General features: G+C 45.6%; 2 protein-coding genes across 3 annotated transcripts; one reads left to right on the top strand and one right to left on the bottom strand.

Moving 5' to 3' along the window:
* Positions 1 to 1,656: 1,656 nt before the first annotated feature.
* On the bottom strand, positions 1,657 to 14,606 carry WNT5B (Wnt family member 5B; the record flags this gene model as incomplete). The annotated part of the gene is made up of 4 exons (XM_081059585.1): positions 14,517 to 14,606; positions 13,092 to 13,339; positions 7,555 to 7,847; positions 1,657 to 2,115 (listed from the first exon to the last, which is right to left on the bottom strand). The coding sequence occupies exons 1-4, from the start codon at positions 14,591 to 14,593 to the stop codon at positions 1,657 to 1,659; spliced, it is 1,077 nt and encodes a 358-aa protein (XP_080915711.1). The 5' UTR covers positions 14,594 to 14,606.
* A 37,489-nt stretch (positions 14,607 to 52,095) lies between these two features.
* Positions 52,096 to 56,617, top strand: FBXL14 (F-box and leucine rich repeat protein 14). 2 transcript variants are annotated; one of them, XM_081061557.1, is made up of 2 exons: positions 52,096 to 53,400; positions 54,783 to 56,408. In XM_081061557.1, exons 1-2 carry the CDS (start codon positions 52,249 to 52,251, stop codon positions 54,816 to 54,818), a joined length of 1,188 nt encoding a protein of 395 aa, XP_080917683.1. In that variant the 5' UTR covers positions 52,096 to 52,248; the 3' UTR covers positions 54,819 to 56,408. The 2 variants fall into 2 exon arrangements, with proteins under 2 accessions (XP_080917683.1, XP_080917682.1); XM_081061556.1 differs by having other exon boundaries at positions 52,096 to 56,617.
* The last annotated feature ends 4,331 nt before the right edge of the window (positions 56,618 to 60,948 follow it).

Below are 60,948 nucleotides of genomic sequence, written 5' to 3'. Positions count from 1 at the left end.
TTTGTAGTATCATTTGCTCATTATAACCTAAAGTTAATTGCATAATTCTGTTATTTCCCCAGAAGTAAACTTTTCTAGAATAAAACTGGTGTCTTTATGGGTTACTAGCTCATCTGCAAGCTGGTCACTCCAGTGCCCCGTGAATCACTGTCTCCCAGGAAGTCCTTCCTCCTTTTCTGGGCTATAGCATCTCCCTTCCCAGATCCCTGAGCGCTGCCTTATTCCCTCTTCTGGCCCCAGCTACCGCAGCCAAAGCTGGAACTGGCAATGCAGGGGAGCGGCAGAGAGCATTCCACAGCCTGTGCTTTGCCAAAGATCCGGTACATAACTCACGGTAACTTGGCAGGCTGTCCACGGAGGAAGAAGAGAAAGGGGAAGGTAAATGCGATGTTTCAACTTAAATCTCTGATTTTTTTAATTCAGAATAGTAATAGTAATAGCTACCATTTATTGAGCATTTGTGTGAGCCCTTGGGGACAGCATTTCAATGCATTACCTATTTCATTCTCCTAACATTCTCCCGTCCCTGTCTCTAATCACCAAACTAGAACTCTGAAAAGTCTCAGTTTTCCCTAACCTCTTCCATATGAGTATGTACCATATAGCAGGGTTCTAAGGATTGGGGCAAAAATAAGAGGAGACTCAGGAAAGATAATCATGTGTCCAAATAAGGAAAGGGAGAGAAACTTCAGTGAAGGGTATTTAATGTCAGAGAGAAACTGTACATCTGGGGCAGAGATGAAGAGACCACGCCAGGCCAGGCGAGCCTGACCTAGCTCCGCTTCCTGTCGTTCGTGAGGCCTCCCTGGATGGAGGAGGTGACAGCAGCAGCATCACGAGCTTCCTCTCCCATGTGGGAGCACAGTGCAATGTTCTCTCAGTCTGGTTATGCACCCAGCTTTCTGCAGCTCAGGCACAAATAGTCAGTTTGTATCTTTCCTGACGTGGCAGGCCAAATGACCCCCTTTCCTCCTGGTGTGGGAACTTGTGGCAGGAGCTAGTGAACTCTGGAGGAAGAGTAATTGTCACTGGCAAGACAGGCCCGGGAGTCTGGGGTGGGGCGGGTCCCATTGTAGTCACCGGGCAGAGATGACATCGGACCTCTCCTCATTCCTGTCACGTGGATTCTGCAAGTATGCACACCAATGAAAAGGCAGGAAAGCACTGGCCCTGGCACAGAACCGATCAATATTCCGGGCAAGACCCTGAAGATGCAGAGGTTTAAGCTGAGTTCCAGCCCCCTTCCACAGGGCCTTTTCCCCCAAAGGCTGGGGTTACGGGGCAGTCACCTACCCAGCAAAGACTCCAGCCTTCCAGACAAAGTCATTTTCTCCATCTAACCACCACCTCTCTCAAGGTCATGGTGGATAGACAGCGAATATTCCCAAGTCCCTACATCCTGAGAGTCCCCGCCAAATGGAGGGAAAGAAAGACCTTTGCTCCGTCCACTGGAAGTTGAGAACCAGCAAAGTCCATCCTCAAAGATCTCCGGCATCTCTTAAATAAGCTTTTCCTTTCCGTTTTCTTCTCTTAATTATTTATCATCCATCCATTCATTTATACAAATATAAAATATATTTATATAGATTTATATAATATAAACTTCTGTGAGGCAGAGTGGAGGAGAGTGCCGGGGGGTGGGGTGGGGTGCCCCAGCTATTTACAGACGTACTGGTCGACGACCTCCGTGCACTTCTTGCACTTGACGAAGCAGCACCAGTGGAACTTGCAGTGGCAGCGTTCCACCTGGACGCTCTTGAACTGGTCGTAGCCACGGCCGCAGCACATGAGCTCGCAGCCGTCCATGCCCTCCGAGGTCTTGTTGCAGAGGCGGCCCTGGGTGCCCAGGGAGCCCGTGGTCTCGTTGCGCAGGCAGTAGTCAGGGCTGGGGTCCACGTACACCAGGTCCTCGGGGGTGGGCGGGTTGAAGCGGCTGTTGACCAGCTCCAGCTTGCCTCTGCGGCTGATGCGCACGGCGGCCGCACTGTCATACTTCTCCTTCAGCTGGTCCCCCACCTTGCGGAACTCGGCCAGCTGGAGCCAGCAGGTCTTGAGGCTGCAGGACCCAGAGACGCCATGGCACTTGCAGGCTACATCTGCCGTCTTATACACAGCCTGGGAGGGTGGGGAGAAAGCAGGGAATGAGAAGGTGCATCCCAGATGAAAGGTGTCCCGAGGGTGGCCAGAGCAGCCAGAGGCCAAGTACAGAGAGAGGCTCATGGGGGAGGGGTGGGCTGTTTTTCAAATGTAGGCAAAGATCTTTCCAGGGTCCAAAGTTGCTCAGACTGAAAACAGATAAAAGGAGGGGCCGGCCCGGTGGGGCAGGCGGTTAGAGCTCCGTGCTCCTAACTCCGAAGGCTGCGGGTTCAATTCCCACATGGGCCAGTGGGCTCTCAACAAAAAAATAAATTAAAAAAAAACGTATAAAAAAAAAATAAAAGATAAAATATCTTTAAAAAAAAAAAAAAGAAAACAGACAAAAGGAGCACTTACAAAGAAAAATGCTGGGGCGGCTGGCTAGCTCCATGTCTGGTCAACTACAGGAGGGCAGGCATGTGGGGTGCGCCCTTTCTACTGTATCCACTTCTTATCACTCGAAATTTGTTACAGTAAATGTGTCATCTTTACCATCAGGAAAAAATGATATTTCTATCCTGATCAAAGTCTCAAGCAAACAAATAAAAACCAGCACAATGTGTCCAGCTTTCACAAGATGTGGAGCAGAAGTCAGAAAAAAGAACCCAGTCACATGACAAGCTTGTAACAGAAACTGCAGGCATGGCCCCGTTAGCCCAAGCTCTCCTGCCCCTGCCAGATCCCCCAAGAATTAAAAGGTCCCCTTATCTGTATTACTATTGGGTCATTAACTCCATGGAGTCATCAGAAGCTCACTGTAAACGACATCATATCTGTGAACAAGACCACTCCCCTCCCCCTCCCCCACCCCTGGGAGAGGCCACGAATGTGGAGGCCATGCAGTGGAGGAGCAGGTCAGTGGGCCCCCCTCTGGGGGTGATTCATTTGAAAACAAATCCTCCCCAGAAGTCACTGAACCACAACATGTGGAGTGGATTTGAACTTGGGTTATCCCAAATCAAAATGTAAAAAACAAGAGTAGACCAGAAAGCTGCTTACAAAGTGCTTTTCAATGAAAGCATATTGATGCATTGTGTCAAATAACCCTGGCAGCAGGCCCAGAAGTGCAGATGGCAGGATAAAAATGCAAGCACGCTGCAGAACATTTTCTTATGCCACAGCTATTGTCACCAAGTGAGTACAGACTCATTTTTCAAGGGTTTTTCTCAGATTTCTTTTCAAGAGTCCCCAGATTGTGTCTTTATTCAGCATTGTGCAGAGACCACTGCAGGTGCAAGAAACAGCTTAACCATCATCAGCTCACGTTACTGCTGTCAAAACGCTTCCTGATTCTTTTTCCTGGTATGGAATTATTCCCGCTATTTTATGGTGGAAAACTTGAGGCTCTAGAGAGCCTGAATACTGCTCAGGGCCACCCAGAAGGGACTCAGAATGTCCAGCACTTCTGCACTCCAGTCTTGGGGCTTAAAAACAGCTTAGGGTGGAGAAGGAAAAACAGCTTAGGGTGGAGAAGGAAGTGAGGCTCCTCCCTGAGGTGAAAGGCACCGGCCCTCGGCTGGCAGCTCCAGACCCAAGGCGACACCCCATTCCAAAAGGCACTTCAAAGACAGAGCCTGCAATTATCCTTCTGGCACAAATCCCCAGTCTGGGCTGGAGCCTGACATTCCTCTGGAAATGGTCCTCGGTGTAGATGGGGGTCACCTGGCGCTGCCAGAAACAGGAAGCATTAAGGGCTGAAAACTGTGTACCTGCCCCTGCGGGACTAAGGGAACAGGATAAGCATCTCCACTGGGAGCAAACACTTAGGGAGATTTGGGGGGGAAGAGTCAAAGCAAGACCTCACAGAGTAAGGAGAAAAATTCGGTAAAACAAATCCTGGAGGAAGCGTGTCACTGACCCTCACTATTTAGACATTCATTCCATCCTTCCTCTAGGAAGAAAGACTGTAGAGGTAATGTAGACATAATATGTTAAAATATTTTATTATCGATAATATATATATGTATGTATGTATGTATGTATGTATGTATGTATGTTCCACTTGTAGGAGAATTGGGAGATCCCAATTTGGGGCCTTTCCTGCTAACAGAAAAAACAATAAATTTTTTTTTTTTTTTTTTTAGTTTTACATCTTGCCCGTGAAAATCCCTCTCTAAGTCCTTCTTCCACTTCTGCCTAATGGTGTGACTGAGTTTGGTAACTGACAGGAATGTCACAAAGATTAGGCAGCTTTTATCTGGAAAATGCTTAGGAGCCTCTGAGTGACAAGGCAGTATCAACCCACTGTTCTGGCCATCAATATCTAAAAATGGAGTTCCTGGAGACTCTGAAAGGCCAAAAGAAATTTCTAGTAAAGTATGCCCAAGATTTACTCTGTGGTCAAGAGGTCACATCCCAGTTACTCTGTTAAAAAAAAAAAAATCTGGTTGTCAAATCTTAGTCCAGGGAATTTTTTTTTATTATTAAATTTATTGGGGTGACAATTGTTAGTAAATTTACATAGATTTCAGGTGTACAATTCTGTATTACATCATCTATAAATCCCATTGTGTGATCACCACCCAGAGTCAGTTCTCCTTCCATCACCATATATTTGATCCCCTTTACCCTCACCCCCCACCCCCCACCCCCTTACCCTCTGGTAACCACTAAACTATTGTCTGTGTCTATGAGTTGTTGTTTCTCATTTGTTTGTCTTGTTCTTTTGTTGTTTTGGGTTTATATACCACATATCAGTGAAATCACAGGGTTCTCTGCGTTTTCTGTCGGACTCATTTCACTTAGCATCATACTCAGTCCAGGGAATTTTTAATCCCTGGCACCACTTCATCCTTCCTGAGAAACTTTTTGTGTAGGTGTGAAGAGGTGGGAGGTGAATACCTCTGGCTTGAGATGGTGACTGATGGCCTAGGCCTGCTCCTTGGAGAGGGGATACAAAACAGAGGGACAAGAATTCCTCGTGTGGAGCAGACAGGCAAAGGGAGAGATAAAGGGATGTGGAAGAGGTGTGGGGCTGGAGGAAGGGGCCAAAGATAGGGAGACAGACAGGGGATTGCAAGAAACAGGGCAGATGGAAGGGAAGGTCCTGCCAAGATAAGGGCCCAGTACAAACAAACAAACAATTAAGGGCAATAAAACGAGGAGCCAGCAGAAGTGGGGTCAAGACTGAGACTGAAAGGGGCCCAGATTAGGATGAATGCCTAGTCACCTCAGCATATGTTGCAATGCCCCAAGGACAGCTCAGAGCACAGACAGGAAATAGCCTTCCATGAATGTGACCTCTCACTAGGAAGCAATATAAAAACTTTAGTCTGCATATTCACATGCGCCCAGCCAGGAAGAGTTGCTGCAAAGAAGTCTACGCTGTGAGCCCTGTGACGCTGAAGCTGAACCTATTTGCACTGTGAGCCCTGTGCTGTGGTCCTGGGGCACCTACAGCCCATGACAGGAGGCAGAGTAAGCCACACCCCAGGTAAAGCACAAATGCTCCACTGCAGAGCAACGCAGGGAGACTACATCTATGGGAGATGGGAACGATTCAAGGAGTTGGTAGTATGTGAACTGGGACCCTGAAAAATGAATGCAGTTTGGGCATTCGGGAGATAAAGTGAAGATCTTAACCTTTTTCACCAAGTTCTCTCCCTTCCTCATGGTTAGACAGCAGAAGACTGGCTAGCGGACTGCTGAAGAGAGGGGCTGCTGGAGACTGGGGCGGCCCCACGGACCTAAGACCATTCTGGTCTGTCTTCCCCAGTTTACACCGTAACAACCACAGTTCAGAGCACCAACCAGAACCCGTCTCACCACCACGAGTTATTACCACCCTACACACACCCACACGTGGCTAAAAAACAACTAGCCTCGGGTTATGTGATATATACGGGCGACACATGTAAAACACATTTCTAGTCCCATTGATTTGCTATGCACGCCTATAAAACATGACTTAATTTTAAAACATTGATATACAAACACATTTTTCGAAATATATCCATATCCTGTTACCGAATCACCAATGAACCAACATTAAATTTCTGGATTTATTTCCTTTCAAGAAACCGCTGTTCTCATTTTTTAATTAGTTTGTCTTTGCTCTCACTGAAGTACCCTGCCTGGGCCCCCCGAGCCAGCTGACGTGACATAGAGCTGAGTGTGGACAACACTCCCAGAAAGAAGTCTGTGAGAGGCCTGTGGTCCTCTGGCCTCTGTCAGGACAGGGTCCCCCCAGCAGGCACTCCCACCTCAGACGTGTCCACCGGGAGACCGGGATACATGTCCACACTGCCCTTCACACTGCAGACGCTGCACGACCCCGTTTCCTGGGGCAGACGCCTCAGAGGGCAGCAAAGGACAGAGGAGTCCAGAGCACGTGCTCAGAGGTGGGTCTTCGTGAGAAGGCACAGGCAGAGCCGTGGACACTCCCCAGCGCACCACGGAAAACACTATTGCCCAGGTACGCTCTGCACGGACAATACAGCAAGCTCACCTCAAGACCTCCATTTTAGTTTCTACTGAAATGAGGCTCACAGAGAGCATCCCACCGTGTTTCCCCAAAAGTAAGCTGGACAACCAGTTCTAACGCGTCTTTTGGAACAAACATTAATATAAGACCTGGTCTTATTTTACTGTAAGGCCTGGTCTTATATAATACAACATAATATGATATAACATAACATAACATAATATAACACAATATAATACCAGGTCTAATATAAGACCCAGTCTTATATCATATCATATCGTATCGTATCATATCATATATCATATCATATCGGGTCTTATATTAATTTTTGCTCCAAAAGACGCATTAGAGCTGATTGTCCAGCTAGGTCTTATTTTCGGGAAAACACGGTATCTTATGTGAGCCCGGTGAGGCTGTCTCCTTGAGCCATCAAGGGATGGCTGTCCTTCACATTCCACATGTGTTAAGGCTCCTAGCACAGAACTGTGTTTACCATTAGACCTAAATGAGCTGCTGGACTGGGTTTCTGCACACATATGTATGACGATAGTTCTGAAGACAGCTCCACTTTTCCCTGAGCTTTTAAGAAATCATAAACCATAGATGAAGCCTAACAGCCTCATTTCCAATCACCCTATCTGTTCAAATTACAAAGAAGGGGCAGTCAAGACAAGAACTCTACTGGAATTCTGATCCTAAGACCGCACCCAAATGCTACAGGAAGAGATGTCCTATGGAGAAATAAACAGGGCTAAAGAAATGACAAGTGCATGTGCCCGATGGGAAATGGGACTTTTTGAAAGGTATTAGTCCAATAATGTGGGCATCTCGGTCAGTAGTCATAGGTAAGAATCTCCCAAATCAGGCCAGCCCCCTTCCTGGATGGCCAGACCACCAGGCTACGGCTCAGAGCTCAGCCCAGAGCAGCCCAGGTGGTCTGCGGTGTGTGTGGAGGGTTGGGGGCCAGGTGGGTGGCGGAGGGAGGTCCAGCTTACCCTTCGACCCGCCTCGTTGTTCTGCAGGTTCATGAGTACCCGGCCCTGCTCTTCCGATCCCTTGGCAAAGTTCTTCTCCCGTTCTCGGGCGTCCACAAACTCTTTAGCAAAGCGGTAGCCGTACTCCACATTGTCCCCACAGCCACCCCACAGCCAGTCCCTGGGAAGGTCCTTGGGCCGTGCTGTCCGGCTGCAGCCACACGTGGAGAGCTCGCCCTCCCGGCAAGCCCGGCTGATGGCGTTCACCACCCCGGCTGCGCTGACTGCGTGGGTGAAGGCCGTCTCACGGCTCCCTGCAAGAGAAGGAAGAAGGATGGTGAGGGAGGTCGGATCTCCAGTGGAAGCTGTCCTTCCCCTCTGCCTCCCCTGGACCCAACCAGTGCCTTGGCTGTAACACTCCAGGAAGGGAAGCAGTGTCAGGACAGAGCACCTCCCTTCCCATGGCTCTAGTGGTTTCAAACTTCTCTCCATCAGGAGCTGAAGTCACCTCCTCTGCCCTGTGAACGAACCAACTGAATGACTCCCTCCAGCCCTGAGCTACACAGACATGCCAGTAGGTTCCTCGGAGGCAGCTCTAAATGAAGGGGAGAGCAGGTATTAAGGAATTTAGGGAACATGTCAGACGGATAGAATGGGACTGACTAGAAACCATGGGACCTCACAAAAACCTCTCTTCCACAGGTGCCAGTTTTTCACCACCCTATGAGCCACACCTCTGTCTTTTGATTGCTGCCATTATCTAGCTAGACAGTGTCAGAAGCCAGGAGTGGAGAGTTACTATGCCCAGAATCATCCGAGTTATCTCCCTGTCTCTGACAGGGTCCACACGGCCTCCTGACACCAGGGCACTGGGAACCGCCTCTCTGGGCCATTCAGCAGGGTCTCTCCAAATGTCTAGATTATTTCTAGTAGAAAACCTGAACTGTATTCCTCTTTATTGCTGTAGTGAGCCACTTAAAACTCACATGATGTATGCTCTACTGACATAAAAATGTTTATAAAAAGTAATACTCAGTCATCAGGGCAATGCAAATCAAAATCACAGAGACGCCACTTCACATCCATAAGGATGACTATAATAAAAAAGATAACTAATAACAAGTTGGTGAGGATATAGAAAAACTGGAACCCTCACGTAGTGCTGCAGGGAACATTAAATGGTACAGCTGCTTTGGAAAACAGTCTGGCATCTCCTCAAAAGGTTAAACGTAGAGTTACCATATGATCCAGCAATTCCACTCCTAAGAATATATCCAAGATGAATGAAAACATGTCTATATGAAAACTTATACATGAATGTTCACTGCAGCATTATTCATCATAGCTAAAAGATGGAAACAACTCATACTGTCCATCAGCAGGTGAATGGGTAAAGAAAAGGTGTCATTTTCCGTACAACGGAATGTTATACAGCCATAGAAAGTACTAAAGTACAGGTACATGCTACCGTGTTTCCCCAAAAATAAGACCGGGTCTTATGTTAAGTTTTGTTTCAAAAGACACATTAGGGCTTATGTTCAGGTCATCCTGAAAAATCATGCTAGGGCTTATTTTCTGGTTAGGTCTTATTTTCGGGGAAACACGGTACAACATGGATGAACCTTGAAATTGTTACGTTAAGTGAACCACTTAGCCACATATTGTATGATCCCATTTATATGAAATGTCCATAATACGAAAACTCATAAAGACAGAAAGATTAGTGGTGACCTAGGGTTTGGGTAGGAGAGTGGAGGAATGAAGACCACTAATGGGTATGTAGTTTCCTTACAGGATTATAAAAGTGTTCTGGAATTAGATAGTGGTGCTGGTTGCACAATCTTGTGAATATACACTGAACTATATACTCCTAAATGGTAAACTGTATGGTACACAAATCGTATTTCAATAAAGGTGTTGTAAGAAATAATAAAAAATCCTCGCATGGACTCAGGTATGGAAGGAAGGGAGGGTTCTCAGCAGGACACAGATTCAGGCCTGACCCCAGCTGTTAAACCAGGCAGCTTCTCCTGTCCTCACTGTCTCCTGTCCTACATCACTATGGTCCGAAGTAGAGACCCCACACTTCTGTCTTGGCACATGGAGAGGGAAGCAGCTTGCAATCAGTAATAGGTTAGAGTGATCTCCCACCTTACCCTACTTTTCGATCTTCTAGGCATGACACAGCAACGTTAGTAACCAGACCATACTGCGCAGGTCAGTTTTTCTCAGTTAAGTGGGGGTCAGCTTCTGGTCAGTTGTGGAGTAGGAGCAGTCCAAGAGAAACCCAGATGATACAGGAAGTCCTGCTCATGATTTAGCCATCAGACGTCTGAGTCAGTGCTGAACACAGCCAGAGACCAGGGGAGTCTGACTGAGTGTGAACTCCCAGGATGGGCAGGCAGGCAGAGGCTCTCAGGGAGGAGTCGGCCCGAAGTCTTCCTAAAATCGGGCTTCGGCCCGCTGACCTGACTTCCTGGGGCAGGAAGGAGCCTCTGAAGCTGCAGCCTCCATCCACATTCCATCCACTGTGGGCAGTGGATTCCTTTTACAGCATTCCTCAGAGAAGCGGGGTGGGTTCTCAAGGCAACCAATTCCATCTTTTTCTAATGACGCTAATCACCACAACGTTCTTTCTTGTGTTAAGCTTAAATAAACCCTCCTGTAACTTCTGCCTGCTGGAGATAGATCGTCTAACCCTTTTTCCATCTGACAGCCCTTCGGTATTTGAAAATAACTAATATGCCTTCCATGTTTCCTTTTCCAAGCTACATATCTCTGGTTTCTGCTTTCATTCTTTAGCAAACGTGCTTACGAGAGCTGAAATCACCCCTCTCAGAAGTGCCTTTTAAAATAGTGTACCTGCAGCTGAGCATTATTAGCTCTGATGGTCCTCACCTATCAGCACAGTTGGGGACCCCAATCTGTCCTGGGGTGAATTAGCTGTCTCTTGCAATCACTCTGCCTCTTTTGGGGGCAGAGGGGCAACATCAGGCCCTGAGTGCAGATAGCTCTGCCTTCATGGGGCAGCATTTGCGTCTCTGGTCAGCCTGGTAAAGACAGACTACCAGTGCTACTCTCAGCAAGCAGGAGGTAACTTGGGTTTCAGAATGGTAAGCAATGAGGAGGAGGGAAAGGGTCTCTACATACAAAACAATTCAGAGTGGAAACTCAAACCATCTCAAGGGTAAAGGCAAATAAACCAGCATCCATGGAGCTAACAGAGAGACCTTGCTGTAGTAGGACAATGGGCGAGAGGAGGACAATATCCTGCCCTCGCTGTGCCAGCTACCAAGTAGGTGTCTCCACGCTTTTCTGGGCGGAGGCTGGGCGAAGCGTCTATGGTTCCCTCGGAGCTGCTCTGCTGCCCTCTGGCGGCGGACTTCTGCAGCTGCTTGGAAAAAGGAAGGACTCTTGGAAGACACACGAGAGCCGAGAGCCGGGAGAGGACTCACCAGGAGCTCTCAGGGCCCAGGGGCAGGAATGGAAGAGAGCTTCCCAGGTAGCATAAGCCTGCAGGGAAGCTACAAAAAGGAACGGTGAAAATAAGGAAACAGGAGGGGTCCATTGGTAACAGAACAGAGTCTGCTTTCACAAGTCATTCTATCATGCAGACCTGTACCCAGCAGAGTTTCTGTTCCCGACTACCCTTTGCTTTCTAAAGGAAAGCCTCACTTTTTGGCCTGCACGCAACAAAATGACACATGGAAAGGATCTAGCCAACGGCAGGCGTACACTAGGTTATTCCCCTGATATGATTAGGGGGTGCCTCTCTCTTCACCTAGTGTCATCACCAGAAATCCAGGGCAGGGGTTGCTGCTGAGCAAGACTTTTAACAGGAAGAAGGCACAGATACTGAGTTATTTGAGAAGAATTGATAAATTATGAAGCAATGGCCGGCCCGGTGGCTCAGCCGGTTAGAGCTCCATGCTCCTAATGCCGAAGGCTGCCGGTGCAATTCCCACATGGGCCAGTGGGCTCTCAACCCAAGGCTGCCAGTTCAACTCCTCGAGTCCCGCAAGGGATGGTGGGCTGTGCCCCGCCCCCTGCAACTAAGACTGAACACAGCACCTTGAGCTGAGCTCCCGGATGGCTCAGTTGGTTGGAGCGCGTCCTCTCAACCACAAGGTTGCCAGTTCGATTCCCCGACTCCTGCAAGGGATGGTGGGCTGCGCCCCCTGCAACTAGCAACGGCAACTGGACCTGGAGCTGAGCTGCGCCCTCCACAACTAAGACTGAAAGGACAACAACTTGACTTGGAAAAAAGTCCTGGAAGTACACACTGTTCCCCAATAAAGTCCTGTTTCCATTCCGCAAAAATCTTTAAAAAGAAATTATGAAGAAATCCCACCTAACCCCCAAGTCCAGCCTTTTGGGAAAGTTGTCCAGTAAGATTGTCATGGGAACACATGAGCACTCCTTTTATGGACCTTGAGTTGATACAGAAGGAAAGAAGGAAGAAGGAAGGAATGAAGGAAGGAAAGAAGGAAGGAAGGAAGGAAGGAAGGAAGGAAGGAAGGAAGGAAGGAAGGAAGGAAAGAAGGAAAGAAGGAAGGAAGGAAGAAAAAGCAAGGTTCAAAGCGTACTTTCCCTTGGTCCTTACTTGTCAATATGCGGGTGGCAGAGGACAGAGGTCAGGAGAGGGAGGGGACTTCCGAGTATCCATTACAGAGCAGCCCGGAATCTCAACTCCCTAACTCCCCTGCTGCTAAAATCGTTCCTTGGGAAAGTCCCAGCCTCTGGTAACTGCAGTGTCTCCTTTGGAGGGAGGCTGCTCTGGGAGAACAGAGCCAGGGAACACAGTGCTCTAACACCTTCCTTTTATGGCCCTGGGGATAAGACTCAGTAGGATAGGGCCGGATTTCTCAATTTCTTGCCAGGGAGAGGAGAATTGCATTTCAAAAGAACCTCAAACAATTAGACCCCAGATCACACCTCCATCTAAGCAATAGGGCAGCCAAAGAATCCTAGACCAGGAGTGGGAGAGGAGAGAGAACAGGAATCTGGGAAAAGGTGGCCCTCTCATCTTTCTTCTTCAGTCTGCCCCTCCCCCCATTTTCACACACACACCCTTTCAAAAGAAAAAGCCAGGAGTGGATCTGGGTCAGGTTAATGGCAGCTATCGTCATTTGGCCCAAAGTTCCTCTCTCAGGGTCCAAGTGGAAGAGAAAAAACGCCTATAGACGTTCAGGGCAAGGCTCTGAAAGGAGGCCCTGGGACTGAGACAACGGGCACTGGTGGTGGGTCGGTTTCCTCATTCACTGAAACTCAACTCAGATGCTCTGACCCCTTCCCCGAGTGAGTCACACGCTGGCTGCCCAGGACAGGGTGAAGCTGGAGGCAGAGGGCTAGCTGAGCACTGGGCTGTCACCAGGCTGTGAGGCTAACACATCCTCTGAGACTGCCTCCTGCGTGGGGCTCCCTCTCTCCTGCGTGCCTGGAGAGAACCCACTTAGACACTCAGGTGGGCTCTCCCTGTGCCGTCCTGAGAGAGCGCACTTGCACCCAGGCCAGGTGAACAGTTCCTTTAGCTGAGCCGAGTCTTGGCGGCCGCTTACCTATCTGCATGACCCTGCCAAAGACAGATGTGTTGTCCACGGTGCTGCAGTTCCACCGCCTCTGCCGGAACTGGTACTGGCACTCCTTGATGCCTGTCTTGGCTCCCTCCCCTATGTAGGCCATGTGCTCCTGGTACAGCTGGCACAGCTTTCTCTGGCCAGGGGAGAGCCCAGGAAGCTGGCTGCACACAGGCTGGGCACCGATGATGAACATCTCAGGTCTCTGCACCGGGTTCATAGCTAACGACCTAGAGCAGCGATCCAGAAAGGGGAAAGGCCAAGGAGTGAGCATACGCCTGTGTGCGGCAGCACTTCATTCATTCAACACATTGACTGAGAGCTTTCTGTGTCCAAGGCCCTGCACTAAGGACCTGGGGAGGAAAACTGGGGAAACGGAGCCACAAACACAGATGGCAGGTAAGATGTCAAATGCCTAAGACAGACTTGAACTTCTGGATCCAGATAATCAGATAGGGAAAGAGTTCTTACAGGTGCGGAGAAGCTTTTATGAGGAGATGGCCAGAGGATGAGCTGGGTCTTGAAGGAGACGGGGTGGGAAGAGAAGGCAGCAGAGCAGACGGGTTATCCATTTGAGGCAGGGGGCAAGAAGGGCCAAACCTCCATAGGAGAGCGCGTGACTTACTCACTGGGCCCAAGTGCAGGGTATGTGATGAAAAGCAATAAATTCCCTTAAAGAGAACTCCCCTTATGCCTTTAAAATCGAATCCAATTTACATATGTCACAACATATTCTAAACGTTTTTACTTCCGTATCTGAGCCATACATCCTCTATCCCACGGTTTATCAGTTCAGGAGCTCTCTCTTTTGCCCATTATCCACAGATATAATAAAGTGTTAATGAGAAGGCTGTACATTTGCCATCTGAGTAAAAATGTGAGCAGGGCACAGACGGTGCAAAACAGGTGGTGAGCGCCTGCCATTTCCATGCTGACTTGGCAATGACAGTCATCTTAAAAACACAAAAAGAAAGCCACACATGGTCCTGCAAATCCCTCATCTGGTCTTCAGACTTACAAAATAGGAATTCTACTCTCCTTGCCCCAACCAGCAAAAAAAAAAAAAAAAAAAAAAAAAAAAAAAAAATCAATATTCTCATCGATCCAATAGCAACAAAAGAGATATTTCTCACCACCCATGGGGATGGAGGAAGGGCCAGGAAAAGGAGAATATAAACAGGATCAGAGAAAAAGCCAAATGAACTAATCCTTTATACTCGTGGAACCTTACTTCTGGGGGCTCAAGAAAAAAAAAAAAGGACCATCCTAGTTTTCCTGGGATAAAAGAGGAAGAGGGAGGGGATTGCTCTGAATAAAGGAATGATCACGACACATGGTGACCTTCTCCACATTTCAATTACCAAAGGAGACGTAGGTTGTAGAGTAGGACTTCAGCCCCTCACTCACCACCAGGAGCTGGCTTCTGCTGGAAGCTGAGCCCAGCTGGAGAACAGCGCAGCGGTGAGCAGCAGCAGGCCAGGCATGGTCGGCCACAGCCCTCCCCAGTGCCCTGGGAAGACCCCAGGGACTGCCGGCTTCCAAAACTGGGCTCCCTGAGAAAACAGAAATTAAGGGAGAATCAACGTGGAAATGTAACCGACAGTGGGGGACAGGCGGCAGGGGAGTGAGCTCTGGATGGATCTATGTCTCTTTCTGCTCCCCAGAGAAATTCAGCCTCTTTCCAACCATCGTCTCCCAGGCTCATCTTCTCACCACAAGACTGCCCTGCGCTCTCTTACTCCCAACTCTGAAGACCCTACCAGGGACCTAATTCCAAAGGAAACATTGAGCTGAGAAACTGGAAGAGAGAAACGAAAACACACCATTTCATGAACAGAAGGCTCCCTGCAGCATTTAGGAAGGTGCTTTGGCTGTTGCAACGCACACCTGCCCTCCTTCTAGAAATGAGGACCACCCATGGCCCTTCCCTCTAACTCTTACTCCAGCCAGAGATGGATCCCTCTTACCACTCTCTTTTGCGGGGCTACTAAACAATTGGTGAGCTGGACTGACCTCCAGCTAAACAGGAGTCCTCCTTCCCACTCTAGTCAAGTTTTCCAAATCTCAACCGCTGTTCACCAGGAATAACAGCAGGGAGAAGGGTGAGCACTTTTCTCTCAAGGCAACTTCTCTGAGAAATGTAAAAGCCCCACAGCCAAACACGGGTCCCTAAAGCTCTGTTGGCTGGCACAGTGCCTTCCTAGTGGCCCTCATCCCCTCCACTGTGTTCAGGGGCCCTGCCTGGAAGCGCAACCAGGGCCCCGTGTCCCAGCGGCACAGACAGCAGCAGTGAGGGCACTGCCAGATCCTGCTCCCTAACCCATGCCTCGAACAGCTGTGCCAAGGACGAGTCTTCCAGAAGCAATCACCCTTCTCTTGTAGCACGGAGAGGCCCCCCACACCATTGCCTCACGCTTTTCGTAACTACCGCCTGCGCCTGTATGCCCTAGGAACACCTTTCCTGCAGCCCTTGAAAACATAGGGAAAACCCTGCGTCTGGATCCTGGAGCAAGTCTATATATAACACAGCACGCCCTCCGCTGACCACTGCATTTCTCCCTTAGCTTCCATTGAGGGCGTGACCCCGCAGCCCCAGTGAACCTTCTTCCCACGACCGACCGCTTAACACCCCCAGCCTCACACACGCACACGCAGCTCGCTGGCGCGCCCACCCCCATCTCACCGCGCTGCCCCCGCAGCTCCGGGTCGCCGGGCTCTCCGGGTGGGGGCGGCACGTGCTTTGGGCCATCAGCCTGGCAGATTTTTATCCTGGACCACCAAGAGAGGAAGGTGGCCTGAACAGGATCCAGGGAAGCTGGGCCACCGCCTGTCCCCACCCCCTTTTGGTTTTTCTTCTTGAGGTCTTGGCTGGGGCGGGGGCACCAACCGGCAGGTGTGTGGGGCCGGCAGGGGGCAGATCAAAGAGGAAACTTGCTCCTTCCCTTTGTCATGCAGTCAGCTCGGAAATGATCCGGTCTCTGGCCCCGTGGACTAACCTACTTTCCTAACAGACCTCCCCTCCTCTAAAGGACGCCCCCTCCCCCTCTAACCTCGACCCCCCATAAATCGTCCCCGTCCCTCAGGGCAGGAGGTCTGTGAATGCAGCGACTGGAACCAAGAGAGATGGAGCAGAGATAGGGCTGGCACCAGAAGCTAATGGCTTTATGGAGGGGAGGGGACCAGGTCCAGAGGAGGGAGGACGAGAGAAAAGCTTCAAAGAGTTTCCTTGTCCAAACATCCTCAGCTCCACACCAGTCCTTCTTGGGGACTCAGGAGTCAGCCTCCCTCCTCCCTGTGCTCCTTCTCCCTCCCCACACGGCGGCCTCTCCCAACGGCGGGGATCCCCAGGACCTTGCCTCCCACAAACCTGCTACTCCCACCGACACATGTCCTCACACATTTCCATGCCACATAGCAGAGTTCTTTCTCCAGCGGGTGACACTTCTTATCCCCACAGATACCCGCCTCACACCTGCGTCTCTCACTTCTGTCACACCCTTTCATCAGGCCCCTGTGAAATATCTCTGGCTCTGAAAGTCCTGGGTTCAACGGAGGCCACGATGGGGGGGGGCACTAATTCTGAACCGACGACAGGAGTCAGTGCCCGCTAAGGCTTACTGTGGCTTTCACTGCCCGGTGCCAGGCTGACCGGAGAGAGAAGGCCAAACTTGCCAAGGACTGCTAATCTCGCCCCTCTGGGCCTTCTAAACATCACCTGAGACAGGATCCTGCCCACCATCGGTTCCCACCACCCCATGCTGTCCATCAAACTCTCGACTCATTAAAAAAGATTTTTAAAAACTTAAAAAAGAAAAGGAAGACTGCAGCACGTGTGGCAACTTCTTCCTTTGCCTTCCAGATGTGTGGCACCTTCTTCTGGCAGGCCCTCTGGGTGGTCACAGAACCAAAGCAGGGCAGCTGGCTGCCCCGTTTGTATTCTTTGATTTCCTCATGCAGGGCTGGGAGGAGGAAGGTGAACGCTGACGACTGGCTCCACTAGCGTGGGCAGAATGGAAACTTCTTGCCTCAGCCCGACTGGGGAGGCAGGAAGCTGTGTGGGGACCGATGGTTTGGTCTTAATGACTAAGACACATCGGAAGCCCCATTTGTGGGTCACTGGTGACTTTTACAGCAAGTCGCAACGAGAGAAGGCTGTTCTTTGTGTGGGAACAACGATCTAGTAAATATCCAAAAGGCAGGGAGAGAGAATTCCTTCTGCTGCCTTTGTAACAACTACAGATTTCCCCCCAAATTAAAGTTTCCCTTTCCTAAGAGAATGCCATTTCAGACACACCAAACACAGTTAAGCATGACAAAAATCCAGAGTCTCTCTTCTTTGGTAGTGACTGGGAGGTTCCAGGGGGTAGAAGATGCCACATTCTGAATCAGGACCCTTCAGAGGGCTGGAATGGGTAGTCAGACACATCTGTTATACTTCTGCATTCAGTCCTTCATTTGTTCAATAGATTCATTAATCAAACATGCATTTGGGGCCTCGTATGTGCCATTACTGCTCTAAATGCCAGAGAGACAGCAGTGAACAATTTATACAATCGACCCTTGAACAAGGTGGGGTTTAGGGGTGACGATCCCCCCCATACAGTCGAAAATCTGCGTAGAATTTTGGATTCCCCCAAAACATAGCTACTTATAGCCTGCTGTTAACAGAAAGTTTTACTGATAGCATTAAGTCGATTAACACATATTTTGTAAGCTAGAGAAAAGAAAATGTTATTAAGAAAATCATAAGGAAGAGAAAATGCATTTACAGTAATTATTGAACAAAATCCATGTATAAGTAGACCTGCGCAGTTCAAACCTTGTATCTGTTCAAGGGTCAACTGTATATAATCCGTTAGGTCCAGTGACTACTATGAGAAAAAAATCAAGTGGGGACAAGAATCAAGAAGAGGGGTGAAAGTTTACATTAGTTAGGGTCCTTGGGGAAAGCCACACTATGAAATATCTGTCCACCCTACCTCTCTCCAAACTGCTATGGAGATGGAAGGTAGCAGACGTGTAATCCTGAGACACATCCAGGACCCCTCTGTGGACGGCCAAGGTCCTCACTGAGACTGGACTGCCGTGCCTGACCATCGCAATCAAAGGGGTGCCTATCTGAAAATAGTAACTCCAGGTTCTCTTCCTTTTCCTAGTTGGACTCAGTCACCACTTTTCATTCTCTTAGGAGGCCACGGCCATCCAGCCGAGAGACTGGAGACCAGGGAGAGAGACTGGACATGTGGAGCTAAGATGCGGGCAGCTCTGCACTTCCCACACACACTTCAGACAGGGCCTGCAATGAGACCCCGACCCACAGGGCCAGGGCTTGGAAAGGTCATTAGCTGCTCTGCTCACAAAAACCACCACTGGGAGTTCAGGACTCAGGCAGCTTGTGAGTCACACAGAAAAAGCTGTCCCGACCCCCACGCATCCCTCTGCCCCCAGATAGGCACCCTCACTCCTAGAAGCACACCAAGAAATAACCAAGAGCGTGGATGGGAGCCTTTTCACCGTTGTCTCTGGCTGATTCTCACTGGGTGACCCAGGGAAGAGCTACTGAATGTGCAATTTAAAAATGCATTTGCTATGCTGTTAGTCTCCGGAACAGGAAGGCAGACGGTCTTAGCGGTCTTTGGAAAGAAAGGAAATGCTTCCCTTTGGGAACTCCTGGCTGTGCTGCTGTTGTCGGATGATTTGGGGGAGGGGCATTAAGGATGAGCAGGAATGACAGAGCTGTCATCCGCAGCCTTCTCCGCAGCCTTCTCTGTACCGGCCACTTCATTTCTACCACCATAAAGATGAGAGAAAAACTTTGACAAACACCTCCTCACGTGTAAGTCCAGTTCATTCATTTGCTTCCCTATTGTCAAGTTAAGTGTTCACTCCTTATACCTGAACAACCAACCGGTTTGTTGTGGTCTAACCCACAGAGCTTCAACGCTCTATGGGCCTTCAACGTTTTTTCCTAAAATACGAATTTGTATCATAATACCCTCATTTGAAAACTGATAGTGGTTCCTAGTTCTTTAACCATTCTAAACTTCCCAATATGGCCTCATTTTCCCTCTCATTCTTTTCCTGAATTTCCCAATATGGGTCTCTTTTCCAATCTCCTGTTCCTAGGACAAGCCCTGCTTTGCCCCCAAGACCTCGTTCTGACCTCGTCCCAGGCAGGCTTTCTCCTCGCCAGCAATCCCCACCTGAAGCTTCCTTCCTGTCCATGCTCATGGTTCGCTTCCTCCATAAAGCTGTCCTTGACTGATCCAAGGCCATAATGGCTTCCCACTCACTCGGGACTGCCTTGGTATTTATGAATACAGGTATCTAGCCTGCACCACCTTCTTCCAAACGCTCCTTGGAATGTGTATGTTTCTTACTTCTCCAGAGATTGAACATTTCCTAAAGGTACAAACTTACCTGTTCTACTTTCTGTCCATACTCTCTTGCCTGGTATAGTTTTACTGGGCTGTAATACATGGCTCCTGGCCGATATCCAGTGACAATACCTAATACTAGCGAACATTTATTGAGCACCTATTACATGCACCAAACCAAGTGTCTCACATCCATTTTTCTCATTCAATCATCACTAAAATTCCACGTGGCATATGCCATTATTATGCTCACTTTGAGCACAGGGAAACTAAGCTGTAAAGAGGTTAAGTAACTTGCTCAGACAGCGATTGAATAGGAGATCCTGGCTTGGAATCCAGATCTTTCTATTCTTCCCCAACACAGGTAAATACATGACATACTTGGTAGCTCCCCGGTCAGGAGCACATAACACCTTCTCTGCTTTGCTTTTCTTCTTTTCACCATTGCCCTATTAGTAAGATTGTGAGTAGTAAGACAGTAAATCAGATATCGATATCCTGATTTATAGGAAGTAGCACAAAAAGCAATGTTTATTTAAAAAACAGGCTGATTGCAAAATTACTAGTACACACACACACACAGCCTGATGGAGGGAAAAAAGCCAGACTTCTCCCAACCAAAACGACCTGTGGATTGAGAATAGGCCAGGCTGCTTAAAACTGGAGAAATTATTATAAACTAGAATTGTTTTAGAGAGCTGGTGCTTATGTTTATGTTGGGGTGGAAATGACAAACCAGGCCAAGAGATGAAGGGATAGGAAGATGGACCCTGGCATGGTGGGAGGGGCTCATGGGAGATGCTGGCAGACGTGAGGGGCAAAGTGGTCACTTAAAGAAATGTTACAGTTTAGGGAGAAAGTGGAAAGAAATTTTAGATCACTCATAACAGAAAAACTGACCAAGGGATTACGTCTTCAGCAAGAGAAGACCCTACTTTTATGACATAAAACTGTTACCTTTCGATGAATCCAGCTACCAGCTCTTTTTAAAACTCAAATTTGACCACGTGACATTTCTGCTTAAAAACCCTTCAAAGGTTCCCCATCTCCTACAGGATGAAGTCAAACCCCCTCACCACACGATACAAGGCCTTTCAAAACCTACCTCTGTCAACCTTTCCATCCTGTATTGGTTTTCAGTTTGTGCTCCAAACACCCCACACTGCCTGTATATACTTCCTTCCCCACCCCTCATACCGTTTGTCTCCTTTGTGCCTTACTAACTTCTAGGAATGCTTTCCCGCCCATGGGTGCAGATCAAGCTACTTTGTCCTTGAGGTCACACCTTCAAAGAAGCCTTCCCTGACCATCCAATCCAAAGAAGGCCCCTCCCTTCCACCCGCTATTTCCATCTTTCCCTTTCTAGCTTCTTGCATAGTTTTGTCACAGCATTTAATATATCATAATGTGGCATAATGTGGCATGCTAATCTGTTTGTGGTTTTCTTTCCTCATAAGCTCTGCAAATGGTCTTGTTCACCATTTTCTCTTAGTGGTTAGGATGGTGTGCAAGGGTACCTAGTAGGTGCTCAATAAATATGTGCTGGTTGAAAAAAGAGAAGAGCCCTCTTTGGTTCTCAAGAATATAATAGACAGGCCACTGAAGCCAGCCCCTCATGGAAACAAAGAAGTCCTTTTGGCTTCCATACAGCCCAGCCCACTGACCAGCGGAAAAGCTGCTACTACTGATGTATCCCATAATTTGGGAATCTACTGTCAGCTGCTAACTGAGATTCTGGAGATTCCAGGTCCCAGCTTTGTCTCTACCTTTTCCTCAAAGACAAGAGTACCATTCGACGTCTAATGCTGCTTATTATACAATAACATGACAGTGTCTGAGATGTTGATCCCTGAGGTGCTTCAGTCTAGCTGGGGAAATGAAATACCTACTCTGAAATGCAGGACACACAAAACACCCAAGGCAGCGATCACAGTCAGGGTGTGGGGGGGAGCAGAGCCTTGAAGAATATATGCTTCAAATAGGAGGAAAAGAGCAAGGATTTCACTTAAAGATGTGGTTTGGTCCCAGAAAGAAAATGTCAAGGTGCTTTTGGAAGGGTAGGAGAGATATTACAACACATAAAGGAGGACTTGGGTAATTTCCAGTGTTCTCAGGATCACTCTTCTCATTAATTTTATGTAGCCCCTCTGAAATCTGGTATTGAATTCCCACTGAGCACTCAATATCAATCGCCCAGGAAAACTCCCATGAGCATATGCTATTGGTTTCTGGGGACATCACTGTAGGAATAAGGCCACAGGCCTAGGGGATCAGTCACCTTATGACCACGAAACGATGGTTGAGTAAATCTTCCTAGAGAGCCGAGAAGTATAGAAGTTAAGTTGCTGATTACACTCTTTCTTCTGTTTCCTTTCTGTCCTCCAGTTCTCTTCCTGATCCAGACCTAAAATCTTAAGTGTCCTTTCTGACTCCTCCTTCTCCTTGACCCTCCATGTCAAATCAATTGTCAAGGCATCTTGACTACGTCTCCATAATGTTTTAAAAATCTATTCCCAACCCTCCATTCCTACTGCCATACTCTGAGCTGCTACAAGAGCCTGCTAATTGCTTCTTTTCCCTCCAACAAATTGTGTCTTTTGTCCCATTCTTATCTACGGAATGACTGAATGAATGCCTTCCACACTCAGTCCTCTAATTTCCAAGGTAACAGCCAGCTGCCAGGTTTCCCAAAGTATGGTCCCCAAGCTAACAGTATCAGTATCACTTGGAAACTGATTAGATATACAAATGACCAAGCTCTACCCAGACTTACTGAATCTGAAACTCTGAGGCTGGGCTGGCATTTGTTTGAGCCAGCCCTCTAGGTCATTTCGATGCCACAAAATTTGAGAAGCACTGTCATAAAGCCACCCACGGAGCATGTAATGAAATAAAGTACTAAATATTTCAAGTAACATGTATGAATTTTAATGGAAAATTTCTACATATCGACGCCTTAAGCCAGTGGTTCCTTAGCTGGGGGCTAAAGACTCCTGGGGGCTGGAGAACCACACAACATACAGATTTTAAGCATCACCTCTAGAATGAATACATGGGTAATAGGTCCACCTACTTTTACTCTGATGGTCTCCTTGTACATAGTCCCTTGTAATGAATAAAACACTAATTCATTTAAAAGTGCTACTGATGACTGGGGTGATGGTTGCACAACTTTAGGAATACATTACAAATCATTAAATGCTACACTTTAAGCAGATGAATTGTATGGCAGGTGAATTGTATGGCAGGTGAATTGTATCTCAATAAAGCTGTTACACTTTCCAAAAGTGTTCCTGATGCAGCAATTCCACTCTTCTGGAACATCTGCCCACGTGTACACCAGGACACCTGTCGACAATAGTAGTGCTGTCAACAGCTTGACTGGAAACAACACACATAAGCGTATCCATCAACCACGGATGGACCAACTCCCTGGGATACATTACTACGTACAACGAACTATCAGGCAGTAACGAAAACGAAGGAACTACAGTTGCAGCCAACATGTGTGAATCTTATAAATACAATGTTGAGAAAAAGCAAGTCACAAAATAATATATAAACTATGATTCCTTTTATAGCAAAACTATACTGTTTAGTGATCCGTATGTAGGATAAGAATAAAAGATAAAGAATAGCAAGGAAATGATTACTGTAAATGTCAGGAGAGTGGTTTGATTATGATGAGGAGGGGACATAAGGGAATTTCTGGAGGGCCAGCAAATGTTTTGTTTCTTAACCTGGGTAATGGGTACATACATGGGCGGTTCACTTTGTAACAATTTACTAAGTCGAGCATACATGGTCTGTGCTGTTTTCTGTATATGTTATATTACACAAGAAAAAACATTTTAAAATGAGAAAAAGTCTCATCAATACCTAACACTTTGAGCGGATCTTTATATATTTCCTCAATGGGAAGTACAACTGTAGTCTCATGGGGCACATGACCTCTTGCAGGGGGCTTAAAAATGGTCTTCATACCAAAAAAGAAACCTCTGCCTTAAATGCATGTTAGAAAATTTAGGTACAGAGACAGCCACATGGGAAACTATTGGAGAGCAGGTGGGGCTGGTGGGGAGGGAGGGGGCTAAATACAACCCACACAGGTACTCAACTAGACGTGAAGTAGCAGCTGCTGGGGCCCAGCCAGGAGGCAGCTTGGCATTTTATCTTCTCACACTAGGAAACCAGGAAACAAGAATCTGGGAAAAACCATCTTCTGTCTCCCTTTTTTTTTTGTCATTTACTACTATTGTGTCCTGTTTCTCTTATATAAATTTGTTCATACTCTTCTCCCTTAAAACTGTATTTTTAAGTAGTGACCAAAGGTTAATGCAATGATGTACCCAAGACTCTATCAGAAAATTCCATAACTTCTTAAAAGAATCCCCCGACCTTTCTTCTCAGCCCAATTAACGTAGCCTTTCCCTGCCAGCCTTAATTATTTCTCCCAAGGATTTCTCTGGTCTCTCCAGTTCTTCCCTCCAAGCTTTGCTCAATGAATCCTCTTAGCCCGAAGGCATAGCACTCCTTTGTGTGATCTACTGTCTGACAGTTGGTGGAGATGAAAATAAAAATGTGGGGTTTTTTTGGAGGTGGTATCCCAACTTCCACCCCGTCACTTTGCAGCAGCCTTCATCTCCCAAACAGCCTGTGTCTTTTCTCGTTGTTTCTCTAGATTACAGGAGGAACAATGCCTTGGGCATGAGGGATGAAGGGGAGATAGAAGGTGGGTAGAAATGATGAGATTTTGATTCTGGCCCTCAAGAAAGATGCAAAATTGCCCTTCCTCAGAAATGTGTTTGTTATTCACAGTGACAAATTTCCCACGATTTGGGAAGTATAGAGTAAGATGGACCCAATCACACTGCAGGGTGACAGGGACACAGAAATAGATCCTGAGACCTCCACACTAAAATCTAGTTCTTGATGTTTCAGAGAAAAGTGATTCCCAAGTCTCCAGCTCCCAGTGCCTCAAGAAGTGGCCAATTCACATCCTGCTGAACAAACCCCACAGAGCAGGTGGACCAAGTCCCCAAGATACCAGGTCCGTGTGTGGTTTCCAGAAGTGGCAGACCCCAGCTCACTCATCTTATTTGAAAAAGCAGTTCTCTCCCTGGGCACTTGGCCAAACTCCATCAGAAGTCCTTTTCTTCCCCCTTCTTCTGCCTACCCCCAATCTGGTTCAAGCTGTTGTTTCTCAGTCTAGTTGTGTAGGACACAGCTCCCTGGCCCATGCTGGTATTATGGGCCTTGCGCTTACCCCAGGCTGAGGTAGTCAGCTCACGGCAGCTGGCCGCTCACACTGGCTGCCGGCCCTCACGCTGGCCACCAGCCGCTCCTGGTGGCACACCGCAGCACACAGCAGTACACAGCAGCCCAGCTCCAGGGAGAGCTGTTGTTCACAATCTTAGCTGTAGAGGGCACAGCTCACTGGCCCATGTGGGAATCAAACCAGCCACTTTGGCGTTAGGAACATGGCGCTCCAACCACCCGAGCCACCGGCCTGGCACAAGAAGTCTTATTCTGTGCGGAATCTTCTCCTGAATCCTGATGAATTAAAATTAATTTCAAAAGATGCTCTAGAAAACAAAGGCAGAAGTGTATGGCCACGAACGAGTGTAGACCTAGAAAATTATTTTAGAAGCACGACAGCCACGGGGTGAACTTTGTTTTGAAGGGAGTTGGAGAGTTGAGGGAAAGCCGTCTGGATGCTCTCACCTTTCTCCAAGTATCTACTGGGTCTGGTATGGTGTGAGGAAAACATTACCCTGGGCAGTTGCCACCCACAGCCACAAATCCCCTGGTTTGGATAGAGTGAATGAAGGAAATAAATGGAATTCTGGATCCCCATGACAGGCAGGTTGATGACCTCTCTCTATGGCATGGGCTAATTAGAATAAAAATGTATCTTGTGTTACCAAGTAAATGTGTTCCTGTTTTTGCAAACGGAAGCATATTTTTAAGGGGCCTGGGGAAATCTTACTCTTTAACAAAGCCGGGATCACCAACTGGCAGACAACCAAATCTCACTGGCTAACACAATTGAAAGTTTTGGAATAGGAATGCTTTGATGGGTGGGGGAGGAGGAGCTCCCTAACTTTCCAAAATCCCCACTGCTCTTAATTGCATTTATCCTGGCTGCTCAATGCATTCATTTTGCTTGGCTGGTGCTCAAAGGCTTTTAAGTATGGCACTCTTCTATTTAAAGAATCTTAATATATGTGTTATATATTATAATTATATTACATATGTAATAGTCATTTTACTGTACGAATAACCACTGAATTATTTACATATCTGGCATATCTGGATTTGCACATATGGGGTTTTATGAAAGCAGTGCTACCAAGTCTCCTTTTTCCTAAACAATTCTGTAATTCCATCCCAGAAGCTAGGTTTGGATGAGAAGTTGTTACCTCACCTTATTCTAGTCTTCTTGCTCTCTTGAGGTCTACTGAAGCTGCCAACTTTCTGCTCCAAAAATTGGCAATTTCCATTAGGAAAAACGGTAGTTATTTCATTTTTATAAATAAATGGGAGGTGCATGTTGCAGCGGAAAGAAGAGCAGAAGCAGCAGCTCCGGGCCCAGAGGCCTTACATGCTGAGTGCCGGAGACTGTCCTTCAGCCTTCATCAGCCAGGTTAATGGCAGAGGAATGACTGTGTCCCAGTGGGCTCCAATGGCACAGTGGGAAAGGAGAGACTGCAAGTCACTGCTACCTGTACCGTCCTGCTCATGCAGACATTGACACCTGGCTTTCCATCCCAGGGGACCAGTAACTAAGTTACATGGGTCTTCCTGTTGCTTTCCCAGGCTGTTGCCCTGTTTCAAACTGATCCTTACACTGCTGTGGAACAGTTCCTTCATCTTCAGAGGGAGGGAGTGCCAAGCAGCTTTCTAACGAAAACATGGCAGAAAGGGTCCGGTCCTCTCAGGCACAAGCCCGCTTCCTTCCTCACCAGATGAGAACAGCCAGGGCAGCGTGGCTACCACTTCTCAGCTCCCTGTGTCAGTGCTAAGACACTCACCATTCTTTACCACAACTAGAGTCACTGTCAGCGGTCTTCAGACCAGGCTTGCGCACCTCACATGTTCTGATCTTGGGAAGGAAATAACTTCTGTGGCTGCCTCAGGAAAAAGCATGATCACCACATTCAGGCCCAGTCGGGTTAAAGATGCATTTGGTTCACCGCTGAGGTTCTTTTGTTTCTTTTATGGTTCTGCCAGGTCTCTCAAACCTCTTGCTAAATTGCTCCCATGGCTGCCAGCTTTCCAGGTGAAGGCTGGAGGGGATGAGGGAGGCCAAGCCCTGTGATCTGCGCTGCCTCAACAAGGGGCACTGTGCGGATAACGACGGTGACACCAGCCAGCCCCGGCAAGCCCCTCACATTCTGCACACACTTGATCAATGTTAAATAGTCTTCATTTAACAAATATTTATTGTGGGCCTACTAAGCACCTAGCACTTTATTGGAGATTATAATAAATTAATAAGACGTTACTCTCTTTGGAACTCAGTGTCTCTACACTGTCCAATATGGTAGCCACAGGGCACATAAGTTTAAAATGAATTAAAATTAAATATTCAGTTGCTCAGTGGCAGTAACCACATTTCAAATGCTCAATAACCACATGTGTCTAGTGGCTATTGCTTTGGACGGAGATTACAGAACATTTCCATCACCACAGAGTTTAGGGATGGTGCTGGTCTACAGGGGAAACCAGGCAAGAAAACAAATTGTCACTCATACAAAACCAAAAACACCATTTGGAATCTACGGTTAAGTGTAATGCGGACTATAAGAAAGGTAACATGCAAAATACCACGGGCACTGGGGGAAAAGCAACGAAGTCGAAGCCACGCCCCAGTATCAACACCCCAGCTACGGGCCAGGGAAATAAACTTTTTCTATTCCAATGACAACCTCGACTTCTCATCTTTATAGTTAATCATTAGGAAAAGCAGGCTCTGTAATAAAGTTGGGAGGAATTTCCCATTATCAGAAAGAACTAAATGGGTAACAATTTTTGTATTTGCTATCCAGAGTAAAGGAAATTAAGACCCATGCCGAAAAGTAGTTTAAATGGAATTCTTTCTGTGATTCCAACTCAATAAATATTATCGAGCACCTACTAGGTCTTACTCAAAGACAAGAGAAATTCTTATAATCTTGTAGGGGTGAGGCAAACACGTGTGAAATTACAATATTCAGCAGAGTGATACATTATGATGGAGGTACCGAGTGCTATCCAATTAGTCCTAAGAAAGACTACTTAATTCCAAAGGAGGGGCTGCTTCATGATGAAGGAGGTATTTGAACTCGTCCCTGAGACGACAGGCAGGATTCCCACAGTGGGAGATGGGAGAGTGAGGCCCTTCTAGTGGGTAAAGCTGCAGAGGCCTGAAAACACACGACACATTTTGAGGATGACAGGGATCTCATATAACAACTTCATGTCCAAAATTCAACCACAGAAAACAGAGAAAGAAAGAGAGAACCAAAGCCAAAATCCAAAGAAAAACAGAAGTCACTAATTCTGGGTGAAGTAGGACTTCATATGGGACCTCCTCAGGGAAGACCTGGAGGCCCTGCTGAGAAGTTGGGCTTCATTCCGAAATGTGCAGGGACCATGCAAAGCATTTAAACAGGAAGGAGACACCCATCAGACCACAGTTAGGAAAACTGGAGATAGTGTACTGGCAATAATGATTGACAGTGTAGAAAGTGAGTCAAAGAGGTTGGGATCCCAGCTGGGAGAGCTAATTCTGCAGAAACACGGTAAGGGGCAGAATGAGAGCACTGTCAGCCTGAATGGAAAGGAGGGAAGAGGTGTGGTCTGTGCATGATGCAGCCAGAGGAACAACAAATGTTAGCAGTGGGGACCAACCACTGGTACAGGCCCTGGGACCATGTGCCTTGGTCACTACTGAGCTGACATAAAGAATACAGACGATGGTATGTCTGCATGTGTCCTTGGGGAGAGCCCATTACTTCTGTGCTCATCTCCAAGGCTGCAATAGGTGGTTGGAGCAGCTGGTTTGATCTTCATAGGATATAGCCATCTTGCAGACACATGGTGACTCAGAAAGAGTGACCACTACTTAAAAAACAAACAGCACCTAGGAAGAGTCAGCAGAAAATACTTTTATTAAAATTAACAAAAATATATAGTTAATAGTAGCAATACTTATTAATAACTTCTGCATTCCTGGGTATATATGTATTTGTCCAAGAAGTACTTCACCCTCATCTGATGTCTTCCCACTTTCGACGCTCAAAGCTATTTGTGGGAGAGCTCACTCGATAGTCTCTAAAACTGCACAGAGCTACATTTTCCAGCCTCCATTGCACTAGATGTGGTCCTATGACTGAGTTCTTTCTAATGGAATGTTAGAAGTGATGTCTGCAGCGTTCGGGCCTAGCCCATAAAAACCTCCACCAAGCAATTCCCTCGCTCCTCCTTTCAGCTTGATGCAGGTGGGTCCAGCGGCTTTCCAAGTGATGGCAAAAGGTAGAGTCACAGGACAGAAGGAGCCCAGGTCACAAAATTACCACTTCTGGAGTACTGCCTGCCAATAAGGGACACACATTTTGGTTTTCACATGGGCTATTAACAAATTTCTGTGGTTGTAGAACCAATTTACATCTGGGCTTCTGTTCATTATCTTAACTAATAAAAACTCTTATCATCCTTATTTTACTTTGTACACAGCTCATCTATATACTTAAAACAAAACCTGTTAAACTGTAAACACCTTATTTTTGTTTGTGGTTGTTCAAGTAGTTCCTAACTAAGGATATCAAAGGGACTTCCAACTGTGGGTGAATTGTTATCCTCATTAATAATATAGAGAGAGGTGTCCAGCTGCTCAGTCATACGAGGACAGAGAATGACTGGGGAAACAATGCCTGAAGACTGTCCTTTGCCGTCTATGAAATTTTGTCTGTCTGGGAAGATGGAAAAGCACAACTGCCTTGAGGTATTAAAAAAGAAAACAAGTTCAGTCCTACATGAAGCTATTTACCTACAGCAAAATCTAAAGAAAACCGTGTCACATTCTCCTGATGCAGCTGCAGCTCCTCCCAACTGTGTGACCCTAGACAAGTCACGTGACTGCTCCTGGTCCCCGATTCTCCATTAATGAAGGAAGGGCTGACCCATACAAGTCCCTAAAGTCTTTTCCAGTCCTACCATCGCTGGAATCTATTGATTAGTCAAGCAATCCAGTTAAACTGGCTCATTAAATTTATTGGGCAATTTATGAAAGTAAAGGCTAATAAAACACTAAGGTAGGTTTTAGGGGTTTTTTTACATGACAAAAGTTAATTAAGATGTTTGGATAGTAGCATTTAAAAAATCTTTTCTCACAGATAAAAATACGCTATTTCATTTTAGACTGCATTTCTTTGATTACTAGTAAGGGCATACACTTTTAGGTGTTTATTAGCTATCTGTATTTCCTCTCTCATAGGTCATTTAGGTCTTACGATTAGAACACTTGCAGTGGGATCACAGGAGGGATATTGTGCGTCTTTCAGCCAGTGGCCAACTAACAGGGGGAGAAAGTATCTTGCCCAGAACTGTCCCCAGCTCAGCAGACAGGCTATAGGACTCCTGCCTGGTTCAGCTCTGTGCCTCCAAACTCTGCCTTCCTTTCATTATGCATTCAATTCAATGGAATAAAAGTGGCTGCAAGCATCACATTGTGAGGTTCCACATTTATCCTCTTTCTGTGACAGCCACATCCAATTTTCTCAGTTGAGAAGTCAAAGGGGTTACAAATTTTACCTAGGACGAGGAAACCCAGCTGGGCTGTTTGAACCTCATTCTACTTTTCCATGAATAAAGATTCTACAGAGGGGTCCTAAACAAACAAAGTTACTAATGATGTATGAGAGAGATAGGCCCTCACATGCAATTGGCCTGGGAGACACTGGCTTTCTCTGATAAACTCCAGAACAAAAATGTGTTTTTGCCAAAGAAATCCTGTAACTAAATCTGCGCTGAGGTCACACAGAGAGCGGAAGTGATGAATCAGAAGGCATTTTTTTGGCTCTGCTGGTTTTCGAAACCTAACCCCGCTCTGTGACCACAGCACTGTCCCCACCTCACCCTTCTGTGTCTAGGTGACAGTGCAAGTGCAGTGATTCAAGGGATGGAAAAAACAATTATCTCCTGCCATCTGGGTTCTCTCAGCAAAATAAAACAACACTGTTGGTTTCAAAAGCATTTAGAATTTCCTTTGAAAAATAGATTTAAAAACTGGCAGGAAAATTTTAATGAGTATCCTCTACAAAAATGCTCAGTCACCAGTGTCCCCGAGATCAGATCCAGGAAATACTAGCAGGAGTGCTGTCGGATCTCAGCCACCCAGCCACCGGAGCAAGAAGAAGGGAGGAGCGCTTCTGGGCAACAGGTCCCTATCCTTGTGGCTGTCACTGTCTGGGGTGGCAGGAACAGGCAAAGATAGCTGGATGTGAGGCTCTGACGTACCTGACGTACCACAAATGTGCGCTGAAGGCACACAGCATGATCACGGTCTCCTTGTCTTCTTGGCTGTGTAAGAGAAGCTGCATTTTTTTCCTACTCATATGCAGCACACCCACTGCACCGCAGAAAGCCGTTATGGGTGGCACCCGCAGATGAAAGCAAGGACAGGAATGTAAAAACACATCCCGATGACAATTTCCAGCTCAAAATGACTGAACTCCCAGGTAAATTTCAGTGGTAAAATGCATTCATGTTTGTGTCGGCAGAAACCACACACCCCACCCTAAAAGCCAATACCAACAACCAAAAAGTCAATGGAAAACAGTACAGCATAACACGGCAAGTATAATGTGACCTGATTTGGCTCAGTAGGGAACAGCATGGAATAGTGTGCAGCAAATGACAAATTACTGAATTTTTGCTGCGTTAAGAAAACATTCTCAAAGACTGAGGCAACATACAAATATCTGTGTGTTTTCTATCTCAGCTCCTGCCCAGTCCCAGGGTGCCCCTACCCCCCATGACAGATTCACTGATCTAGTCTTTAAAAATAAAAACAACCTCTTTCCTCCCTTTCGCTCCCACTCTGCTCCCCACCCCCAACACATATTAACCAAAGAAAAAAATGATCAGAATTAAAGTCAATATTTATTGAGTGCTGACTGCATACCCTGTACTGAAGGATGGGGCTGAGCACAGGCCAGCAGGAGCACAGGCCTGATGGCCACTCCCTCACTGTCCTCTCCCTGCCCTCGTTCAGCAGTGAGGGCAGCCAGGCCGGAGAGGCCCAGGGAGGGAGTGGCCATCAGGCAAGAGGGTGTCCAGGCTGAAGAGCAGGGCCTCGTTCCCATCCCTGTTCAATTCTGGGCAGCAGCTTCCCCAGGACCTCTACCTGTTTGCTTAGCCTGTCGAACAAACAGAACTTGTGATCATTTGTACGCACAGAGGTAAACTTGCCTTGACCCATTAAGCCCCTTCTGACAAACTTTTTTATTGAAAAAAACAGAGTCAAGTACACAAATATTCAATATACAGCTTGAAGACTTTCTATGTATGCATATACCCAGGAAACTACCCCCTGATCAAGGACCATCTGAGCAGGAGGCAAGCGGAACTGACCAGCGGTAGGGAAAGGCTGGGAGAGAATCTCTAACTGCTCTGGATCTCTAACATGCCTTTCAAAAGTTGTCTTATTGCTGCTGTTGATTTTATTTTGCTGTTTAGAGGTAATCTACTCTTTGGGGGGTGGAGGTCCCTCTGACAGGACCTAGCAAACATTCTCCTAGCAGGCACACACTCACTCATTCAGGGCAGAATTCCCGACTTGCTCAGGGGTCTTTCAGGATCCTTCATATTTAAGGACTGTTTAAGAAAACATGCAGGCTTCAACCTATTGTTGCCCTATATTTGCATCCTTCTTTATGTTTAGAAACAGGGTGTAAAGCAGTTTAACTTTTATATGTAATCTGGATACTTCGTCTTGCATAACGCTACAAACTTAATTTCTTCTGTTTTTTTCTTTGCGAACAATTTCTTTTCCATGGTAGAACAGTGGTAGCCAATGTTATTTTTCAGTCTTCAAGTCTCCCTTTTCCAGCTTTGTCTTAGAATTTAAATGAACAGGAAAAAAAAATTAAGCTTGATTTTCTTTTAAAGAAAACCAAAACAAACCTCTCAGTGTGGAACATGATCCATGTATTAAAATTGAACAACCAGCTCTCTCCCACAGCCACGGATAATTTAAAATGATCTAATATTAACCGTGTGATGCTTCATGTCGGTCAAGGATTTAAATGCTCAGATTTTAAGCACTTACGTTTTTATACCACAGAACACAGAAAAATATTAGTTAGCATATTATCTCATAGTAGTCACACCTTTCTATCAATTTATGACATCATACGGGGTGTTTTTAAAAAATGCTATGTTTACACTGAAAATTGTGGTGGTTGGGCTATAAGTGTAGCGTAAGGAAGCAACTACGCGATTCCTACAGTGAAGCATTAGACTACGACATGCTGCTGATGAAATCACAGTGCAATGTTAGCTCTAATTTTAGCTGTACCAGCTGTGATGATTTCTTAGTTTATATATTATTTCTCAAAATATGCCAACCTTTTTAAATGCATAGGCATAAAAATCAGGAAAACAGAGAACTAAGATCCCATTTTGAAATGGATCTCAATGCTTGTGTTTTCCATTTTCCCACAGCACTTTAGCAGTCACTAACACGCCTGAGTGACACACATAATCGCGCTATTGAAAATGTCTACTTTTCCTTCCCCATTGCAGTTCTGTCAATTAGCAATCCTAATCACTTCGTGGCATAAGTGATCACATTTTTGTGTACTTCTGCCAGTGTCTGATGATTTTCCAACTGCATGAGTTTTATTGAAACGTGGAGCACAAAGCGCTCCTCGTGCATCTGAGGGAGGGGATTCAGAGGTGCTCTGCAGCTCACAGGAAAGGTGGACACAACCTCACTGTTCCAATGGCCCTGTGAAAGTCACTTCTTCATTCCATGCCTTATTTTCTCTACTTGTAAAAACTAAACAACTAGTCCCCCAAAAAACAAAACACACAAAAACAAGCTCCATCATTAAATGTCTACATCAAGCTCTCAAAGCTTTAAAGAGAAGGTGTCACCTACTTACTAAGTTTTTTTTATTATGCCCACAATGTTGACAGCTTCAGTTTAGGTTCCCTTAAGCAGCTAAATCAAGGACTCTCGATGGTTACAACAGCAGGCATGATTACTTAAGTTACTTGAAACTTTTGGCCTTAAATGGTGAGTGAAATTTAAAAATAAAAAAATAAACAACAAACAAAGAACCTCACTGAATTCTACGTCTCAAGACTGAGACAAGTTGTTCCAACTTGGGAAAAAAATGTGGACAAGGTATTTGTGCTGTTTTCATGTCCCTCCCTGGCGGGAGGGAAGCCAGAGCGTAGTTTGTGTTGCGGACATCTTTGGGAATAACCGGTATTCAGGAAAAGTGGGCGGATCACATGCTATCGAGGTTAATTTTTTTATCTCTTAACCATCTTTTCTTGGGTGTGAAGAGTTAACATTAGCAAGGCTGGAACTTCGCTTTTTCACCCTTTGAGATTCTGGCTATTTTTTTAAACTTTTAACCCTATCTTCTTGGCAGAAAGGGGGACCTGGCTGTGAACTCTGGCAACAGGGCCAATCCCTAATACTCCTCTGGGTCTGGCATTATGTAAGAAATGTAAATGCTCGGTTCATCTAAATAGGACTTTCCAGCAAAGCCTGGCTCCGCACCAGCACCTCCTCAGGGAGGGAATAACCTTCAAACTCCGGCCCAGCAAGGCTTTAGACAGCAGAGTCCCAGGCCCGATGTGGACTTACAAACCAGTTCTCAGTGAGAAGGATCTGGGTCCCATCCTTGCCTTTGGAAATATTTATCAAGATCTGACAAATCTGCTAGGATCCTGATAAAAATGACCTTCAGCCTCAGGCTGTGGAGATGCAGTCAAGTTGGCTGTGCACTCCAAGGTCGTGAAAGGTTGGAATTTAGTCAGCCTTTGTTAGTCACACAGTCTGTGCCTACTGCCCTGGGAGAAGAGCATGGAAACTACTTACAAACAGCCCTTCCCACTCCCGCCTCAGCCCTCAGTACTCAAGCTCTGGCAGGAGCTCTAATGCAGTAACTGTCCCGTCCCACAAATATAAAACGGCGATTCATAAACACTGACATGCAGGAGCTTCACTTGAGACATCGTCCTTCCTCTCCTCTCCAAAATATTCCGCCTTTTCTGCTTCCTTCTTCTCTGCCAGGAGTAGACTAATAAGTGACTCTGGGAGCACTTTTCCCTCTCTTCAGATCCTGGCACTCTCTTCTTGCCTTCCGCCATACTCCTCCTCTTTCCGCACTGCCCCTCTGTGCCAAAAATCTCCCTGAGATGCTGCTCACTGAATCTCATTTAAAGAGGTAACTGACACCAAGAGTGGGTTCTTTCCTGGATAAAGGGCTTATAGGGAAGTAACCACTAGAGGGTGACACGATTACACACAAACACATTCCTTTGGGACCCTACAAAGCCAGAGCCTGCCAGGCATCCAAGCTGCGGGCCTGCAGGCATAAAGTGGATCAGCAGCACATCTACCCACAGGATGTGCACTCACACAGGCGGCTCTCCCTACACACACACACCCTCTCACTGACCTACTTTGGCTAGCAAATCGACCAGGGCCTTTTAAGTGTTTTGCTTGAAAGCCACACCTCACCATGGCCCAATACTGCTGATATTATAGTCAGTCTCATTCAGTGTTTTTTGGCTTTTTTTTAATAGTTTTTGAAAGGGGAGGTTATCTCTTTTTTATTTCATTTGTTTCATTTTTCAATTACAGTTGGCATTCAATACTGTATTATTTTCAGGTGTATAACAGTGATTAGACATTTATATAACTTATGAAGGGATTCCCCACCAATAACTCTAACTCTGGTACCTATCTGACATCATAGTTATTACAATTTATTGTATTATTATACAATAATCATTATATTTATTGTATTATTATACAATTATTATTATATTATTGACTACATTCCACCTGCTGTATTTTCTATCCCAGTGACTATTTTGAATCTGCTAATTTGTACTTTTTTTGGGGGGGTTGTTTTACTTAAATTGCTGTTTCCAAACATCTAAAACAGTGACTAGCATAGCATGCTTAATGAGTATATGTTTGTTAGAGAAATTAAATAACATAAAACCATATAAAATAATGAAACTCAAATAAGGGTGTTTCTAGATGTAAAGCTGAATAAAATGGTAATAGACATTGGGAAAAAAACTAAAACACAACAGCAAAAAGCATAGCGTCATTAATCCATGAAGTTTTAGGCAGACAAGGATAAAAATATCAGCTGAATAATAGCAGTACAACATTTTGTTTTATTCTCTGTGAAATATGCCCCTAAAATAATTTAAAATGACAGATAATTTTATCATTTTAAAAAAAAGTCAACTCAAAGCAATTCTTGAGGAAGCCCTACAGGCACTAAATATGTCTGTGCATTAAAATAATGTTTATCCCTCCACATTCTAAATTATAATTTGTACTTCTTAATCCCTTCATCTTTTTCACCCAGCCCCCCACCCCACGTCCCATCTGGCAACCATCACTTCGTTCTCTGTATCTGGTCGTCTGCTTCTGTTTTATTTTGTTTTTCGATTCCCCACATAAGTGAGATTATTTGGTATTTGTCTTTCTCAGTCTGACTTATTTCACTTAACATAATGCGCTCTAGGTCCATCCATGTTGTCGCAAATGGTAAGATTTATTCTTTTTTATTGTTGAGTAATATTCCATTGTATATATGTACCACATCTTTACCCCATCGCTTATCGGTGGACACTTACATTGTTTTCATATCTTGGCTATCATAAATAATGTTGCAATGAACCTAGGGGTGCATATATCTTTCGAATCAGTGTTTGGATTTCTACAGATAAACACTCAGAAGTGGAATTGCTGGGTCAGAAGGTCGTTCTATGTTTACTTTTTTGAGGAACCTCCATACTGTTTTCCACAGTGGCTGCACCAATCTGCAATCCCACCAACAGTGTTTGAGGGTTCCCTTTGCTCCACATCCTCACCCACACTTGTCGTTTGTTGATTTATTGATGACAGCTATTCTGACAGGTGTGAGGTGATATCTCATTGTGGTTTTAATTTGCATCTCTCTGATAATATTAAGCATCTTTCAATATGTCTATTGGCCATTTGTATGTCCTCTGGAGAAATGTCTATTCAGGTCCTCTGCCATTTTTTAATTGGATTGCTTTTTTTTTTTTTTTTTTTGGTGTTAAATTGTATGAGTTCTTCATAAATTTTGGATGTTAACCCCTTATTAGATATATCATTGGTGAATATCTTCTCCCATTTAGTAGATTGTGTTTTCATTTTGTTGGTTTATTTTGCTGTGCAACAACTTTTAGTTCGATGTAGTCCCATTTGTTTATTTTTTCTATTGTTTCTCTTGCCCAAGGAGACATAACAGAAAAAAATATTACTAAGGGAGATGTCACAGAGTTTACTGCCTATGTGTTCTTCTAGGAGTTTTATGGTTTGGGGTCTTACATTTAAGTCTTTAATACATTTTGAGTGTATTTTTTTATATGGTGTTAAGAAAGTGTTTTTTTTTTGCTTTTTGCATACATCTGTTCAATTTTTCCAACACTATTTATTGAAGAGACTGTCTTTGTTCCATTGTATATTCTCACCTTATGTATCATAAATTACTTGACCATATAGGCATGGGTTTATTTCTGGGCTTTCTATTCTGTTCCATTGATCTATGTATCTGTTTTTATGCCAGTACCATGCTGTTTTGATTACTGTGGACTTGTAGTATAGTTTGATATCAGATAGCATGAAACCTCCAACTTTGTTCTTTCTCAAGATTGCTTTGGCTTTTGGTCTTTTGTGGTTCCATATAAATTTTAGAATTAGTTGTTCTAGTTCTCTGAAAAATGCCATTGGTATTTTGATAGGGATTGCATTAAATCTATAGATTGCTTTGGGTAGTATGGACATTTTAACGATGTTAATTCTTCCTATTCATGAGCATGATATATGAGTCCATTCATTTATATCTTCTTCAAGTTCTTTCTGCAATGTCTTATAATATTCAGGTCTTTCACCCCCTTGGTTAAATCTGTTCCTAGGTTTTTTGTTGTTTTTTTTTCCCTTCTTATGCCTCCTCAACCCCCACTCCAGTTTCAAGCTGTTGTTTCTCAGTCTAGTTGTGTAGGACACAGCTCCCTGATCCATCCTGGTATACGTGCCTTGTGCTCCCCACCGGCTGAGGCAGTCGGTTGTCAGCCACTCACAGCAGCTCATGGCAGCTCTCGGCAGTTGCTGGCCACTCATGCTGGCCACCGCGACTCATGGCAGCGCACAGTAGCCTGCAGCAGCACACTCAGCAGCCCACGGAAGCACACACTGACCTCCCACTGTGCACTGGCAGCCCAGCTTCAGGGAGAGCCGTTGTTCACAATCTTAGCTGTAGAGCGCAAGGCTCACTGGCCTATGTGGAAATCAAGCCGGCGACCTCGGCGTGCGGAGCACTGCGCTCCAACCACCACCTGAGCCACCGGGCCGGCCCCCACCCCTTTTTTTTTTTTTTGATGCAGTTGTAAATGGGATTGTTTTCTTAATTTTTCCTTCTGATAGTTTGTCATTGCTATATAAAAATGCAACCAATTTCTGAATATTAATTTTGTTTCCTGCTACTTTACTAAATTCATTTATTAGCTCTAGAAGTAATTTGGTTCAATCTTTAGGGTTCTCTCTATGTCATCTGCAAATAACGACAGTTTAACTTCTTCCTTTCCAATTGGGGTGCCTTTCTTTTTCTTGTCTGATTGCTGTGGCCAGGACTTCCAATGCTATGTTGAATAAAAACGTGGTGAAAGTGGGCATCCTTGTCTTGTTCCTGATCTTAAGGAGAACGCTTTTAGCTTTTCCCCACTGAGTATGAGGTCAGCTGTGTATTTGTTGTATATGGCCTTAACTATGTTGAGGTATGGCTCCTCTATTCCCACTTTGATGAGAATTTTTATCAAAAATGGATAATGGATTTTGTCAAACACTTTTTCTGCATCGATTGATATGATCATATGATTTTTATCCTTCATTTTGTGTATGTGGCATATCTTATTAATTGATTTGCAGATACTGAACCAACCTTGAATCCCAGGAAAAAAATTCCACTTGACCATAGTGGATGACCTATTTAACATATTGCTAAATTTGGTTTGCTAATATTTTGCTGAGGACTTTTGCATCTATGTTCATCAGGAATATTGGCCTATAATTTGTTTGTCTGCTTGTAAAGTCTTTGTCTGGTTTTGGAATCAGGGTAATGCTGGCCTCATAAAATGAGCTTGGGAGCCTCCCCTCATCTTCAATTTCTTCTAATAGTTTGAGAAGTGTAGGTGTTAATTCTTCTTTGAAAGTTTGGTAAAATTCACCTGTGAAGCCATCTGATCCAGGACTTCAGTTTGTTGGAAATAACTGGTTTGATTTTGTTAGTAGTAATCAGTCAGTTCAGATTTCCTATTTCTTCTTGATTCAGTCTTAAAAGATTGTATGTTTCTAGGAATTTACCCATTTCTTCCAGGTTGTCCAATTTGTTGGCATATAATTAATTGTAGTATTTTCTTACAATCCTTTGTGTTTCTGTGGTGTCAGTTGTCATTTCTCCTTTCTCATTTCTATTTTATGTGGGTCCTCTTTTTTTTTTTTTATTGGGGAATGGGAACAGGACTTTATTGGGGAACAGTGTGTACTTCCAGGACTTTTTCCAAGTCAAGTTGTTGTCCTTTCAATCTTAATTGTGGAGGGTACCGATCAGCTTCAAGTTGTTGTCCTTTCAATCTTAGTTGCAGGGGGCGCAGCCCACCATCCCTTGCGGGAGTCGAACCAGCAACCTTGTGGTTGGGAGCCCACTGGCCAATGTGGGAATCGAACCGGCAGCCTTCGGAGTTAGGAGCACGGAGCTCTAACTGCCTGAGCCACCGGGCCGGCCTGGTGCTCTTTTTTCTTGATGAGTCTGCTTAAAGGTCTATCAATTTTGTTTATCTTTTCAAAGAACCAGCTCTTGGTTTCATTAATATTTCCTTTTTTTTTTTCAGACTCCATTTTATTTGTTTCTGCTCTGATCTTTATTATTTCCTTCTTCTACTCACTTTTTGTTGTTGTTGCTGATCTTTTTCTAGTTCCTTTAGGTTTAAGGTTAGATTATTTGAGATTTTTTTTCTTGTTTCTTGAGGTAGGCCTGCATTGCTATAAATTTCTCTCTTAGAACTGCTTTGGCTGTGTCCCATACATTTGGGGTCATTGTATTTTAATTTTCATTTGTCTGGAGGTATCATTGATTTCAGGCCCTTTAAGAGGATGCCTGTGTGTACAGCAGCCTTCTGTCTCACCTGGACTGAATCCCCACTGATTCTCACAGCCAGATGTTGTGGGAAATCCTCTTCCTGGCATTGGACTCCTGGGCTAGGGAGTCCAGTGCAGGTTTAGGACCCCTCACTCCTCACGGGGGACCTCCACAGCTGAGATGTCCCTCTTGATTTTTTTTTTTAATTATTAGTTTTAGGTGTATAAAACAACATAATGAGACATTTACACCACTCACAAAGTGATAACCCCACCAAGTCTACTATCCTGTGCCTAACTATTACAATACCATGGACTATATTCCCTATCTTTACATCCCATGAATGAATATATACAAGGTCTGACAATTAAGTTCCGGAACTTGTTGCAACAATGTTGCTAACCTTTTTTGATATCAGAGGGATTATTCATTATGAATTTGTACAAACTGGACAGTTAACCAAGTTTCCTATTTGGAAGTGCTGACAAGGCTGCGTGAAAAAGTTACATGAAAACGACCTGAACTTTTCACCAACAATTCATGGCTCTTGCATCACGACAACGCACCAGCTCACATGGCACTGTCTGTGAGGGAGTTTTTAGCCAGTAAACAAATAACTGTACTGAACACCCTCCCTACTCACCTGGTCTGGCCCCCCAATGACTTCTTTCTTTACCTGAAGATAAAGGACATAGTGAAAGGAAGACATTTTGATGACATTCAGGACATCAAGGGGACTATGACGACAGCTCTGATGGCCATTCCAGAAACTGGCATCTGGCATCAGTGCACAGCCTCCCAAGGGGAGGACTTCGAAGGTGACCATAGTGATATTCAGCAATGAGGTACGTAGCACTTTTTCTAGGATGAGTTCGCGAACTTAATTGTCCGACCTCATATTATGAAATTATAGTTGATATTCAATTTTTTTCTCTTCTTCCGCCTTTTTCTCTTCCCCCACCCCCATTCCGGTTCAAGCCATTGTTTCTCAGTCTAGTTGTAGGGACAGCTCCCTGGCCCATGCTGGTGTCATGAGCCTTGCTCTCCCCCCCCCGCCCCCCCCCCCCGGCTGAGGCAGTCGGTCGGCGGGCGTTGGTTGGCCACTCACAGCAGCTCATGGCAGCTTTCACCAGCTGCCAGCCACTCACGCTGGCTGCTGGCCACTCACAATGGCCACCGGCCATTCATGGTAGCACACAGTGTGCTACCCATGTGCTATCTATGGCAGCACACAGCAGCCCTTGGCAGCGCGGCAGCACGCAGCACCCCTGGACAGCTCATGCCAACCTCCCATTGCTCATGGCAACTCAGCTCCAGGGAGAGCCGTAGTTCACAATCTTAGCTGTAGAGGGCGAAGCTCACTGTCCCATGTGGGAATCGAACCGGCAACCTCGGCATTAGCAGCAGGGTGCTCCAACCACCTGAGCCACTGGGCCAGCCCCTCAATATTATTTTATATTAGTTTCAGGTGTACAGCAGTGGTTAGGCATTTACATAACTTATGAAGTGATTCCCCCCAATAAGTCTAGTGCCCATCTGACACCATACATAGTTTTTACATTACTGACTATATTCCTCATACTGTATTGAACTGGCAACCTCGGCGTTAGGAGCACAGTGTTCCAACCACCTGAGCCAATGGGCTGCACCCCCATGACTATTTTGTGACTGCCAATTTGTACTTCCTAATCCCGTCATGTTTCTCACCCATCTCCCAACTCTCCTCCCATCTAGCAACCATCAGTTTATTCTTTTTATCTATAAGTCTATTTCTGTTTTGTTTGTTTAGATTCCACATATAGATGACATCATATGGTATATGTCTTTCTCAATCTACCTTATTTCACTTAGCGTAATACCCTTTAGATCCAGCCACGTTGTTGCAAATGGTATGATTTCTTTCTTTCTTTATGGCAAAATAATACTCCACTGTATGAATGTGCAACAATTTCTTCATCCGATGCCCTTGATGAGCATTTCGGTTATTTCCGTATCTTGGCTATTGGAATAACGCTGCAGTAAACATAGGGGTGCACATATTGTTTTGAATTAGTGTTTTGGATTTCTTTGGATAAATACCCAGGAATGGAATTGTTGGGTCATAAGGTAGTTCTATTGTTAAGTTTTTGAGGAATGTCTATACTGTTTTCCATAGTGGCTGCACCAATTTATAATACCATCAACAGTGCACAAGGGGTCCTTTTTCTCTACATCCTCGCCAAAACTTGTCGTTTGTTGATTTATTGATGATAGCCATTCTGACACATGTAAAGTGATATCTCACTGTGGTTTTTATTTCCATTTCTCTGATGATTAGTGATACCGAGCATCTTTTCATATGTCTATTTGCCATCTATGTAGCCTCTGCCCATTTCTTTAATTGAATTGTTTTTTTGGTGTTGAGTTGTATGAGTTATTTCTAAATTTTGGATACTAACCCCTTATCAGATGTATTATTGGCAAATATCTTCTCCCAGTCAGTAGGATGTCTTTCCCTGCTGATTCTTAACACCACACATCGGTGTGGGACCAGCCCGTTTTGTGTCTGTACCCCTCCTACCACTTTGATGTGGCTTCTTCTTTATATCCATAGTTCTAGGAGTTCTGTTCAGCTAATCTTCAGGTGGTTCTCAAGGGTGGCTGTTCTGAAATTTGGTTGTAATTTGATGTGGTCATGGGAGGAGGTGTGCATAGCATTTTCCTACTTTTCCACCTTGACTGGAAGTCCTCTCATTCACTGTTAACCATCACTTTCACAGACCCCTCTTGACTTGGTGTCATGTAGTAACTGCATCCCAGCAAGGTGGGAAGCTAAACTTACACTGTTAAATCAGCAAAACACAATGGTTTCGAATGGGGTTTCTATTAATACTTGAGGACTACAGACATAAAATTTCACTTCAGTCAGATGTTTGGTCTTGAGCTCAAGTTCTCTCTCTATGCCACAGTTTTATTTTCTGTAAAATGGAGATAATAATGGAAACGTTTTCACAGTATGAAGATTAGATATAGTGAAGAATAGATAAGTTCATATATGTGAAGACTTTAAAATAATGTATAATACACAATAAATGCTCAATAAATATGAACTATTTTCATTATGATCAAGAAGTGCATAGGGAGGTTACCCCATTTAACCCTCTCAAAACTCCCAAGATATGTAAAGCACTAGTCCCATTTTACAGACAAGAAAATCAAGGTTCCAACTGGTTAAATAACTCATTCAAAGACACAGAGCTAAAAAGTGACACAGTCAAGAATATTTTTAACTCAGAATCTGTCTGGCTACAAAACCTAGGTTCTTTCTAATACATCACTGGGGAAAAAAATTTAGTCTTCATATCAGAGGAGCTCATGATCTAAAAGACAAAAAATGGGGATAAAAAACAACATACGAGGGCCGGCCCAGTGGCTCAGGCGGTCAGAGCTCCATGCTCCTAACGCCGAAGGCTGCCGGTTCGATTCCCACATGGGCCCGTGGCTCTCAACCACAAGGTTGCCGGTTCAATTTCTTGAGTCCTGCAAGGGATGGTGGGCTCCGCCCCCTGCAACTAAGATTGAACACGGCACCTTGAGCTGAGCTGCCGCTGAGCTCCCGGATGGCTCAGCTGGTTGGAGCGCATCCTCTCAACCACAAGGTTGCCGGTTCGACTCCCGCAAGGAATAGTGGGCTGCGCCCCCTGCAACTAAAAAGCGGCTGGACCTGGAGCTGAGCTGCGCCCTCCACAACTAAGACTGAAAGGACAAAAACTTGAAGATGAACGGCACCCTCCACAACTAAGATTGAAAGGACAACTTGACTTGCAAAAAAAATGTCCTGGAAGTACACACTATTCTCCAATGAAGTCCTGTTCCCCTTCCCCAATAAAATCTTAAAAAAAAAACACACAAAACATATGAAGTGCAATCAAAAAATAAGTGAATGTTTAAATTTTAAAAAAATTTATTACAGTAAAAGATATATTGCCATTAATCCCCCTCAAAATATGCCCCCTCACTTCGAACACCCTTTTCCCATTGTTCCTGCCACTTTCTGAAGCAGTTCAGTAAATCTTCTTCCATGTCTTTAGTCGCACTGCCTCGATGTCCTGAATCAATTCAAAACGTTTACCTTTTTTTTTTTTTAAAGATTTTATTGGGGAAGGGGAACAGGACTTTATTGGGGAACAGTGTGTGCTTCCAGGACTTTTTCCAAGTCAAGTTGTTGTCCTTTCAATCTTAGTTGTGGAGGGCGCAGCTCAGCTCCAGGTCCAGTTGCCCGTTGCTAGTTGCAGGGGGTGCAGCCCACCATCCCTTGTGGGAGTCGAACCAGCAACCTTGTGGTTGAGAGGATGTGCTCCAACCAACTGAGCCATCTGGCCACCCAGGAGCTGAGTGGCAGCTCCCTGATTTCATTCTAGCTGTGGAAGGCGCAGCTCGCTAGCCCATGTGGGAATCGAATCGGCAGCCCCGTTGCCCAGAGCTCGCTCTCTAACCTACTGATCCACCCATCCACCCCTGAAGATGTGTTTTAAAATGTGCTATAAATCACCCTCGATCTTGACAACACTCCGTGTCACCCATCACTTCGGGTACAGCAGTTTCTGTCAAATAAAAACATTATGGTGTGTCCTCATCCACCTTATTTACTGGATCAGGCACCATGCAACTTCTGGCTCTTCCCCAAAGTCAAAACGACTCAGGACATGTAGGCAGCCATGACGGCGAAACTAAAGACACTCACGAAAGAGGACTTTCAGAACTGCTTCAGAAAGTGGCAAGAACGATGGGATAAGTCCTTCTCCGAAGTGAGAAGGAGTATTTTGAGTGGAATTAATGGTAATGTGTCTCTTACTATAATACATTTTTTTTTATTTAAACATTCACCATATTGTTTGATCACACCTCATAGTTTCTTTTCTATGTTACTTTTATTTTACTAAAAAGGGAGAGACTTTGCATATAATTTAACGAAAGTTTTAAAGTAAGAAAAGGGGGTAGTAGGAGGTTGTTCTACAGTGGTTCTCAGTGCTGTGGGCAGAGGTCAGCAGCATAGCATCACTTGCTGGGAATGCAAATTCTCAGGCCCCACCCCAGACCTTCTGACTTGGAAGCCTTTACTTTGCTGCATATTCAAGTTTGAGAACCACTGTTCTAGACAAAAGAAAGTGTGAGAGTTGGTAGTGGAAAGATAGGTCATGGACAACAGAATGGATATCTGCCTGGAAGAAGAGGAGTCTGGGACTATTTCCTGGTGACTTAATGGAACATGCTACTTTTCTTGAATTACAGAGGAGAAAATGAGGTGCAAAGGGGTACATGGTTTGCTCTAAGTGAAAGATCATTTTATTATGCTCTTGCACTTATTGCTGTTTCCACTCTTTTAACCTGCATATTTCTTAAAAACAGGAAACGTGTAAAAAATGTTTAACCGTCAGCAAATGTATATCTGTACAATTCGGGGGAACATCTGGGTGGGTTCTTTTCCCCCACATGCATTCATTTAAAAAAAAAAAAAAAGAAACAGCATTTATTAGGTCCTTACTGTGTGCCAGGTTCTACACTAGGCTCTTCCTTTCTCAAGGATTTTTTCTCTATGAATTCTCGTAATAGCTCTGTGAACAAAAATTACTTTGATTTTTATAGATGAGGAAATTGAAGCTCAAAGAATTTAAGTCACTTTGCTGTAGGTCGTGCAACTGTAATGGGAAATCTAGGGTTCTGATGCACAACTTCAGACTCCAAGTCTGGTGTGCATTTAGCTCACACGCTGCCTTAGAAACAGAGAGAGGTGTGTTACGAGGCCCTCATGTCACAGGCAGTCAAGGGAGACAGGCACAGAAGCCACCCTCACACCAGGGCCTTCCCAGGAGCCAGGCAAAACCTTGAATGGAAACCTTTCTCCATCCCTGCCTGGCTGTGTAACACCAAGCTCTCGTCAGAAAGGGGTGAACTGGACAAATGAGATAGCCAATTAAAAACTGTATTTTTTTTCCAAGGGAATCTTGATTGTAAAAACAGTAGCAAAGTCCAAACCATGAACTAAAAAGTTCTGACTTCAGTTACTGAATTCCAACTCCAGATAAAGAAGCGTTAAAGCTTCCTTATTCTTGAAAACAAACAAAAAAAGCAAGCTGTGAATTCTTTGAAAAGGTGATTCTTAAAAATTAACCTAACTGATGCCTCAGTATGGAAGAACCATAATACTGTGTGACAATGTATGGTTGCTGTCACAGCGTTATTCTTTTCTAAACAAGAAAGGAAAAACTTCATCCTGTTCTTTTAATAACTTTCCATGCTCTGCAATGCCCTTCCTCCCATCAACACCTATTCAAATTCCAGGCTTCCACGTGGTGATCCTCTAAAAGGAAACATTTTATTTCGATCACTCTGTTGGCACTGTAACACTAATAAATACGAAAGGTCACTGCCAGCAGCTGTTTCTTGGCTTATTGCAGGTCCTAAATCCTTAAAGGCAGACACATCACTTCAACATCTTTGCCTACTTTGCAGCACAGCATGCACAAAAATTGTAGTACTATTTCCCAAATGATTGAATGATTGAAAACCCACCTATTAAAATGTTCAGGGCGACCAGTTGGCTCAGTTGGTTAGAGTGCAGTGCTCGTAATACCCAGGTCTCAGGTTTGATTCACACGTGGGCCAGCGAGCTGCGCCCTCCGCAACTAGATTGAAAATGACTTGACTTTGAGCTGATGGGTCCTGGAAAAACATACTGTTCCCAATATTCCCCAATTTAAAAAAAAAACTAAAATGTTCAGTGCCGTAGAGAAGGCTACATTTACAGCACAGCTTTTTTTTTTTTTAGGGTTATCATAGCTACCTGTTTTGTAACAAGTACCTATGGTGCTTGTTAATATTAACAAATAATAGCTGATATTTGGGATTATTCTGTCAAAGTATTTCTAATCCTTTCATCTGGAGCCTGAAAATATGAAAAAACATATTAAAGTTAATACTCAAAAGTGGCAAATTACAAGTTTCTCACTTCCAGAGTGGAAGGAGGGAGTGGCCCTTCATCTGGACATGGTTAATAGTAGTACCTCCTTTTAGTCTCCTGAGTTTTTCCCGTTTGGGCAACACCGTGTATAGTCCTTCGGAGAGGGCTCTAGCTACTTATTTTTATTGTGGTAAAGCCCATGTTTACAGGATATAGCAAACTAATAATTTGGGTAGATTAAACAAATATCTGATGGTGTTTCTGGCAATTTGTTGACATGAGAACAAGTTCACCTATTTTTCCTTTTTACTTACATCTTTATTTCAATGTTTGTTCTGTTTAAATCTTTTCGTAAAATGCATATAACATAAAATTTACCATCTTACCCATTTGTAAGTGTACAGTTCAGTAGTGTTAAATGTATTCACATTGTGCAACAGAACTTTTTCATCTTGCAAAACTGAAACTCTACACCCAATAAACAACAGCTCCTCATTTCCCCCTCTCCGTAGCACTTGGGAGGCTACTATTCCACTTTCTGTTTCTATGAGTTTGACTGCTCTAGGCACCTCTTATAAGTGAAATCACACAGTATTTGTCTTCTTGTGATTGGCTGATTTCACTTGGCATAATGTCCTCAAGCTTCATTCACACTATAGCATGTGACAGGAATTCCTTCCTTTTCAAGGCTGAATAATATACCATTACATGTACACACCACATTTCTTTATTTGTTCATCCATCAATGGACATTTGGGTTGCTTCCACCTTTTGGCCGTTGTGAATAATGTTTCTATGAACATGGTGTACGAATCTCTCTCCAAGACTCTGCTTTCGTTTCCTGTGGATACACGAGTATATTTGGAAGTGGGACTGCTGGGTCACAGGTGCGTAGTTCTACTTTTAAGTTTTTAAGGAACTGCCACACTGTTTTCCACAGCAGCTGTACCACTGTACATTCCCACTAACAGTGCACCCGGGTTCCAATTTCTCTACATCCTCATCAACACTTAGTTTATTAATAGTAGCCATCCTAATGATTGTGAGGTCATCTCTTACTGTGGTTTCGATTTGCATTTCACTAACGAATGCAAATCATTAAGCATCTTCATTTGCTTGTTGGACATTTGTATATATATGTTCTTTGGAGAAATGTCTATTCAAGTCCTTTGCCCATTTTTAAATCAGGTTATTTGGGTTTTTTGTTGCTGCTTATGTCTTCTATTTGCAGTCAGTGAATCAAGTCCTCCTTCTCTCTTATTTTTAATATTCTAACCAAGAGATGCCCCAAGAGACTCTCCTGTTTAGAAATATTAAGAATACAGAGAATTTGCTCTCAAGAAATCTTGAAGTTGGAAAGTAGTCAAAAAGGCACCATTTTATAAACCTCACATATCCATTGCTATTGGCTGTCCAGAACTCTTAGGGAAGTTGTGATATATTTGAAGCCTTTCATAAAGATAGTTTTGTTATTATTGTTCTCATTCATTTCAGTTCACAACATTTACAGAGTGCCTACTATATAGCAGGCATTGTGACATGGATGTGTTAGAGTTAACACAAAACCCCAAAAATATCTTAACTCCTTTGATTCAACACCCATCAGCTAGATTCTGAGTCACTATCTGTGGGTGTACAGTACACCCTTAAACAACATGGGGTTAGGGGAACTGACTTCCATGTAGTGGAAAATCCGTGTATAATTTCTGACTCCCCCAAAACTTAACTACTGACCCTTGGTATCCTATTCGCAGGAGATAACTGATTCCAGGACCCCCATGGATACTAAAATCCATGGATGCTGAAGTCCCTTATATAAAATGGCGTAGAACAATGCACACAAGGAGCTCTCTGCATCGTGGATTTCCATCTGTAGATGGAAAATACTGTTTTCGGTCCATGGTTGACTGACTCTTCAGATGCAAAACCTGGGGATTCGGAGGGCCAACTGTGTATTTATTGAAAAAAATGAGAGTCGCAGTGGACCTGCGCAGTTCACATCGTGTTGTTCAAGGGCCAACTGTGTATATTTTTGAACGAAGAGTTTAAAAAGCTACAGATGTCTTCTGATCTTTTCTGCCAGATGGTCCCTATCTGAATGGGGAAGCATACATCCTCAAGTAAACTTGACATTTAGGTTGGGCTTCTCAATTTCCCCAGGCTCCACCCAGGTGAAAAAAAACACCCTATCTGAAGATCTAGTTTCTTTAAGATTCTTGGTCAAGTTTTGGAGAGACTCCTTCCACAAGGCTATCATTTCTGCTTCTAAGCAGAAGTTCATAGCTCATTCGGAAAAAAATTCATTCTGGTTTCAACTTGTTGAATTATATACAAAAATCTCAACCTGTCCTTACAGTACACACAGCTATCCACGATTTTCTACTTTGGTGTACATCTTTTCCAGATGTACATCAGAGTCTCTGGTCCATAATACCCTCTATTTTTGTGTCCCAAATCTGAGCCTAGACAAAACTCCCAAAGCCACTGCATGTGAAAATATTCTTAATCTCTGGCCTGCATTAGGGACATTGTATACTCCCAGAGCTAAAGAGATAGCAGGACTAAGCTAGAGGAAACTGAGTCCCAGAAAGGGAGTCATTTCCTGAATGCCATAAAGTCACCAGGTCTCCAGACAGCACAGGGCTCATTCGATGCCACACTTTTTCCCCACTAATGTTCATTTTTGTGGAGGCTTCTTGATATTTATTTTCATATTTATTGAACATGAAAATAATCACATTGCTGAAAATCCTTGTAATATTTGTTTGAATGTCTTAAATAAAAGGTTCTATATTAATACAACTCTAGAGTTCAACTCAAGAAAAGTTTAGCTAGATCTAGGACCAGGTGGCCAACTTTTAGAGACAGTGCTTCCATCACCTCTGAATGATTCTTCAGACTTGAGAATAATGGCCTGTCTAGAGGAGGAAAAATCCCCTAGGCTCCTCCTTCTCTTTAGGTCAGGCCCTTAGTCTAGAAATTCCCCCTCCCCCTCCCCTACTGTGGTCTAGCACTTTGTTTTGCGGAGGACTGAAGTGTTTTGGATTAAGACCCCGACATAAAAAGAAACACATCTACATCCAAACAACAGTGATTTTCACATAGAGTTCAAGGGAAAAGTTTAGGCAGAAGGGACTTGAGACAATAATGAGTCTAGATACACTCTAGGAAGAGTATTAGCCCAGGTATGCCCCAGAATTGTGACACTTATTGCCACAGCACATCTAGAATCCTCTGGATGACTAACAGTATAGTCCATTATTTCCGGATGGCTATAAAACATCTATGGCCTCACACCATATGTAATGTGGGTGAGGTAGCAAACTTGGAAGAATTTTTGCTTCTGTATTTCCTGATTTAGGAACAGGAGAGGTGGGTAGGTGGGCGTCTAAAATATATGATGCCTATTAGTGAATCTGTATGTACTTGGTCTAGTACTGGTCTTTTGGGCAAAAGAGAAGCGGCCAAAAAATAACAATCTCCTATGCTGAAAATGGAGCCCATTCAAAAATCTTGTTCAGGTCCTCAAAGAAGCAATGAAACCATTTTCCTTTTTGATAGCTAAATCAGGTTGTCTTGTGTTGTATGGATCCACAAATTCATTAAAAATATAGAGGGTCATTTTCTGTGATTCAGAAATTCTTGGTTTGGGGGTGGTTAACATGAGTCTCTGAAATCCTCTCCTCTCTGTGGGCATTTAAGACCCAGGAACCACATTTTAGAACAGCATACTGCCCCGGTTCCACAAAACAAGTTTATAAACCAACAGACATTTGCTGGAGCACCTTAAACCAAGTCCAATCGTCATTCTAGTTTATAAAGAAGTAAATCAGTATTGTCACACACAAATAAATTGACTATCAGCATGACTGGGCCATACAAGGTATACACAGTCCAAGAAACGGGTAAGAAAGAAAAGGATCATAAAACGAGGCTCGGGGAAAGGCTGCTGCCTTCCAAGCGCCGAGCGGGCCGAGCAGGTGCCAGGGCATCTGCAGCGCTCGCTCAGTTTCCAGTCCCGCAGCGAGGTGCGGGAGTGGAGGGAAGTTCTGGTACACGAAGCGCACGTGCTGGGAGGAAGCAGTACGGGATAAACCTAGAGCAAGGACCGGAGAGGGTCGGTGTTAAGCTAAGGTATGAACGAATACAGCTGAGTCGCTCCATAATTTAGGGAAAGGGCTCGTAGGAAACGACCCCCTGCGGAGAACTGATGGTCTGAGAACAGAGAAGTGCTAGGGGCATGAGGGACAGCTGAAAAAAAAGGGAAGGAGAGTAGGGGATGATTGTAAGTACTACCACTGGGAGGAGGGTCTTGCAGGGATAATACAAGGGAGAAGGGGGGGAAGGGTCAGGAACTGTCGGGGAAGCTCTGGGAAAAATCTGTGCAGACGTCAGTAGCAAAGGAAAAGAGCAGGAGCAAGGCTGGGGCGTGGCCCAGAAAGGGAATGGCTCAACAGCGGGCCACGGGGTGAAAAGGAGAAGGGTGGGGAAGAGCTTGGCTGACAGCGGCTCTCGAACGGCACCTACAGGGTTAAAACCCAAGGAAGGGGAGAGGCCGGACCCGGTTTCCAGGGCAACGGCTCCGCCAGTTCCGGCAGCGCAGGCCCGTACCACCGCGCCGAGCGCGCGGGGGGAGCCGAAGGGAGGAGGGCGGCGCGGAGGAGCAGTCGAGCTGAGGGTACGTCCCGGACGCTACCACCGGCGCCGCCCGCCTGCTCGCCCCGGGGTCCGCGCCGAGCCGCGCTCCGGCCGCCCGGCCGCCGCGTCCTCCGTGCCGGGCCGGCAGCTCCCAACTGGCAGCGGACGGCGAGGGCGAGGCAACGTGCGCCCGGCGGCCCAGAGTGGCCTCCGGGTCCCCCCGCCTGGGCGGCCGAGTGCGGGCGGCCCGGGCTGGGAGGTTTGAAAAGCGGCCGAGAGACAAAGGCAGCAGGAAGCCTCCTGGGCGCCCGGAGCCCGTGCGCGCAGCCCCCGGGGCCCCTCGCGGCCCGCCGGCCCGGAGCGGCGGCGGCGGCGGCAGTGGCAGTGGCGGCGGCAGGAGGCGGAGGATGCGGCAGGGGGCGTGGGAGCGGCGGCGGCGCGGGCGGAGCGGCGCGGCCCGGGCGCGGCGTGGTTAGACCCCAGGCGGCGGCGCGGCGCCGGCGGCCCGGCCGTCTGGGGAGTGAGTGCGGGGCGCCTTCCCCGCCCGGGATGTGAGGACCGAGCGGAGCCCGGGGCGGGGGGAGGGAAGGGAAGGGAGGCGACGCCGGCAGGAAGGAAGGACGGACGGACGGACCAGGAGGAGGAGCGGCGGCGGCAGCCGGAGCCGGAAGGCGGGGAGGGGCCGTCCGTTGGGCCCGAGGCGGCGGCGGCGGCCGGGCGACCCGCTCTCGGCGCCTCCTCCCCCCGGCGCCGCGGAGGAGGGGAGGAAGATGGAGACCCACATCTCCTGCCTGTTCCCCGAGCTGCTGGCCATGATCTTCGGCTACCTGGACGTCCGCGACAAGGGGCGCGCGGCGCAGGTGTGCGCGGCGTGGCGGGACGCCGCCTACCACAAGTCGGTGTGGCGGGGGGTGGAGGCCAAGCTGCACCTGCGCCGGGCCAACCCGTCGCTGTTCCCCAGCCTGCAGGCCCGGGGCATCCGCCGCGTGCAGATCCTGAGCCTGCGCCGCAGCCTGAGCTACGTGATCCAGGGCATGGCCGACATCGAGAGCCTCAACCTGAGCGGCTGCTACAACCTCACGGACAACGGGCTGGGCCACGCGTTCGTGCAGGAGATCAGCTCGCTGCGCGCCCTCAACCTGAGCCTCTGCAAGCAGGTCACCGACAGCAGCCTGGGCCGCATAGCCCAGTACCTCAAGGGCCTGGAGGTTCTGGAGCTGGGGGGCTGCAGCAACATCACCAACACCGGCCTCCTGCTCATCGCCTGGGGCCTGCAGCGCCTCAAGAGCCTTAACCTCCGCAGCTGCCGCCACCTCTCGGACGTGGGCATCGGGCACCTGGCCGGCATGACGCGCAGCGCGGCCGAGGGCTGCCTGGGCCTGGAACAGCTCACGCTGCAGGACTGTCAGAAGCTCACCGACCTTTCCCTAAAGCACATCTCCCGGGGGCTGACGGGCCTGCGGCTGCTCAACCTCAGCTTCTGCGGAGGCATCTCGGACGCGGGCCTCCTGCACCTGTCGCACATGGGCAACCTCCGCAGCCTTAACCTGCGCTCCTGCGACAACATCAGTGACACGGGCATCATGCATCTGGCCATGGGGAGCCTGCGCCTCTCCGGGCTGGACGTGTCGTTCTGCGACAAGGTGGGGGACCAGAGTCTGGCGTACATAGCGCAGGGGCTGGACGGCCTCAAGTCCCTCTCCCTCTGCTCCTGCCACATCAGCGACGATGGCATCAACCGCATGGTGCGGCAGATGCACGGGCTGCGCACGCTCAACATCGGACAGTGCGTGCGAATCACGGACAAGGGCCTGGAGCTGATCGCGGAGCACCTGAGCCAGCTCACGGGCATAGACCTGTATGGCTGCACCCGAATCACCAAGCGCGGCCTGGAGCGCATCACGCAGCTGCCCTGCCTCAAGGTACTCAACCTGGGACTCTGGCAGATGACGGACAGTGAGAAGGTCAGGTGAGGGCGGCAGCGCCCGCTCCCCTCGCCCCGCCCCGCCCGTCCTGTCAGCACCACGCCCCTCTCACTCCACACGCTTATACAGACGTAGATCACTGCAGCGGAGGAGGTGGGGGCAGTGACACGAAGCCTCAGGCTCCTTTTCTCCCCACTACACGTCCATTCATTGCATCCGGGGTTCCTCTGCTATCCCTATCGAACTCCCCTCTTTTTTAGCCTGAGGATGGAGAGAGGGACTCAGCTACTTACCACCCACTCCTCTCTACTGGGGGACCGAGGGCTGATTGAGCTACTGTATCCCCATTGCGTTGCATTTGAAAATGGGGGTGGAGGTGGGGAGTAACTAGTCCTCTGGACCCTGGGGAGTTGAGGAAAATGTCTGCCTTCACTTAAGCTTTCATTTAAATACTGTGATCTGGTTTTTATTTTGAAATGTATGAAAGCAAACCCAACTACAACGGCCTTTTCACCCTTCTTCCACTTTGTAACTAATCCCACTCTCTTCTCATCACTTCTTTTTTTACAGTACTGTTATTCACGTTCATTTCATTTTTATTGTCTTTTTTTTTCTTTTCTTGTTTTGAAGAAATTTGAAACATGGTCTTTTTTTTCTGCTTTAATATATTCTATACATTTTATACACACACACACACACACACACACACACATATGTCTGGCTACCTCGTTTTAGTTTACTTTTTTCTCTGAAGCCCTGGAATTCTACGAGAGAGATATTTTGAAACTAAAACATTTTTGTGCCTAGACTGGAAAGATGCCCATTGGGTTTGTACGTTTTTGTTTTGGCTTCTTCCCAAACCCTGTCCATCCAGTATGTCCCGCTTCCACATTCTGGCTATGCTTGTCTTTTTCTCCTTGTCCATTGGGATTTGAGGGCCCAACGATGTTCCTAAATCTTGACTTAATTTATAGCACAAATGTGTGGGAGAAAAGAGAGTTGGACTTTTTGTTTGTTTGTTTGAGATGTCTTGCAAATGATTATTATATATGCAAATTCTGCCCTACCCTCACCCTCTTCCAAGTTTCCCCCAAAAAAGGTCCCACAGTGAGGCTTCCTGTCGGAAGCAGAGGAGCAGAGTTGGCCTACAGAGCCCCTGGGGCTGTAATGTGAAGGGGAGGACACTGAAATTCTTGTCTTATCTCTGTTGTGTTAATAAAATGGGAGTTGTGGGTTTTAAAAAAATTCTGTTTCTAAATGAAATGGAGTAGATGACTTTATTTTGGTGGGGGTTGGGGCTTGTGGCTTTAAAAAAATCGCTTTTGAGTAGGATGTATATTTTTGTTGGATTTTTTTTGTTTGTTTGTTTATTTTTTTAGAATCCTCCACAGCAACATGCGAGACCATGGAGTTAAAGAAATCCAGAGACCTTTATCAAGTAATTATACTGTTTGTGAATTTGTATAAATAATAACAAAGATCCTCTTAAAACATTTATATTCTTACAGTAAAAGGTTAAACTGATATTTATATAATAAAAGAGGAAATATGAAGTATGTTTTTGAAAAAAAACAAAAAAACCTTGTATTTGTGAATTATTTTGAAGGCAGTGTGTGTTTGGGGACATGCTCAAGTCAGGTGCTTGTCTGTGTGCTTCCAAGTAAAAGGAAATCAGGCGTAGACCTCGGTCCATCCTCTATGCTATGAGTAAGCTCACAGTTAAACGTTTATTCTGTATAAGGTTTACTACTGACAGCTAAATGTTTTGTTTCTAGAAATGTGATGAGATTGGAGATTTATATAATTCTTGGTTTTCAACTGTCAACAACATGGAAATTTAAAGAAATTGAACAAAATGAAACATTTTTTAAAAACCAGATTTGTAAGAGTCACAATTTCCCCAGGGTGGCCAATTTTTTTGGGGGGTGGAAGTGACATCTAGGGGCACTGTTCAAAAAATGGGTCCTGAGATGTGGAAGTGGGGAAGAAAGATGGATTTCTTTGCACTTTGAGTGGGTGTAGGAGAATGTGAAATGCTGAGGGTGGAGGGAACTGAAGCCATTGTTCAGAAAAGTTAAAAGAGTGCTGTCCTTGCTCCCTGCTCGCCGGCTCAGTCATGCATACTGAATCTCACAGTGTGAGTGAGGGTCCTGGTGGAAAGGAGGAGGGCAGCTCAAGCCCTCTTTTTAACATTCTCCTCCAGGCCTGGCTGTATTTAAGCGTCTTCCTGGGGGATGGGGAGGTTGGCCAGGAGTTCTTGTCCATTTGCATTTTAAGCACTTCCAAAGCTGAGGGTGAGGGTTCTTAGGCTGAATTTGGGGCAGATAAATGAATACCAACAATTCCAGCAAAGCGTTCCCTTTAGACAATAACTAAATAACCTGACACCCTGCGGTTGGGCTGTGGAAACAGAAGAGTATAAATGCTGCAACAGTGGAGTAATTCATATTCTTGGTTTCACATAGGTCTTTCTTAGCTGTCTGAGATTTTTTAAACAAAAAATACTGATCCCAGCAAGAGCTGATAAGAGTAGTATAAAACTTTCTTGTATCAGCACCTCTTTCCAGGAAGAGAGCTAGAACCTAGGTTTCTCTTGGGATAAGACTGCTTTGTAAAATGTCCACGCTTTCTGTTAAGCGTATCACAAAAGCAGCACTGTTGGATTTTGGAGAGCCGGCACATTGGGTCTAACTGAGCCTGACACTAGACCCATCTTCCTTTTCTTTAGGGAAGGTGTAGGTCGCTTTCTTCCCTCGGAGGTTACAGTGCTTACTGCCGGGGGGGAAGTGCGAGCCCTGATAAGAAGCAGGGATGTAGAATTAGGGTCAGCTTTTAACTGAGCGTTGAACACTACGACGCTCGTGGGTTACACAAGCTATACGTTCTTAGACGGTTTTTCTTCTTCCACGAGACTGCGTGTCTGGCTAGACAGATTCGGTCAATAAAAATTTGAGCACTTCCTAAGTCTCAGGCTCCATGCTCACATTCTTCATATTATACGCAAAATAACCCTACCAACTGTAAACGGAAGGGTTTTCTGCTTTTCTGTTTGGTTTGGTTTTTACTTTAAAGGTTAAATATAAGCTTGACTAAAGGTTGGTAAATTACTGTTTGAAAATTGAGATCATGGGCCGACTGTCCTCTTCCTGAAATGGGCATACTTAATATATTTGGAGTGTCTCTGGAAATGATGAATAAACCACTTTCATCAGTCAAGGTTAACTTCTTATCTCTCAACTTTTTTGGATAGGAAGAAAGGAGTATGAGTTGAGAACCTATGGTGTTCAGTATGTACTGTATGGTACTTTGCATGGTACTTGTACATTTCTCCTTTTGGTCCTCAAAGCTACCTGCCGAAAACAGGTATCCTGTTTACCAGATACAGCATACAGCTCCGCATAAGCACCCTGCCACCAGCGGAGGAGAGCCAGAGCTCAGACCAGGCCCATTTCTAAAGCCCAGCTCCCTTCTGCTCTATGAGAAGGTTCAGTTATTGCTCATACCTTGGTTTCCAGTAGACGACCTCACAGAAGTGAGTGGTAGCTGTCTGAATGCAGTGTGGACAAGCTCATGCCGCAGGGCACTACTTTAAAGGGGACAGGCTCTCCACCATACCTACAAGAGTGGAAAGAAATGCTTTTAAAGAATAGAAGCACTAAAGAAAAGGAGCTGATACAGTTTGTGGGAGGTCCAAAAGTTAAAATTCACTTAAGGACAATTTTTAGAATAACAGAAAAAACCTGGTTCAGGTATTTGCTGAAATGTCAGAACTGAAAAGCCAAAGTAGGAACTCTAAACTTTATCATCTAGAAGTAATAAACCTCAAGAGAAACTGGGAAATAAGAAAGGGCTCCGCACACCTTTCTTTTCTAAGTCTCACTGGGCAGTAGCCCTGTGAGGTCTGTCTGTACCGCAGATGATATATAAATGCGACTGCGGGGTTCAGACAGTTTCTGCAGCCCCGAAAGGGCCATGGCAGGCCTCTAGCTAAGAGTGCTGGGCGTTGTTGCCCAACACTTTCTGCCCAATTCCTGAGTCCTAAGGCGTGGGGGGAGACTGGGGTGCCGGGGGCCGGGGGGGGGGGGTTCTATGGATTCCACATTTGGCACTAGTGACAAGTGTGCTTGCCTAAATTATAGTAAGCACACCCCTAAATAGTTAAGGAAACTCAAACTGATCTATTCTTTCATGGTTCAAATCTGCAACAAGGATCTGAAAAAGCAAATGTTCCTTTTATTGGAGTTTCTTTTCAAAGGTAAGAACTTGCTCTTCAAGAAGGACATACGATATGTAAACTGAAGCCTGGCCTGTCCTCCCAAAGCCTGCTGCTTTCCTGCAGTGGTTACTAGACAGATGACGGTTTGGGGACAGAGGTAAAACCTTTCACTTTGGGCTTAGAGAATTTGAACTCATTTTTCAAAGGGGAAAGGGTAGTGGCCCCAGGAACCACTGTGTTTCCAAAGAATAAGAGACTCTTGAGTATAAGATCAGATTTGTAAAACAAAACCAAGACACCCTGTAGCTTCTGACAACCTTCTCTTCCCAGGCTGCTACAGGAGAGCCGGGGCCTCCGCTCTCAGCCACTGCTCCAGAAAGGGGCTGTAGTAAGTCACCTCCATCTCCTGGGGAGGTCCTCTCTGTTGTCTTTCTCTTCCCTTTTAGGAGTTCATTCTAGCCCTTTAGTGGAGGGCAAGACCCGCATTTGGTGCCACTGTGAACCCGTGAGGAGTCAGGGGTGAGGCTTTTTTTTCTTTTTTAAAGATTTTTATTGGGGAAGGGGAACAGGACTTTCTTGGGGAACAGTGTGTACTTCCAGGACTTTTTCCGAGTCAAGTTGTTGTCCTTTCAGTCTTAGTTGTGGAGGGTGCAGTTCAGCTCCAGGTTCAGTTGCCGTTGCTAGTTGCAGGGGGCGCAGCCCACCATCCCTTGCAGGAGTCGAACCGGCAACCTTGTGGTTGAGAGGATGCGCTCCAACCAACTGAGCCATCCGGGAGGCAGCTCAGCTCAAGGTGCCGTGTTCAATCTTAGTTGCAGGGGGGAGAGCCCACCATCCCTTTGTGGGAGTCGAACCTTGGAAACCTTGTGGTTGAGAGCCCACTGGCCCATGTGGGAATCGAACCGGCAGCCTTCGGAGTTAGGAGCATGGAGCTCCAGCTGCCTGAGCCACCGGGCCGGCCCCTCAGGGGTGAGGCTTTTTGATTAAATAATGTGTATGAAGGGGAAAGCACAGGATTAGAAATCGGAAAGCTGCGTTTAATAAGCTTATGCCACTTACTTATCATTCTTGTCAATGGACTTGTTCAAACATTAGGTAGCAAGTTAAAATTTTCAAAGTGAATGTTGTCAAACAGACATTCATAGTTGGATTGGTGCAAACTATTTAGAACATCAAAGGTAAGTAAGTGCACAGATGGAGTAAGAGTGTGTGTGTACACACACACACACACACACACACACAATCTCAGGTCTTGGATAGAAAAGGGGTATTTCTAGATGACTGGTAAAGTTAAATGTCCACAAATGCTCAGTTTCAGTCTTTTCCTCTTTTCCAGGGAGTGCTCTGATTTTGACCATTGCTTGTACCAATCCAGCACATTTGGGATTATGTAGAGCCCAGTCTTCCAGTTAAGGTGCAAGAGAAAATAAGCTTGAGATCTTAATTATGCAGCACTAGCTAAACATAGAGAGGGGTATGTTTAGCACTCCCCCCAATGAAACAGTAGAAGTGCACTCCTCTGCCTGTTGTTAACCCAGAAAAGCATAGGTTTTTTAAAAAGACAAGTTTTTATTATCTCATTCTTCTTTGACTTTGAAAGGCAAAGGTCACATATTCTTTTAAGTTTGTTTTCATTTGTGAAAGTGGAAAGTACTCTCAGTTACAAAGAAGAGAAGAATGAGGTCTCGGGGACAGAAAAGAAACCCAGGTGGGATGTGATGTGGTATGCTGGGAGAATTTAGGCATCACACAGTGTTCAATTTCTCTGTCTTAAAATGTTTGTCTTCCCAAATCTGGCAGATAACATACATTTAATTTCATAAATGGAGAAAGAGGCTTGACGGGTGAACAGACCCTGCCTACGGGATAGAAGAGTCAGTATCAGAACCACGGCTGCTCCAGACTGAATGATCCCGTCAGAGGGTGACCGACATGCAGGGAGCGCTGTGATCTTTCCCTGAGACACTGCAAAGCGCCACGCGACCCCTGGCTTCAGGAAGGGGGGAAAACAGAGCCTATTTGGGAGTGGAAAAACCCAAATACTGAAAGTTGTTATTATTTCACAAGCACTAAGTGACACAAACATATACAGGGTTATTCAGGAAGCTGAAACACCAAGCTGGTAAGTGGGTCCCAGGGTACCCAAGTAGCTAGTACTGTCAAATCTGTCACCCGTGTCCTCAGAGGACGTGAGCCGGTTTCCTAAGCACTGCCTTGTCACAAATAGTAATGTGAAGTACAAACGCTGGAAATGAGTGCTTACAATAAAGTAGCCTCAAAGCTAAGAACTTACACACGTCTAAAACGTTTACAAATGTCTGTCACACAATCCTTTTATAAAACAGAATCGAGTTGCCAGAACACTAGCTATTTTCATTCAACGATAAAAAGGCTTTACTTCACAGATGTTTTAGTTACAAATCCCTCTTTTTTAAAAAGAGTAAAAGGGTCTAATTTGTTAATATCAGGTACCCTCTTATGTTTATTCCTCCTCAATTTACGTAATCCACACTCCAGAAGGGTCCGGCGCACATAGCTGGCTGTCAACAATTGAGGCTGATCATGGATCCCAGTTACTGGAATCAGACTAGGAAAACAGATCTTTAAGACCAGATTAGTTTTTTTAAATAAATAGTGTGAAATTACTCAAGGTGTCCTGGAAATCATTGTTTTCCTAATCTAAAACGAATGGAAATGTTTTCTACAAACATCCATAATTGTATTTCTCTTTGAGAAAGCTTTACCTCAAACTGGCATTTTTATGTACACATTTTGCATAGGAATAGCTGCCTGCTTCCAGTTTGCTTTTTGAGAAGCGGTCCCTAAATAGGGAGGAACCAAAATAATTAATCCTGATATTCCTCAGAATCTTGAATAAAATCACCAAGGCTGAAATTCGACAGATGGGTAAAATAAGGGTAAAACTACAATAGTTAAGCCCCTCAAATTTTTAATGTTCTTAGGTAGAAGACAATGTAATTCATACTTTCCATTTTTTCTTCAGAGTTTTAAGCCTTAGTTTCATAGCTCAAAAGCCCACTGCTGTGAACTACCAAAAATAAAAAAGGACCAGTAAGTGTGTCTTAAGCAAACATGAAAATGACAAAATTAAAGTGGCAATTTCCAGCTTTACTAGTCCATTTCAGATGCACAAAACTTAGACAGTCAACAGGAATCTGTAAAACCCGTACGGCCATTATGGTCTCCCGACCATGCGCTTGCAGCTTACTGCTGGAGGAAGCAGTGGAGGCCTTCACATTTTCTGACCCTGGCTCTCCCAACCTTAGCTGATGTCTGCATTGGAGCCAGATGCGCTGCCATTGTGGTTA

Source organism: Rhinolophus hipposideros (assembly GCF_964194185.1).
Source record: "Rhinolophus hipposideros genome assembly, chromosome: 9".
Classification (NCBI taxonomy): Eukaryota; Metazoa; Chordata; class Mammalia; order Chiroptera; family Rhinolophidae; genus Rhinolophus; species Rhinolophus hipposideros.
This window is presented reverse-complemented; position numbering and strand designations above follow the sequence as displayed.

Coding starts and splice junctions, on each gene's coding strand:
- FBXL14 (XM_081061556.1), top strand. CDS start 52,249: ATGGAGACCCACATCTCCTGCCTGTTCCCCGAGCTGCTGGCCATGATC.